The following is a 72,089-nucleotide window of genomic DNA, read 5'->3' as shown; positions in this document are numbered from 1 at the left end:
AGGTTCAAAACACAGGGATGAATGAGTCCTGCAGTGTGCGCCTCTCTGCGAAAATGATTTGTCAAACAGTGATAGCACTGTCTGCTCCCCACCCCTCCAGCAGCCTCTGATCTTAGCAATCCGAGGCTGATCTTTCTTGTGGCAGAGTGAGAATTCTGTGTGGGGAGAGCCGCGCAAAGGAAAAAAGGGATTTATCTTCAACAGCTCCTTATTCACTTCAGCAGCTCTGCATGTCCCAGTGAGAAAAAAACACTGGTGATAAACTATGTTTACTCAGTCATCATCAGGAGGCGGTATTACCTCCAGACTGTTTTTTTTAAGCACTGACATGTTTCCCAGCTGTGACAGCGTATTCACTTTGTAGCCTCGGAGCCACAACAGAAATTCTTTTGACTCCTTTCCCAGGTGTTTATACATGTGTCCTGTCTAAGAAACTGTCACAAAACTTCTGAGGTAGTTGGGATTAAAATGAAGTTTGGAAGACTTAACAAGACAGAGAGAGAGAGAGAGAGAGAGAGAGAGAGAGAGAGAGAGAGAGAGAGAGAGGGAGACTGGAACGGTGTCTCGTATCTGCAGCCCTCTGCCTGGATTTTCTTATTTTTCTTAGAGTGTTGCTGCACAGGGCGCTTTGCCGACCCAGAATGTTGGATTTGACATCCTGGGAATGAGACTCCACAATCAACTACCTTTGAGGTGCGTTTACGAACAGCTGAGAGAAACCCAACTGTCTGAATCGTATTAATTTGACGTGCGCTTCAGTTAGCTTTGACCAGCGGGATACTTTCTACTTTCTAACTTCAAGTGCATTTCAGAGCCTGTACTTTATTACTTTCACCAGAGCTCTTTTTTTTTGCATCTGTACTTCTACTTGAGAAAAGAATGTGTGTACTTTTGCCTCCTCAGCTCATTGGTCAGAGCGAGAACATGGCCGTTGTGGCTGTTGCGATACCATCGCGAGGTGGTCTCTAGCTCATCTGGGTCTCGGTTCTTCCGATTTTTCCCTTCCCCGTGCCAGAAGCACCAGAGCTCCCCCTGTTCCAAACCCAAAAATTTTAATATCCACCATCTTTCTCATTAGTAATTCTGATCAGATATTGATTACTTCTGCAGGAAGGGTTCTGCTTGCTCTGTGGTCATGGGTCTCTGGCATCTGTTTGTCACTGTTGTTGTTGTTGCTATGGGGGTTGGGGGAGGGGCGAATCTGCATCAATCCCGACGCTCGATCCACGCAACACAGCTCACGCGTCACCTTTAAATGTCAACTTTGTGTCTCGCACCAGCCGCAATGGCCATGTTCTCGCTCTGACCAGAGGAGGCAAAAGTACACACATTCTTTTCTCAAGTAGAAGTACAGATGCAACAACAACAAAAAAAAAGGGTTCTGCAAGTAATAAAGTACAGGCTCTGAAATGCACTTGAAGTTTGAAAGTAGAAAGTATCCCGCTGGTCAAAGCTAACTGAAGCTCACGTCTTCAAAGACAATTAAACTTCGAGGTGGAATCAGTTGAGTTTGTCTCAGCTGTTCGTAAACACACCTCAAAAATAGTTGATTGTGGAGTCTCATTCCCAGGATAACAAATACCAACATTTTGGGTCGGGTTAGGGTTAGCGCCCTGAGCACTTGTGTATATAAAAAAGGAAAGCTGGATTTAATTAACACAAAATTCAGCAATGTCAGTCATGTCTCCTGAAGTTATGTCATCCATGCATCCTTGAAAAAGACCCTGTAACTTCTTCACAGGTGCCCTTCAAACTATCACAGAGGTGAAAAATGAAACACTTTGCGTAATAGTAGTTTTTTGCAAACTTGATCAGCACTGTTACGTTATGTAATGTCACACCACCATTCAGGGCTTTAAAACAGTGACTTTATGATTAAGCACTTTAGGAGACAATGTTTCTTGCGAGTGAAAAGCTTAGGAGCAAATAAGAGGTTTCGCTCCAGCTGGGGAACCAACATCAGGAAACAGAGGCCCTAAATAAACAAACTTAACTCGGAGGTCAGTCAGTCAACACCAGGATTAAATCCGAAAACATAACAACCCTGTGAAAACAAATGCAGGTCAACAGAAAAGGCTTCTATCTTGAATTCAAACTTAAACAGAAAGGGACGAATGATTCAAACAGACTCATGTGCACTGATTAGACATGTGCCTCTCTGCTGGAGTATTTAGACTCCAGCAGCCAGACTAGGGCCTGCTGTTCAGTCTGAGTTTAATCAAACACAACACTGTGCGCACTCCTTTCAGCCATGGTGTGAGGAAACATCCATGAGGAAGCAAAGTTAGCTAAGCGAATATGGCATTAAAGAGGGACACTAAATCTCAATGCCGTCACGTCATGTATTCTTAAGTTCGATTACACGGTGCTGGAACACAACAGTCAATCACAGCGAAACCACAGGATGACACCAAGACAGTTATATTCAGTTCATCTCAAAATGAAACAGACCACATGAGTTGGATACATGTTTGGCAGACAAAAGCGTCCTTCATAGGCCATCTGGAATCCTTATTTAATTAAAATACTTGATGTATCTAAATAAGTCATCACGAAAAGTATGAGATTATTCCTGGCGGAGGATCTCGCACGGGCACCCTGCTAGCTGCCCCGTCTGTGGGTGTCATCCAGTGCTTAATTTGTAAAAAAAACAAAAAAACAAAAAACAAACAAAAAAACAAACAAAAAAAAGAAAACGGGCCCTGTGACACAGAGAGGTTACTGTGCCAGCAGGTCAGAGGGAGAGAGAAAAATAAATCTGAAGATGCCTGAGTGCCAGCTGTGACAACTAAACTAAACTATAAGTGTCATCATCAGCATGGGTGCAGATCCCGGGGGGATGGGGGGGGGGGGGGGGGGGGCAATGGCCCAAAACATGAATTGTCCCCCCCAACAAAAATACCCCACATTTTTCAAAATTGAACAAATAATGATTGACAAAAATATTTCTGACTCCACGTTCCATCTCTGGTCTCCTCCACAACAATGCAAATTATTTTATCCAGGAGTTGTCCAGATACAGATGAGAAGAGTTATACGGATGAGAAGTTATGCAGATACAGGATCTCTTCTTCCAGGCAGTCCTGGAATATGACAGATGAAAACAAACAAGGAATGATTTTAAATAAATCAGATTTTGTTGGGTCAAACTGTGTCGTGTTTATTGTGCTCTTAGAACTGTGTTTTCTTTTAGAACTGTTTACCAGCGTAACTAGCATTGTAAAAACATGATCAGTTAGTGTACTCAACTTGGTTAGAGCTTCATATTTTGATATTCATTCATATCAATTAATCATGCATAAAGTAGTCCCATACGCTGGGAGAAAAGGAAGATGGTGAGAAGAATTGGGGATCTGGGAGGGTTGGAGGGAGGACATTACATGAGTAGACATTACATGCCTGAGACCCTTAAATTATGATTTAGAAACAGTGAAACAGTTAAGTAAGCAGTGATACACGCTGTTCGCTGTTCAGGACAAATAATCAAGAAAGGTCGGCACAATAAATGATTCCCTGTGCAGTACTTTTTGAATGATATGGCGAGCCTCTACGAGGTTGTGATTTATGGTGGTATGGTATGAGTTGCATAAGGGCAAAAAACAAAAGTCACTTTTGTGTCCCCCTCTAATCCTGACATCGGATCTGCACCCCTGATCATCAGAGGCGTGTAGTCGCGAGTTACATTCAGTCCCTTACATTGAAATTCTTCTTTTCTGGTGATCGGAAGGTCGCTGGTTCCGGCCGCATGCCAAACTGTACTTGAGCAAGATACAAAACCCCAAATTGCTCCTGATGAGCGGTTGGCGCCTTGCGTGGCAGAGTCCGCCATCAGTGTATGAATGTGTGTGTGTGGGTGAATGTGACAAGTGTTGTAAATCACTTTGAGCCGTCAGTAGACTGGCCTGAGCAGCGGGACGAGGGGAGCTGGACTCCGTCACTCAGGTCACTGATGCTAGGTGCTCACACACAGTCAAGGCTGATGGACAGGGTTTCCCAGATGACGATAAATGTGAGGATGGCAACCATATTGTCACTACCGTGCTGTTGTTGCATGTTTGCATTCATCCCAACGTGAATTTAAAAAAAAGTGTTTATGTATGTATATATGTATGTGAATAACTATACACTGTGTGCTCCGTTTGTAAAGCCTAGAGGAGTTTACTGACTTTGATTTTTGCAACCCTAGCGTTGTGACAAATAAATTACCTTGAACCTTGAGCCTTAAAGCATGTAAGCCATTAACGCATCTGATCTCTGGCTTGGGAAGATAATCGGCAGCACCTACAGTCGTCTGTAAGTTGACCTCTGTGTCATCCACTTATGTCTTGCTAAGGCCGACAAAATTTATAGAGGTGCCTATAGAACATTGCATTTGTAAAACGTCTGCACAGGAAACCTGTTTTTTTGGTGTGAAAAATCCAATGAAGCAGGCAAGAAATAAAACAGACCACCCCTACGAAGTGTATTTTCAGAGTACGGGGTGTTTTTAAACTGCAGTCCTTCGGTATTTTGACAGAGTTGTCGTGGCCCTGTACCCAAGCACAGCCAATCTGAAATAAAATAAAGACTATGAAGTAATAGCGCTGACTTTCAGCTTTAATGAGATGTGAACTGTACTGACATTATGGCCATTCACTGGTGATATGAAGGCGTCTGCAAAGAGAACACAAACGTTTCCACTGCTCAGCTCTGTACAAGCGAAGAGTCAAAACAATGAGGAAAATGTTTGTTCTCTTTTGCCTCGTGTTATTAGGATATTAACCAAGAATGAATCACTGCAATGGAGCCAAACAGGCTGGACCCAAAACTTGGATGCGTCACTCCCATCATTTGATCATCATTTCAATTCTAAATTAACATCTTTATTGTTATTTTTTCCATTTCCAGGCTGTCATCTGAGAGACTGGCTGGGAACGAGCTGCCATCCCAAACCGTCAGACTTTGACGACACAGAGGCACAGACTGAGACCCAGAGACTTCAGGCCACAGTAACACTCACTGCCATATTAAGAAAGGCCCGTTTTTCTAGAAGAAACTTGGTCTAGCTTTAAACCCTGGAGCGCAAATTAAATTTCACCACCTGCATGACACAAAATCTAATAACTTCATTGCCATTTAAACAGGGGCAAACGTCTCACACTGAGCTGCTTTCAGTGTCTTTCCAAGAAGATTACAGTTTGCTTATAGTTTAATACAGGTTCTCTCTCCCCTGTCCCACACGCTGACCGGACGCTCATGCATCGAAAACAGGTCAGTCATCCAAATAATCAAAGGCACGGTGGGCAACCAGAAAAAGTCAAGAATTTGAAAAAGATCCAATAAACTTTGGAATGTTGATTTAGACGTGCTGTCAGCTATTCCTTCAGAATATAGAGCGGACCTTGAAGAAACATAGGGGGAAAATAACAGGACTGTTGAGCTCTCAGTTTTCACAATTTGCTGTTTATGACTTCTTATTCAATGGACGTTTAGTTTACCAAGGAGAAACTCTATCTGACTATCCAGAGCTCATTACAAATACACAAGGTGGGCAGCCCGGTGGTTCAGTTGATGCATAGTATGTCTAACTGAGGTCCGGAGCTGACTGCCTCATTTCTCCATCCTTCTACAGCAAAAAGTGGTCCAGAAAGAACAATGATAAGACACTTCAACAGGAGGTTGAATCAGGACATGGTTTAATTCAATGGAGAGAGATTCACTTTGAACACACTGAGGTTGGGGCCATTCCCAGCATGCACAGGTTAAAGGGCACGGGACCATCTTGGACCATCTACCAGTCAGTCAAAGCACATTCCAGGATAACTGCTCGCATATGAGCTGTTGAGAGTCTCCCGCTCCCCTGACTTGTCATCACACTGTTAGGACCTAATGAGTTCTGTTTGCAGCTGGCACCTACGTTACGTCTGATAAATTGTTACAGACCTGGGATCTTTTTTTAAGACTCTGGTGTTGCACTCAGAGCGTGTGGGGGACCAAATAAATGCCAACTTCTAGATAATGTTGTTTTAAGCTGAAAAGGGCGGCACATGCTACTTTCCAATCATTGGAAAAAACATGTAAAACCGACTTTTGTTTCTATATTAGCATTTAAAAGAACAAAAAAAACATTTGAACATATGATAAATACTGTGTTTAGTTTTAATGATCTTAAATTAATTCTCAAATGACTGATTCATTTTTGCACATTCATCGCCTTTGGGCACCATAAATGAGTATTGGTCTTTAGTTGTTGTTAAGGTTGTCTCTAGCCAGCAGGGTACGAAAGCAATGATGGTTAGATCCTCCTTCGCTTAATGGGTTTATTGTCATTTTTTTTAGTCAAGGATTTGACAATAACGATCAAGTTATTGAGTCCTGCTTCATCTATTTCAGATAATGGCGTGCTGAGGATGAGTTCAGGAGTCTCGCAGCCTGAGGAAAGAAGCTGCTCTGTAGTCTGGTGGTACAGCAGAGGATATGTCTGTATCTTTTGTCAGCTGGCAGTAGTCATCTTTTAGTATCCTTTGGGCTCTTACATTCACTTGAGGCCCTGTGAGGCTCTCATAACGCTGTGGAACTTCCTTCAGAGATACCTTTTACCTCAGATGCCTTGAGTCTGTGACCCTTCTGCCAGAAGACCACAGGAATATGAACGGTCTTTACACATGCCACAGCAGGCACAGGTCTCTGCACGGGCAGATTTCTCAGACAGGTGTAAGTGGGGCCGGATTTCATGAGGAGAACATCTGTGAAAGTTTGTGATGGAACTTCAACAAGCTCCAATGAGCATGCAATGACGGACTGCAAACGTTTTTTGAAAAAATGCCGTATACGCCCTACGGGAATATGCAAAGAATTCTCAGCCCCTGAGCATGAAAATCAGACCCTCCAAAAATATCTCTCCACAGCAAATACCACGTGTACCTTAACAGAATCCATCCATCCATCCATCATCTGTACATATTCTATGTACGCCGCTTAATCCTCTGCAGGGTCGCGGGGGGGCTGGAGCCTATCCCAGCTGACACCCTGGACAGGTCGCCAGTCCATCGCAGGGCCACACATAGAGACAAACACTCTCACACACTCTCATTCACACCTACGGACAATTTAGAATGATCAATTAACCTCAGTATGTTTTTGGTCGCCAGTCCGTCGCCAGTCCATCGCAGGGCCACACATAGAGACAAACACTCTCACACACTCTCATTCACACCTACGGACAATTTAGAATGATCAATTAACCTCAGTATGTTTTTGGACTGTGGGAGGAAGCCGGAGTACCCGGTGAAAACCCACGCTTGCACAGGGAGAACATACAAACCCAGGCGTCCCAACCGGGACGCGAACCGGCGATCTTCTAGCTGTGAGGCAGCAGTGCTAGCCACTGGGCCACTGTGCAGCCCCCTTAACAGAATCCTTTCTTTTTTTTTTTTTGTGCTTTGAGCACCGTTATCCTACCACTGTGACCAAAGAATACTTACTGAAAAATCCTAATTATCTCTACATAGGTATGCATGTTCTTAAATAAGGAATCTCAGTAATTAATTGCTGTAAAATAGAGCGGCTCACAGTAACGACGGCAATACAATCCTGCTGACAGGAGTTCAATATTTTCAACTTACTCTGGCGCTCGTTCGGCTTTAGCACAGAAAATGCTTCATGTGAAGGTACAAGCTACCAACTTTAAACCGCCACCTGCCGAGGGGAGCACTTCTGACTGTGGAGACAAGACAAAGGCACATCGAACTTTCAGTGTTGTCCCTTAAAGTGAATCTCTCGCCAAAATGCAAACTAGGCTTTTTTTGTGAATGTATATGAGTCAAACCTTCGTGTAATGCCAGGAAGGGTCGACATACTGAACACTTTACAACACTCCAGACAACTCAGGGATCAAGCCATTTTAAACTGTCTAAGATGACAACATTGACCCAGAAAATTAGGAGGCCTCTAACTGAGTTTGCAAATTTCCGTTGGCAGAAACGGTAAGCATTAAGCAAGTAACTGACAGCAGTAATGCCTCGTGATTGCAGCTGTGTTATCACCCACCATATTTACCTCTGCTGAGAAGGTTATGTTTTCATTCAAGCTCGTTTGTTGGTTGGGTGGTTTGTCAGCAGGATTACACAAAAACTACCAAACGGATTTTCATGAAACTTGGATGGAGGACGGGTTCCCTCTCGGTATAGACCTCATGAACTTCTGGTGTGGATCCTGATGAAGGGACGGATCGGTTATGGCTGGTTTAACATTTAGAGTGATGCACGGTTATTGAGTTTGATACAGGCTTGATTGAATGGCAGGGCACTGATGGGCCTTGATGGAAGTGTGTGCTCTACTGAGTGCCACTGTAGTTAACAGCATATTACTGTGAAGACAGATTCAGCTGGATGTCTTAAAAAGTGTTACCAATACAATTTAGCCCCCGTACCATTGAATTCAGGCCAAAGAGCTGCTGTCTTTTGTATCATCTGCAGCCTCAAGTGGTCACAGTTTGTTGTTATACCTTGTTGTCCTAATGCTAGGTGGCTAATGTTAACGTTTCTAGCACTACCTAACATTTTTGACGCTAATGCCAGCTAATGTGCGATGGTACATGCTGGTCGCAAACTGTAAGTAAGTCATTTTTTTTTCCAACGGTTACCAACAATACAAGCGGTTTTACACTATTGGCTGACAAACGTTAAAAGATAGAACCAACTTCAGAATTCTCACACAGAGATAAACAAAATGATCATTTCGGACGCAACAAACATTGTAAAATTATTAATTCACAATCATAATAATGTTTTTGTCTACATGAAAAGGTTGTCAACGTGACCCTTAAAGGAAGAAGAATGAAGAACTCTCAGAGGGTAGGAGTTTGCGTGGCTTTAACAACACATGCGGATTAAATGTCAACACCGCTGTGCAGACCTGCTTCAAATGACAAATGTTCACTTTTTTCAAATTGAAATATCATTAAAATGTCAAACTCCAATCACCAGCTAAGATGCTGACGCAGAGCAGGACCGCCATCGCCATTTATCACATTACGCCATGCTCACGCTTCACCACACACAACTTCCAGCTGTGCAGGACGCGGGTCAAAACTACAGCATTCATCATGGTTACCCACAGGATGTTAATGGAGTCTTGACATGTTTTCCCCTTCGTGCTCCGTGGAAGAAGAAAAATGCGTGGTGGAGATACTCCCTCTGCCTGTTATTTCCATATCAGCGGTGATCAGTAGCATAAGTGAGCTCCACATGTTGCCCCAGTTGACAGCCACATGTGGTCTTAATATAGTAAGGGCTGCTTTGGCTGTTGTTTTAACCAGGTGAGAGATAATTGGTACATTTCATTTGACAGTTTTTAAGCGCATTCACAACAACAAAAAGTGTTAAATACAGCCTTCATTGCATGCTGCCAGCCGTGGCCGCCCCAAACAAATAACATGAGTGCATTACAGAAGGGGTCACTTCCTGCCTGATAAAGAGTCGCACCTTGAAAGCCAGAGGTACGAAGAGACAGCATGCGATGAATTGAAAGAAGCATCTGTAAAACAGTGGATGAATTCCTTTAAATGTCACAACCACCCCCCGAAATGATCCGGTCAAATAACATCTGGATAGCCTAGAGGAGCTGCACAATCAAATATTTAATCCCTTTTCAAGTTAACAGGGCACTAAACCAGCTAGCTGGCTCAGTTCACGAAACGGGTAATTTCATAGCCAGGACATCAAGCTTTTCTGGCTTCAAAACGCTACAGAGCAGCTTTCATTGGAATGTACTGGCTCCACCTCCAACACTGTGTACGATATTAAAATGTCCTTAATAGACCGCATCTCAAATACCTTCCTTACCTTACCTCACCTTACCTTACCTTACCTTACCTTCCTTCCTTATTTACACGCCACCACCGGATGTTGATAAAGCGTCATCCCTCCACGCGGCTTGTTCAGCCGGGTCTAACGTTTAGATCAAAGCCGACAGGAGGTGAAAAACCTGCTTCTATTGCGGAGTCAATTGACCCCGGGAGTAACTGCAGACGTTTCACATTCCCATTGCACACAAAAGACCGACCTTAGCGGGTTTTAGTGGGATTTTTGACCCATGGCAAAGGGGTATTGTTAAAGACTTAGAGTGATTTACATGTAGTAACTGTTGTTTCGGCCTGTGTGAGCAGATTGTAACACGTCGTGAGAGATAAAACTTCGTCCGTCTCACTCGGTCGCCTACACTGGCCGATTTGATTTGTTTCGAGTTGTTTAATGCTGTTTGAGGATGGATTTGTTTTTAAAGGACTCGGGGCGGACTTTCCGCGACAGTCCAAGTTTAGAAGAGGGGGGTTTGCTAACATAACCGGCGAGCTGGCTTACTGCACAACACAGCGTACCACGGAGCCCCTCATTGAAGAGCCGGAACACCAACATCACTTCATCATACTGAAAAACACACAGCACACATCTTCAGACAGTTTCTTCTCCACGTCAGCCATTTCCATGTCTTATATAATAACATGTTCACGACAATATTGTTACCATGCCGGTGTTTAGCAAGTGTAATGTAGCCTATGCCTTGCCCACCATTTTAGTTTGGCATGTTAGCATGCTAACATTGGTGTGGGAAGTTTACAGTTAACAGAAATCAGAAATCAGCGTGTGGTAGAGAACATGTCGGGATGTGAGCGGGGGCGAGATCCCCCTTCACTTGAGGTGTGGTGGGTTGTTAGTATTAGGACAGGCCAGGAAGTTATATGAGGGGCAGTTCTCGTCGCCTGAGGTATCAACAGGGTGGCAGACATTTACCGTCTAATAAAATATCAAAGGGTCGCTGCCCTGGTAGAGGCATGATCAAAACAAACATCAGGGGGTCATTGTTGGGGGAAGGGGTGATTAACAACTGTCGTAAAGTATGTAACCACTAAACATTTGGAGGTCTACAGAGAACACCGTGGATGAAAACCATCTATAAAGACACGGGCTTGTGTTCAGCTTCCATCTGACTGGGAATTTTAAAAAGAATTCAATTAGAATCTTTAGTCAAAGACATGGGAAAACTTTGACAAACAAGAATCACCAAATATTCTCATATTTCATTTTAAATGCCGTCGCTGTGAAAACTCGAAATAAGCGGACATGCAGCACCACTTCTCGCAGCCAGCATTCACAAAACCACAAACTGCAAGAGCACTCTACATTTACGAAACCAATCATCCTTAAGCAAACAGCTCCTCACAAAGCAAAAACAAGCGGAGGGCCAGGATAGTGAATGTTTTCATCATAATGACATTATGCAATGTTGGTGCTGCGACATGCGTTGCAGCTGGAACAAAGACCAAGAAAAGAACCAGGATTTCGCAAACCCCAACAGTAGCGATAAGTGCACAGGAAGTGCTGAAGCACAGATGCTTTCTCAACATTGAAGCCACAGTGGAGCGTCAACGCTCTGACTGTAGAAAGCAACTGCAGAAAACCTGATGTGGCAGAGGAATGCAATGTGATTAATGAGCAACTGATCGTGACCCCGAAACGCTGTCCAGACGCAGTCTAAACAAGGGGGCTTCAGTGGTTTTACCCAAATCCTTCGTCGATGATTTGACAGTATTCTGCTGTTAAAGGGTCACAAGTGAAAATGCCAACAGCGAAAAGTTTACCAAAAGCACTGTACAAGTCTGTTATGCTGTTGTCTAGCACACTGTGTGAATCAAATGTACCAGTAAAAATACCACATTGGAGAAATGTAACTCTGTAAAAGTTGAGAGGATTTGGACACTGATGTTAGTACGGAGAAACTGCAGCTTAGCTGGCCTAACTCAATTTCAGTCTGTCCAGCACCCTTGACATTGGGATACACTGTACAAATATCTGACAGATCATGTCTTTGTCAAGGCTCCCGCTTTGTTTATAGGCTTACACTAAAATCCTCCTACTCTAAAGTCAAACAAGTGTGTTTTCTTTGGCACAGTAATTAGAATATAGGCTCAGTTCATGAGTTGTAAAAACTCATGGAGGAACTAGCTCGGACATTGAAAAGTGTCTGAAGTGTCATCAGCTCTCAGTTTACATTTCAACATGTCTATTTTTAACAAGCTTAAGAATAATTCATTGACTTCAAACACGTTAGAGCAGGCCTGTACACAATACGCTATATCTATCTAAAGCCTTATCCTGTATCAAATAAAAGATTTAAATATGCTAGATCTAGATTTTCATTTGAATCAGCATCAAATTGTACTCCCTGACAGATATGAGCCACCTATGTACGCCTGATTTTGTTCATCGGGATCCATGTTTGATTTACTGAGAAATTCATTTTATGACGCTCAATCTCAAAATGTTCATGAAAGTGAAATTGTCCTGGATCTGTAGCTTTATCCAGACCACGGTTTAGTCGAGTTAATGCGGTCATGACCCTGAGCTGTGCCTTGAGCCGAAAACAAAAATACGGTCAATCTTTAAAGTGCCTCTTTCGTCATAATTATGCTTTTACACAAAGGTTTGGCTCATATGCATTAACAAAAAAAAGCCCAGGTTGGTTTTTGCCGAGAGTTTCGCTTTAAAATCGGACGTAACAAACATCATCTCAAATAAATCTGGGCCTCCCACTACAAAGCCAGTCGAGCTTTGTGGAGCCATTCTGACAATTTTTAATATCTGGAACAAGTCCCCATCGACTTCAGGCGTTTTCGGAGGATGCTGCAACGCTGCTTTTCTGTGAAGCTTCAGAAATGTTTCTATATCTAAATTTTCCTTTAGGTGCATTCATAGCCTCCAAAATAAACTTGATTCGAAATGAATTTGTAAGGTAGCATGTGAATCCAGCATCTGCATTATCACAGATCCAGATGTTTTCTTTCCTCTGCCCTGTAGACTTTTCTCCTCAAATTAGTAGCACATGTCCTCTGGATAAAATTCACCACAGGTTAGCCTTTTGTTGTCCTTTACATATTTTAAAAAGCTGCCCATGTGGTTATAGTTCTATGAAACTCTTCAGTGCCATTGTTCTGAGAGGGAAAGTTTAGTCTGGCCAAGTTCTTTGCTTTGCTCCCACAGGGGCAAAACCATCACATGGGCCAGATGCGAGCACTTTATTGTCGCTGGGTGTTTGTTATTCTTGTGTGCGGTAAATCATTATCTTGTTGTCTTATGCAAGTCAAACATGCTGCCGCCAACAGTGAACCGACTTCAGCCAGGCTGTTTGCGTATAAGACTCTACGGATGCAAGTAAAAAGCTTCTAGGCTGCTACTCCATGTGAGACTATATTGTGTCCAGCTGTAGAGTGGAGAATAAAAAAAAAAAAAAAAAACAGATCAGACTGCCAAGAGACCCATGATCACTTCAGCCTGAGATTTTTTTTTATTTTGACAGATATAAAGTTTTACTTCTGTTTGAGTCCTTTATTGAACCATGTGAGGGAAAAACTAGTCACATCACATATCATGCGTTCATCATGTAGAAGTTGATCTGTTCTCTACAGGATATAGACAAGGGGATTTTTATTTTGACAGATATAAAGTTTTACTTCTGTTTGAATCCTTTATTGAACGATGTGAAGGGGAAAAAATGGGGGAAATGGACAAGTGGATTCAGATGAAGATCATCATCTGTTTGGTCAGGATGGATGGCTCGAAGGAGACCAGCTCAAGGATGCCAGAACCTGGATAACTCGCTTTCATCGATAAAAGTGAGTTAGGCCAGCTAAGCTGCAGTTTCTCCCCACTAACATCAGTGTCCAAATCCTCTTAACTTTTACAGAGTTACAGTTCTCCAGTGTGGTATTTTTACTGGTACTTCCTCCACCACTAATAACATGCAATGTAATTTGCAGCCATTATCGAATAATCTTGTTTTATAGATGGAAGCCGAGCCAACAGATCTGAACGGCCGTGCTTGCGTTGATTTTTTTCTTTTTCTTTTTTAGTAGGCGTATAAACGGTTTAATTTATCACCATGTGTCAGAGAAAAAACAACATCATTATATTCACAAGAGCAGGCCACGCAGACACACACACACACAAACACACACACAGCTCTAAAAAAAACTTTGATTTAAATTTGAACTTTTCATGAACTCCTGCCATTTGTTCTAAGAATGTTTTCCAAGGATTTTTAATGAGGGTATTGACATTATGGCTCACTACTGTCCTATGCCACAGCCACAGCCAAATTCTTGTCAGTGTTGTAGTGGAATATAGTTTGCATGTAAATAATCAAGATTTAAGTATAGTCTGATGTGCTGATTAGCAATGGACACTCATGGATTCGACAATTTCCGAGCAAATTTGGCATTCTGGAGAAAGGTCGGTGATATCTGAACTCAAACAATCAGAAGGAACACCACCCAAGTTCACGGACGACCCTTTTTGGTGGCTTTTCGGCAATCTGAGCACTTTGAGTAGGTGGAGTCCATCAGTGAGAGAAATCACTTTGATTAGCGGATTAGAAAAGCTAGTTGGTGCACATGAGAAAAACCTAAAAAGCAAGGGAGAGCCCATGTCGTTTGCATGATTTTACAGTCTGTCTTTCTGCAGCTGTAAGTCTGGTTTTACTTTGTTAATGATGACATATTTGGCATCACCTTACAGACAAATTATGCACATCACATACATTATATCATGTTAAATGTTGATGAAAATGTAATAAAATTTGCACTTCACTCGATCGAAAATGTAATAAAACCCAATAATGTAATAAAATATCCCGACTGATATTAATAATATTTCTACTGATAATGTAATACCTTATTACATTGTTGGGAATTTATTTCATTTTCAGGAGGGTCCTTTTTTTTTCAAAACAGATAATGTAATACTTGACAGATAATGTAATACGTATGTTCATTTTCAGTCCAGAGTTCATTTTGTGCTTTGAGAATCTGAGAATGTTAATTCACTGGACTTGACTTGAAACAACAGAATGACTATTGGGTTAAATTGCAGACCTTGAGTACCATGCAGCCATATGCACATGTGCAAATAATCAGGGACATGCAGCTACATCCTTGTCCTACTGAGTGGGTGATGGACTCACTTCCGTGGGAGACCAGAATTCCAGCTCAGATACAAGCTTCCGAGCAGCACTGGAGACCCCAGGTAACTCCTCCCTAAACGTATCTCTTCACTCCACAGATTTCCAACAAATTACTGCCTCATGAAAACAATCACAAACCAACAAAACAACTTTCAGTAACACTTCATTTGAAGAGAGTATACATAAGCATTCATAACACCTGCATACACATTACATGACACCTGACATTAATATAGGCCTACATATCCACTCATAAATGGTTATTATATCACTTTCAATGTCAAATCGACATCTTTATGTCAAGCGACATAGTGGTCAGCTGACATACTGTCATACTTACAGTATATTATGAGATTTAGCTATATAAAGGTCAGCATCAAAATGACAAAACTTGATGACAACTGACATGGTTATTTTTCAGACTCCTTTTTGGGGTTTATACAGGGTTTCTGAAGTTGTATGTTACGGAAGCCGAGAACAGCCAAGGATTTTTCTTCTTTTAATGCGCTGTTATCTCGTGATAACGACTTATCTAGTTATCTCGATATAACAAAGATTGTTTTCTCGTGATAACAAATTAATTCATTTTGTTATCCCCATATAACAAAGGTTGTTTTCTTGTGATAACTCTTGTATCAGTTTACATTGTATCAGCCTGTAGCCGCCATTGTGGCTCACTTCTCTGCTGTCTTCCTAAGCTTCCTCCCACAGTCGTATGCGTTTGTTTTCAACTAAGCCTTTTCATAATCAATTGTGGATCAATGGATTATCTTGATCAATGGATGGTGGTATTCTGGTAATTCTCCATATTCAACCTTTAAATTCAACATTAGTTTTACAATTAATTGTATACAAGTGTTTATGGCTGTACAAAGCCAGCTTCTAAAAGTTTATGAGTGGATATGTAGGCCTATATTTATGTCAGGCGTCATGTAATGTGTATGCAGGTGTTACAAATGCTTACGTATACTCTCTTCAAATGAAGTGTTACTGAAAGTTGTTTTGTACGTTTGTGAGAAGCTTATATCTGAGCTGGAATTCTGGTCTCCCAAGGAAGTGAGTCCATCACCCACCCAGTAGGACCAGGATGTAGCTGCATGTCCCTGAGTATCTGCACATGTGCATATGGCTGTATTGTGCTCAAGGTCTGTTCATTCTGTTGCTGCAAATCCAGTCAATGTAACATTCACAAAATTCTCAGATTCTCAAAGCACAAAATGTAGAACTCTGGACTGAAAATGAACATATGTATTACATTATCTGTCAAGTATTACATGATCAGTTTTGGAAGAAAAAAAAAGACCCTCCTGAAAATGTAATCAATTCCCAATAATGTAATAAGGTATTACATTATCAGTAGAAATGTTATTACAATATCAGTCGGGATATTTTATTACATTATTGGCTTTTATTACATTTTCGATCGAGTTAAGTGCAAATTTTATTACATTTTCAGGCATTATTACATTTTCAGGAAATTATTACATTATAGGGTGCTACAATCCATCTTCAGACCTTTCAACTTTAAGATCGCTCCACTGCTGGAAAAGCCTCACTGATGTTAACACGGCCATTCATATCCCTTAAACTTCTTCTTACCCGCTCCTCGTTATCTGTTTCTTGACCATCTCTCCTTCCTTCACAACACGTTTACACGTTGCATGTGCCAGATTCATCAGACATCCCACTTCCGTAATTCGTCCATGATGGCGAGCGCCACCTGTTACTGAACCGGGCTGTGTACAAATCCCAAGATTATTATGTCGAGCACACACGGAAGTAGCAGCTGACAAGCCTTGAGGAAGGACTTGCTGAATTTAACATGAAAAGTTGCAACTGTACAACAAGACAATAGGGCCGTTGTACTCCGTTGGTTCTGAGGAGAAAGCTCCCGTTTGTTGCAGTATTTTTGGGAACCCTAATGGCTTTAAACTACTTCATGACAGAGGGGATGCTACCAATAATCCCCTAAAACTAAACGTTTGATGAGAAAATAAATATTGAAAAAAGCCAAAACCTATCATTGTATTCTTTACATGTCGTTTCATATTAACTCAAACACAACTGTACTTGACAGGCTAACCTCACTGAAGCAACTAAAATGTTTCCACGTCAGTCCAGTACAGCACATTTGAACCTGTACTATTGAATCTGTGCTCAACAGACTTAAATTAATTTAGAGGCTGAAGTGGTGTCCACCAATTAGTCTACAACAAATATTACTATTCTGCCTGCAAGGTCTAAATTCAATTAATTAAAATTAATGTAAGCAATTTAACTTGAAACCTAAAATATGCTGCCACCATCCTGAACCATGACACTTGACACAAAACTTATTACTGGACCACTGACGTGTTAATGAGCCAAATGAAGCCACTGTGAGTTATGGTTCTCCATACACACAGTGACAGGAAATGACAAACATACAGTATTATAAAGCACAAAAAACAACAACTTTATTTACACAAACAGACCACTGCCCCCATCCCACAAACCCCTAAATTCAATGACTACTGAGGAATGCTATGTCTGTGCCTGAGGCTGAGGTTGGGAATTCACAGGACTGAGAAGAACAACACCCAGCGCAAAACTTCAGTATTCTTCCACCCACTTATTTAGTCTGAGTTCAGCCGTCATCTAATGCCACAGGGTGGCAAAACGTCTTGAACCGTATGGCCTGAGGCATGAGTGGGTTAGAGGTCGGCTTCTGTTTGGTTCCCAGTTGCAAGTAAGCAATATGCTTTAATAAGCCTGGGGCCAACATGTTATCAAACAAGCGGCTCGGCAGGGGGCCAGCAAAGACTTAATTATACCATTTCAGTCTATGGTATATGCATCATAACAGACTGTTCTAATCAATACAAGTTTTATAAAATCATACCATACAAAAACATTTTTAATTTTGCTCAAACCAAAGATAGAGAACATACAAACTGACAAACACCTTCCTGCTAAATAACAGACACTAAAAAAAAATCCCCAGTGATATCAATCTCTACACATCCTGTCCATGTGACCGTTCTGCTTAGCAGGGACTAAAAAGGGTTTCATATAAAACGTATTTGCTTTCGCACTCAGATCATCATGTATCTATGTGGATGACAGTGCAGTTGCTCTTTACGCAATTAGGCCGTGTGAATTCTGTTCACACAGCTGTTCGTGTGAATGAAGCTTACTGTGAGAACCCTACAGACTACTGACCGTCACCACTTGTCATGTTTCCATGTAATGGTGTCTTTATGTGCTTGTGTGTGGTTTCTGCTGACGACAGCAGAGGGGAGGTGAGAAAACTTACTGGAACTCTCATAGATTGATGCAGTAAGTCTGTACAACGGGGGGGGGGGGTGTCTCATTTTGATGCTCATTTTTGAATGCCGGTATTTGTTTTGGTGCGTGTGAGTTGCATCATAATTGAGCAATATACACAAAACTACACATCTTGTGGTCTGTTTCTATGTAATAAGATGTTTGTCTCCACACAGTCAGCTGTATAACAGTCCATACAATCCATGCTTTCTGTTGCCATAGGGGCATTTCTGTGGCACAGCATGATTTCGACGTGTTATGGTACTAATGAGTGCCTCTGTCCGCCCCTGCTGTAGGATTTAGAAGGCATAGCGAGTGCGAATGTCCTCCAGTTTCTTGGAGACCTCGGGAGGCGTTCTGTCCAGCTCTTCTGCCACACTTTTCTGCTTGTGAGGGTCCATACTGTTAAACTGCTCACACAGATCTCCATCAATAACATTCTGGAGAGAAAAGCAGAGAAGACAAACCAATGACTGAATGAATGCCAATTGTCTGTGATGATGATGTGCACATCTGACTGATATGAGCAGACGTGTGAAATAATTCCAACAGATACCAACCTTGACTGGGAAGTAATAGGATCTAAAGCTGAGATGATCTCTGCCGCACAGTGGAGGGAACTCAGAGCGCATATGCATCTCTAAATGCTGGAAGAAGTCATGGTCCTGGACAGAAGGATGCAGAACAGAGGCATTAAAACAAAGAAGAGCAGGAAGAGGGCTGAGAAAACAAGTTTCATGAAATCAAATTAATCACTGAGTGGAGTAGAGTATTTTAAATCCACGGTGATGCATTTAGGTGTGTGAGGATGTTTGTGTTGTACCTCATGTGAGGTGAATGGGACCAGAATGCCGATGCCTCCAGACAGAGTGGTGTAGACCAGGGACTCCGATCCTCCAGGGATCAGAGTGGTTTTCTGGAGAGATAACACCGTCTCTCCTATATGGTAATTCACTACCACCTCAGCCTGGAGAGATAATGGTGGGACAAAGAGACAGTCTTGTTAGAAATACTGAGTTAAAAATACCACAGTGTGATTGAGCAAAACCATACTTGGTTTGCTGGATGACTACTAGGATGCTCATGTATGGTGCTTGAGCTTCAATTGCAGTGCATGATATTTATGCATTTATTTATGTGTTCCTGATAGTCTGACATGTGGCTGTAAAAACTACTGTCGTGTCTAATTTTATATTTTCTACCTCACTCAATCACAGGGGATGCAAGTCATTTTAACTTCTATTGGTCAAGATCATATGATACCATGTCAGACATGTCACTGAAGCGGTTTCAGGGCCTCAGTTCAGATCCCCAGTACAAGTATGTTCACAGTACACTGTGAGCCAAGGTCAGACAGAAGACACACACTGTCATGTTCTGCTTAGAGGAAATTGGTCCGGATGGTCACATCTAATCCAATAACCATCAAAAAACTGCTTTGCCAATAATTAGAGGTAATAATCTGGATGTGCTTTGGATACAAAGGAAGCATTGGGAGGCAATAAAGCCTCAGTATGAGTCTGAGCAAACTGCATAGAGGATATACATGACACCGACGCCGTGACACCAAAAAAGCAGAAGCCAAGTAAAAATAAACTTGGCCCCAGACATGCACAGAACACTCTCTGTCTTCTCTCTGAAGGGAGACAACAGGTCTGGATGGGACCGACAACAATGTCTCCTGAGAAGAAAATGAGCCCTGCTCAAGATTCAATAAACCTCAGAGCACAGAAATAGGACCTCAATCTGGGTTTTTGATTGCTCAGACCATCAATCACTGGAACAAACAGCTCTCTTCTGACAAAGATTTAGCCACTGGGGCAAGGGCCAATGTTTGGGGCTTCCGGTGTAGCGAGCCAATTTCTGGTCAAAGCCTCTTCCATGTGGCGGTCATTGTTTACAGTCTGATTAGAAACTTGAGACGCATCCAGACAACAGTGGCTGATCAAAAGCTAGATCATTGTCAGACAATAGCCGATGGGCTACAGCCAATGCATTCAACATCTTTTACTCTCCACATGGGTGATTTACCTGCATGCAACCAAAGTAGGCTCAAATGTGAAAAAAAGAGGTAAAACAATTCAGGCCCATCATAACTGTGAGGGATTCTAACACAGTGGAAATGTCCCATAATATAGCCACCAAAGGCTAAGCAGTTCAACAAGACTCTCAAGCTGTTTCCTAACTGCTGATAAGGCAAGGAAATGAAATCAGCACTAGCTAGTGTTGCCTTGGGGAAGGGAAGAACCAAGAGCAACCAAAATAGTAATTATCAAAGTTGTGTCTGCAGGGGAGCGGAAAGGAATTCAGCACTTAAAAGATCATACCTGCCATCTCTTGTGACAGCGACAGCCTCGTACTCTGCCCTATTCTTTGTGCTAGTGAAAACGGTACATTCATGTTGGCCTCTTAATAACACTCAATGTGGTAAAACAGTAGCCTGTTAATCAAATAACAACAATAAGACTGATCAACATGACTACGAGCTAACAGTTGTAAGTTAAAGCAGAGAAAAAAAAAAGTTCCTTTTTAGATTCCTACATTTCTCTGTTTCTTCAGTACAAGAGAGTAGATTTTGTCATGCTAATGAAGCTTTGCAGAACTAATTAAGACGGAGAGGGACAGAAATGACCCATGTACACTGTGTGACATTTGAAGTTGAGACAGTCAGTCCTTTCATTTTGCTGGACAGACAGCTGTGCCTCCCTGACCTTGATCTTTTGAGATACATAAATTAAATCAAAGGGGAATGCATTTAATTTAATGTAAGACAGCATTTAGCCAAATTATGTATGGATAATTAAGTTCATCCAGTCAGATGTAAACACGCAAACAAGATATTTTGGATGAGGATAAATCCTAACATCCACACCCACCTCTATAAACGGACACGGTACATTTCCAAACTCGAAAATGAAATTCTCGATCAATGTGCACAGAGGCAGAAATAACTGACAAACACTGTGTCACAAAGACAACTGGGACCAACTGTCTAAATTGGAGGGACTTTCCCAGTCTATGTGCTACCTAAACAGTTCTGACCAGTTTTTAAATATGGGATGAGTGATGCTGTGTGTTTTGCTAACTATGTGCGAGCATGCATGTGGGTGTGTGTACACACTTGCATTTGTGAGTAGGTTAAACATGTGGTCGACAGTGTTATGCAGTGTGCGTGTACGTGTGTAGTGTCTATGCGTGTTGGCGGTTGGAGGTCAGAACAGTGGAGGAGACAGATTAGTGAATCAGGCCAAAGTCCTGCTCATGCCTGACTTTAAGCTGCAGCAGGCAGCCTGAATCATTCAAATCTGACTCACAGTATTCCTGTTTAACTCTGAAACTCGGTTTCGCTCCCTCTACATCCCTGTCACTCTTCATCTTACATGCTGAGGAATAGACTGGTCAGAGTCTATAAATGCTAAAATAAAGGTTCAGGTGTATAATGAAGACACTGGTGGCCTTATCTCATACGAGCTGGTTTAGGGCAAGTGTTTACATAATCTGTAAAATCAATATTCTTTATTTTTTCAATATCTAAACTAATGTTTGTTTGTGACAGAAATGTTCTATTTCAATATTTCAGCACAGGTCTGAACCTGAACTGAACATGAAAAGGCTGATTTGTTCAAGTCTTTGATAAGTTGAAGACCTGCATTGGCGTTACGTTGAGAGATTTTCAACTCGAAGCACTCAGAGGCCACACAAAAAAGGCAGTCTGAAAACAGACGTTGGGCACATAGAGAGAGATGGCAGAGAGATGGTTTTACCTTCTGAGAGGCTCCATTGAGGAGGCCTCTGTCCCATAATGCTTTGTTCCCTGTGGGGTCTTCATCCACATCATCGCTGGTGTTGGGGGGCAGACGGACCTGACAATCCCGAAAGAAATTAAAACATTTATCTCTTCAGCTTCTCAGTTCTACTGGGCGGCAGATGTTTTTTGAGTCACTACTGCCACATGTGTTTTCTGGTCCAATGCCACAAAGAATATGTGATGCATCTGATTAGAAACAGTTGCCTATTTTAAACTCTATTTCAATTTGTTCTCCATCTGCCATTCAATACAAGTCAGACAAATACATTAAACACTCCTTGTCCCCACACTTACAATGCTGATGTTACCAAACTTGTCAGCAGAGGCCATAGTGTCGTAGTCCAGCAGACAGGCTGTGGTCACCCAGCGGGGATACGTGTCGTCAGCAAAGATGATGAGCTGGTTCTCGTTGCGTCTGTAACGGACCCAAAACAGGCTCTCCTGAACGTCAGACACGATCACACGCTGGCCGATGGTAAAGATGCCACTCACCAGGTTGGGAACATGCTAGAGAGCATAAAGGACACTTAAGAGTAGGACAAACCATGTATATACCATAATAATAATAAGAATAATAATAATACATTTATTTTATATAGCACTTTTCAGCATACACAAAGACACATGCCTGGCTGAAAAGCAGAATAATAAAAACAACACACTAAAAACAGAGAGACAGGAGTTCTACATTAAAAGCAGTTAGCTTGGGGGAAATCGACTCTGCTGAAGTGATGTAGTGCTGCTGCCTGATGTGCAGCGCTGTTCATTGTTCCAGTTGGTTATACACGAAAAACTCATTTGTCATTCTGGAATATCATGACCAATATGGGAGGTACGCAGGAAGAGACACAACTGTTGCAAATCCAATCCCCAACACATCAGCCCATTTCACTGATGTATTGCTACAGTGAAATTGTCCAGACATGACCCAGTGGAGCTGTATGAGCTATTGCAAATGTCTCAATCAGTTGGATCAGACATTAACAAAACTTCCTGCCAGCTTCCTGGTACAGTCTTATTGAGCCTATTTGTGATCTGCCAGTTATAAAACTATTAATTCCTATACACACAAAAAAGCTCATGCATATGACCAGGTTGGAGCTGTGACATCACAATGATACACGGAAAATACTTTTTTCGCCCCGCCTCGACAGTCAGACCGTTTGTGTCCTGATAAACTGCCCCTTTGCTGTGATTTATTTTAAGTTGACATGATTCAGATTTAAACCTTAATCTACAACAGAAGGCATGGAAGAGCAGGAGACTTTTTACTGAATTAAACAATTTAGCTAAATTTACACTGATGTCATTCACTATCAGATAAAGTCAACATATTTGTCCCTACAGGGAAGAAAAGCTCCAGCATTGCCAGTTCATGTCTACTGGAATGTGCCAGCAAAGCAAGTGAGGCTACAGTACAGCCATTGTTTCAATGGTTTATTTAGTCTCTAAAATGGTAAAGATAACAGTTTAAACCCTATGTACTGCATTTAGCTGTACTTGAGATTAGGTTATCACTTTAAGTCATTCAGAGAAATTTGGTTAATATAGGAAGATTTCCGATTGAAAAACCTTATTATTTGACCACAATTACCCTTAACCATGTTCCTTTAAAGTTTTATTTTCCCCTCAAGGATATCCATCTACAACTCTGCTGTGTCAAACAGAATGTGATTTTATCCTGAATTAAATATGCTCAACTGAAGGCAGTATTAACGCAGCTATCAACTTTATAGATTTTTGTAAATACATGCTTGTTCTGAATTTGATGCCAGTAACAAGTTTTAAACAAGTTGAGACAGAGGCAACGAAAGACTGTGAAAGTTGTTGAATGCTCAAAGCACACCTGTTTGGAACAATCTACAGGTAAACAGGTTCATTGGTAACAGGTGATGACACTGTATTTGGTATTTGGGCCTTTGCCTTACCTTGTTTTCACACTTGCGAAGCAGCTTCTTTTTGCCCAGGTCATAGATTCTCAGCAGTTTCCCAACTCCCACCAGCACTCGTCCCTGGAAAGGAGCGATGGCCAAAGGGACGTCCTCGACTGGAGTCTATCAAACAAAACACAAAGACCTAATAAGCCACAGCTATTCAAATCTTTTTGTCAGCTTTTAGGAGACTTTAAGTTGAGATCAGCAGTTTTGTTGGTTACAGAAAGAGGTCATATTCATGAACAAGTAGAGGAATGGTCCTTTGTCTCACTCAACACAGCTCCAGATGTTCATTAGGTCATAACTTTGATTTAAGAAGATGTGAATGACATCAATATGTGAAAACAAATACTACACGAGCCTGACCACTCTTTGGTCTTGTCACTGTGTCCAATCCTGTTAGATATTTTGGAACAAAAAAATATATTTATAATTTTATTTGGTTTCTAATTATTTGAATGAATTATGAAATCAAAAAGTCATTACCTCTCAAGAGATGAGCAAGAATGTTGGCAAATTATATTTTTCAAACAAGATTACAGAGGTCACGAGTCAAAATTCTTGAGAGTCACTAAGAGCGTCTTGTGATTTCGTGCCTTTTTTCTTAAAGCGTTTAATGTTCAATGGGGATGAGGTCTGGTAAGTGAGGATCGAAGAGCGTCATGTCAGCACCCTTTACTTCTTCCATAGTCTTAAAGACAGGTCAGTCTTTACTTTGATGCCCCTCTGAGGTTAACTGTTCTGCCAAATCCTTAAATCCTCGACATAAATTGTGTCTAACAACTTTAAGCCAAACAATCTGTTAAGTTAATGACTTTTCCCCTATTTTGTTAAGTTACTGTGCAGCTGTTTTTTTTTTTTTTACAACACGCTCATTTCATACAGCTTCATTAACCCTTAGGTAAGTCTGACCTTAACCGTGAAGAAGACATTCTTAAGATTAAGGCTACAGTTTGAGGTCTTTCAGATGTATTTTTACAAAGTTCTCATCCTTCATTCAGCTGATGCTGCAATCATTGTAAGACTGATGTGAACCTTACCCAATCTGAGTGGCTGTGAGGATTTTGGGTTGCCTGCCTTTATAGAAGATTTCTGCAGTCAATCTTTACTTACCTCTAACAAACATGCAACTTAGTGGCACTTTGACACTGATCATTTTGCAGCCCTCAGGTGAGCAATCAGCTAAACTACTATCCTGTTTTTTGTTTATCTGACATCTCAATTTGAGACAAGTATAGTAAAATAACAAATAAAGTAACAATATCAAATAAATGGAAGAGTCATTTTGCTTATGTTTAATGTTATCAGAAAATTGTGTTGACATTAAAATATCTGAGATGACAACAATTGAAGATACCCTTACTAGCCAGATCAGGGCTTTTTTTTCCCCTCAAATAGTCCAATGACACTGCATCGATACACTCCACATCCGTGAATCACTCCACTTCCAAAACTGGTTGTTAATAATGGTTCTAATCTATATAACATATAGGCATTATTAAACCCCTTGCAAATAGGGAACCTGCTATTGTTAATGAGGGGAAAGTAGTTGGTTGCCTAACAGAGAAATTGGAGTTGTGCTCGCTGTTGCCTGCAGCTCTTCATCTAACAGCTCCTTCCTGTTGCATTAGTCTCATAAACTGGTCAAAACTACACCCTGACATTTTCATATTTCAAAGTGATCTGTGGTCAACAAATGCCCAGTTGAGTGTTGCTTTGTTCTGTAAATGCTTTTACATTGGTCCTACACTCAACACTCAAACTGAAGACGATCCATTTCAAGTGCCTAGCCTACTTCAAAATTAACAAGATAATTGCTTTCAATATGAACCAGCAGCAGCAGGAAATGTTTAGTTTGTAAATTAATTAATACTGAGCTCTACAGACAGAGCATTTTTTCATTCTAAAAAGCTGGTGCATCAGGTAATAATGGTGCTGTTACAACCTTGTTGGTCATTGGGAAATACAACGCAGAAACCCTAAAAAGTCCATAAACCATGATAGTGTAACATGACTATGTTATGCATCAGTACCCGAGTTGTCTTCTATCTGGGAAATGCATGTGTATGTTCTGCATCGGTAAAAAATATAAGTGTTTAGACCACCCTCATCTAAAATATCTGGTCTATCTGGTCTAGTGGTTGGGAATTTCCGTCAAAAGAAATGGCTGACACCACGGTGCAACACTCATGACTCACTTCCCTTGTTAATCCACATCAGGTAACAAACACAAGTGGGCTGATTTACCCCAATGGCCTCCACCCTGCTCAAGTTTCTGGGTAATTGCCTTGGAGCAGTGCTTGGTGCCAGGGACAGTAGCATCTATGTTTGATGTCATTAAGACTTGCCTGGAGGCTGTTGTGGATGGTGCACTTTAAAGACCTGTATTTCAAAGTAAATCCTAATCTTAACCTCCATCTTAAACCATGACCAGCTAACACTTCAATTTCAATAACAAAAGGAGTTTTCCCAGACAATTAACACCCTTGGGCCCAAACTCTATGGTCATTTGATATCAGGTCCCCAGGAGGAAAATGTGGGTTTGGGGTTTCAGGCAAACCAACCTTGTGCACAAACTCCAGCTTCTCCCCTCCACTGACGAGTCGATAGGTGTAGATAAAGCCACCACCCACTGATCTTGGGTTGAGAATCATATCCCTGGCAACACCCACCAGAACATACCAATCATCTCCTGTGTTGGGGAAACGGCACACGGCGACACTGAAAAATAACAAAGAACAAGAGAAAGAAAGGAGATATGAGATATGGGCTCTTGAACATCTGCATTATTAAATACTACCATGATATCCCTTCAAGTTGCTTGCTCACTGACCATGGATAGAACACAGAGATTGCAATACATCCTGTAAAAAGGAAGAGAAAAAAACTACAACAATCCTCTCCTCTCTTTTAGCTGCCCATAAAATATCTTATGGCAGCTGTCCTTATATTCCCCCACTACTGAAACCTACTTAATATAATTTAAGAGATGCTGGGAGTTTTAGAGGCTTGAATATCAATTTGAAAAGGCGTAACAAACAGAAAAAAAGTCTGGGGTTAGTCTGGACAGGATAACGTCATTTAACCCCATGACACCACACACAGAGAACACTTATCCAATATCCAATCCAAAAACACGATCTAATATTGAGTATCGTATCGGTCCAATATTGGCCAAAAACACTGGATCGGACACCTGAGAGGTGGATAGATTCAAGTTTTACTTTGCAGAAAGCAGTGCTGCATGGTAAGCAGTTTCGTGGCTCGAACACACAGGGGTAAACTGCATCTTGTTTTTGCTCGTCATTGAGGTATAGGCTACACTGTGTTATACCTCGTATCTTACACTTGGAATATAATATATTTATCATAAATACTCAGAACAACACTCAAATAATTTTGAATCTTTGAAAAATACTAAAAGTTCTTGGGTAAAGTCACAATAATAAGAAGCAATACTTCTGCGAAACTAATTCACAATGTTGTCTATGTATATCTTCTTTAAGAGAAGTAGAATAGTTCTTCTACAGTTTAAGCATGTTTTTAAGTTTAAGTTAAGCAAAGTCCTTCCATATGGATGTATTATCTATGGCTGTATTGTTTAACAGAGGGGGAAAGGCTGAATTGGATCAATATTGGTATAAACAGTTACTCATTGTTGTCTTAATGGTATTAGACATGAAAAAATCATCGACCAGCCCCAAACACCATGTCATGTCAGACCGCATCTTCAGCAGTGCCTGTGTTTCACACTTTTAACAGTTGTTTCATATAACCTTGACTCTTTCTAATTCTCATTCTTCCATTCTCTTTAATTCCTTTCCTGCTTAGAAATCATTTCCTAACACTACAACCATCTGTATACAAACACCCCCACTGATTAAACAAAAAGCTGAACTTATGGCATTTTTTCCATTACATCTTCCGGTCTGGGTCATCTCAGTTTGACTCAACACATCAGGCCAGCTCAGCAGACATTTGCATTTCCATTACAACGGGGCTACCTGCTTTAAGGTGTCTTTAAGTGATGACAAGCATGTGTAGTGGCCAAGGGAGCAGCTGTGAACCTTTTTCTTCCCGGCAGCAGTGTTTGGAAAGTTCACTTTCTACATGAACTAGTTCAAAGTTCAGTTCACAAATTTTAATATGAACTAGTTCATAGCTCTTTTTTTACCCCAATATGTTGCTGCGAGCTATTATTTTTCAAAATTGCCACAGCCCATATAGAACCATAGACAGCAATTATTTCATCAGTTTTAACACTAAAACTGCAGCTCTCCGACAATATACTGCAAAACCAGGTAGTCCGGCTGCAGCTGGGAGATGACGACAGCGGAGCCGCTACTGTACGCCATTGATGTGATTTGGGTGGTAGAGGATCTGTTTTGGTTCGCCGTTGCCATGTCTTTTGATTTTTATTCACTCGCACATACCTTGAAAGGCTCACCGGGTGCTTTAGTTCAATGTGCCGTTTCAGGTTTGCTGTTGACGTTGCTGACGTTGCTTCATGAAACCCCGCGGGCAAAGTTTACGCGGGTCAGATTTTTCCCACTTGGATCATCACTGACCTTTTCATAAAATTGTTTTAAGTAATCATATGAAGATGTTGGATTAATGGTGGAGGCAGAGTCTGAGGTAGTGCTGCTGCCTTAGTTTGTTTTTGTCTCCATGCTTCGCATGTTGATGATGCATGCGGCGGTGTGACTTGTGTTAGCGGTGGTAGCTGGTGTTGCCAGACTGGGTGTGTTTTAGCCGGTTTTCGCCTGGAAGGATCTATGGAAATCTGGCACTCTCTTGAACAAAGTAAAACTGTGAGAGAGCGTCTTTCACAAAAGCCAGAATGAATGCATTCACCATAACGTTCATGTTCGCTCAAAATATGAACGAGCTCATGAACGATCGTTCACTGAACGCGTTCAGGCACAACACCGCCTGGCAGAGCTATCTAAAAGGGCTGTGAATAAAGCTCCATCGATTCAGTGGCAAACACATTTCCTGTAAATTCCTCACAATAACACTCCTCCGTTATTTAGTTATTCAAAAGCTTTTATTATGAAGCAGAAAAATTGAGTTTTCACCAGCAGTAACTTCACAATCTCCTCAAACAGCTGAAAGTGATCACACTGAAACTGTAAAATACAGCAGATACCTGAAAGTACATTGGAGGGACATTGGAGATAAACCAAACTAAAAACGCCTTTCTCTCAGGTTTCCTGCACGGACATAAGCTGAGTCTCAACACAGGCTCATTTGAGGGAGAGGGGGTAGTCATGGTCATTGGCCATAAGACGTAACCGCAGCCGACTTGAAGGCAGGGCGGGCACACTTTGGACCTACTCCAGAGAAGGTCCATCCTGGGCGCGGCTTGGTTTAACCTTGTGTGGTAAAACTGGTAATGGAAATGCAAATTGGCGTGGCTCGGTCTGACTCGGTGTGGCCAAAAGTCCCCGGTGGGAAAGCCCCATCAGTGTCAGTTTTATTACACCATTCCAACAACTCCCTTTTCCTTCCTTTATAATCTCAAATGTTCCGATTCGGACATGATCTAAACTAAGGGTGGGTACTGTTTGGGATTTCAGTGATTCTTTTAAGGTTTGAATGTATTTTAATTTTTTTTTTACAAGACAAAATGTTGTTTCTAGAGTAGCACAAGAGACTAAATAGTATATCCCTGCAAACAAATAGTTTGTGAACATCAACGCGCTGATGGTAAAGAAGAAAGCAGCCTTAGTCCCTCATCCTGTCATCCTCTCTCTGCCAATTTAGAATCCCCTGCTGGCAGCTGTTTGAGGGAGGCTTTTCCAAATTTTAAGATGTGTGATAATTTAAAGTGTGCTGAACAATTTTGTTTATGCTCGTTCCAAACAAATGAGCTGTTAGCCTAACAAGTACTGTATGGCTGTAATGGACACCTTTCTTTTTCAATCTGTCTGTTCACTCATTCCTCATCTGAATGCAGTTATCTGCTGTTCTACTCGTGCCAAGCCAAGGAATCGAAGCTGCTCACCTGAATGCAGCTTCGTTCTGTTCCAGCTGCACCTGATCCAGTGTTGAACCCTGTATGGGGTTGACGAGACGCACCAGTGAGGCCCACTGTCCTGCCCCGGCTTTAGGGGCACCAAAAATGGCTTCTGGGAGATTCTCGTTCAGGAATGCGGCAGCCATCTCAGCAGCTAGCTCTCTTTCATCCTCACCAGCAGCCTCTACCATCTCCTGCAGAGGCAACAACAAACAAAGCAGGTCAGTGGACAGGACAGCACAGCATTCTGGCCATTAGCTATCCTTTCTCCATTACTAGGTAACTGAGAAATTCACTGTGAAATATTGAACCAAAGCACACTGCCAAAAACACAGAGTACATAGTGATTTTGTGGTTATGGTGTGTTCTTATTGGATTCTTGCCCGGCTGATATGCACACTGGAGTTGGAACAATTAGTTGTCACAAAAATATACAACAACTGTTTTGCTAATTGCTTAATCGAGCTAACCCTCGGCCAAGTAGCCAGTAGGTCAGCGGATAGAGGACAGGCCCCACGTACAGAAGCAGTTTCCTCACCGCAGAAGCCCTGCATTCCCTGCGACTGCTACTCCTTTGTCCTCTCCTTCCTCTCCCATTCATTCACTAGTATCCGCACGTACGCACGCCGCCTCGCTCTCGCCTTACGTGCACACACACACACCTCACGCACCGCCTATTCCTGAAAGGAGCTACGCCACTCTTACAACAATGGCAACTGCAGATGCAGGAGACCTACTGACAGAACTTGAACCCCCCCCTCTTTCACTCAAATCGCAGGTGTGGAAGTATTTTGGATTTCCAGTGAGTTACGTTGACAAAAAAGCCACAGTTTGCAAGCTCTGCAGAAACTAGATGGCAGGTTATTTTGTTTAAGTTTCCAATTGACTGACGATAAGTTATTGTTGCATTATGTTAATGTTTTAAATTTGACAATGTAGTGTGGTACATTGCAAACAAACGTCAGATATTATATTGCATAAAAGTCTAGTAAAAATGGCATATCAACCTGTGCTTTAAAGAAAAAAAATGTAAAAATCGAGAATCGAATCGAACCGTGACCTTAGAATCGAAAACGTAATCGAATCGAGGATTTGGAGAATTGTGACACCCCTAATAAATAAATAAATAAATAAATAAATAAATAAATAAAAATAATCATCATCATCATCATCATCATCTTCTTCATCATCTGGTTCTGTTGAAGTTGTCATTTGCTACATAAGGTCAGTATATTCTTAGCAAGCCTGCTCCACAGAAAAAAAGGAGATGCCGCAGAGTTTCAGCAAAGTGTCTGTTACAAGCACATAACAGTCAGTATTTTTAAACTCCAACCTGGGAATAGAATGAGAACTTCAAGCTCCTTGACTAAATGTATTGCGTTAAAGAACCACTTAGCAGGAGGAGCATTACTCCATCTTCTCAATGATGTTGCACTTCATACCTCAGCCATCTGTTGCTTTCTCTGAGCTTTGGTTGCCTCAGTGTAGGCATTGTGGTCGGTCTCGATCAAAATAAGGTTGTTCGTCTCTGGGTGGATTACAAATTTCCTGGGAGTGTACTGCAGAGGAAAGGCCACCTGATTGAAGACGGCTCCCAATTTCTCCAAAGCCAAGATTCTGCCCGACAGAAAAGGAGAGGGCGAAAAGACACAGTTCAAAAAAATGTTTGAGTGGTACAGCAAGGTTCCAATGACAGATTTAAGCCTCTCACCATAGCCGTTTCGTAGGTCCTGCCACAAACTCATAATTTACAGTTCAGCACAGGATTTCTGGTGAATGTTGGACCATTATCACAACAAAATTGATGTATCATGGATTATCAGATCATGTGGTCCATACCTGAAGTTATTTGTTTTGTTTGTTAACTTATATTGCAAAGCGATAGAAATTAGAGTAATTGCACTTTCAAATTCACTGCATTTTTGTCTGACTTTAATTTCTGAATAACATGTAAAAACTGCATTTGTTTCAAACATGCTTATCAGTGGCTGAGGAGTATAATTATCAATCACACAAATCTTCTTCAGAAACATCAAACATACAACCAGCTGTCTCATGGGTAAACAGTGAAGCATTTTCACTCTACATGCCCTACTTTTCCTGAACTTAAACTCTCTAGAATGTTTAAACTAACATAACACACTGCACTGCTAAAGCTAAACACTACCATATCCCTCCATTGCAATGTGTATCCATACCTCAGTGTGTTGGTGGAAATGGCCACGATGCCCTCAGGACATTGCTCGGAGGCAAAACCAGAGGCGTATTCCAGAGTCTCATATGACAGAGGGGTCAGGTGGAAGCGAGACTGGTACGAGTAGCTGAGCCAGGAGCGGCTGGACATTGCCAACACCTGAGAAGAGACACAGACATCAAAGATCCTCTCTCATTTAAGACGACAAAAATGACAAGACCTGTTAGAGCTTAAAGTTTTGTGTTTTGGTTAGCCAAAGGCATTTGCTTTCATGTGTGTGAGAGTAAAAGAATGTATCATTTGGTAATTAAGTTATAGCACTGCAGTTATTTTGGCACTGTTAGCATATTTTGTGCGTGTACTGATTAAATGCCAATGTCTGAGACACATACAGCTTCCTGTCCCTGCATCCGGACTCTGAAGAGTTTGACAGGTCGTGACCCCAAGTAGCGTGTTCTGGTATCTGACAGGTCACCCGTCACTGGGTCAAGCACGGTCCTCAGCAACACACCATTCTGAGAGTGGGGATCAAACACAGAGACACATTACTACGATTGTCATATAAATAAGCAATAATGTTTTCATGGCAATTTCTATTAATGCTTGATTTGGGCTAAAATTTTGGACCTCTACTGTGATTTTTGGGTAAATGGTTGGTTAGACTTCTGATTACAATTCACAGGTTGTTGCAGATATTTTGAAAAGAATGATAAACAACTAACAATACTGACTTATTGAAAACTTAATATCCAGCCACAATATTCCTCCTGGATGACTGATGAGACTGCTATGCTTTATGTCTTTAATTCATGACGATTGCAATACATGATGAGAATTGTCCTCTTGGGTTAACCACTAATCTGAGTCACTGCCGACATACTATAGATAAGACTTTCACAGGGGTTTAAAGAAACAGTTCTTGAAACAATCTGACAAATGAGAAATACCTGAAGTCCTATGTTGAGGTAGAGGAAGCCGATGGTTCCCTTTTCTCCAAGTTCATCCTGTTTCTCGACCCCTCCCATCTCGACAATACACAGACTCTCTGGCTGGGCTGGAAGGGCCTGCATACTCAACGGCTGTAGGCAGTCCTGAACAAGATAAAGATTCAGAGGGTTATGACCATTATAGCATACAAACATTTAGCTGAAGATGTCTTCTTCAGACTGCATCCGTAAGGTTAAAACACGTCTAAATAAAGTCTTAATTGATAAAATTCTGTGTCAGACACATTGTTTATTCCGGAGCTGCTGATGCAAGTAGCTATGTTTAAGCGCCGCTTGAACAGAGACAGGTAAAAATGTATTGTTCTAAACTTCAGTTTGCGTCATAACATCATCATGTGCTAGAAAAGACGCCAAGCTCAGCATGTCCAGCAAGATGAGTGTTATGTTAACATGAGCATATTGCTGATTTGTCATCTTAGCTTCCTGCTAGCATCACCCTGTTAAGACATCTAGCTTTCTGTCTGATTCATCCAACTGTAACATATCAACAACTTTTGTTTACATACACCATCAAAATCATAAATTGCCTTGCATGGTATTTCAAATTTAGTAAATCAAAAGCTAAATTGCATTGGAAATGTTTACTTTTCAGCTGATCAACTTGAGGACAGTAAGCAGTGTATGAGATGGAAGAGGTCATTGGACCCACCCAAGGTAATTAATGATCAGCTTAGATAATATGTCCATTGTCTGAGAATGAGGCTGAACAGGTCATTAGTGCTGCCATAGGCCACAGGTAATCAATTTCTCATCCTTGCCCATCACTCCCTTCATGCATGCTGTCCACTACAGGCATATATTGCAGGTTAGTAAGGGCCTTTGTTCTCATTTGATTAGTAGTAATGAAAACATTACGCAAAACGTAATTGTTTCTAAAAATGTGTGCATGACAGGATTCATCAGTTACTATTTCACACCACCATTTGTTTTAAAGAAAAATCTCTTGAGCCGCGGCTACCTTTCAGTAATCTTCCCACTAAAGGTTTTCTCAAACCTCATCAAACATCAGGTCTCAATGATTATCAGATATCTTTGTTCAACATTAACAATATTGGTTGACAACAACATGTGGCCCCTGATGATGTATATCTAATGAAACCAACATTCTGACTATTTTCAGGCTGGATAAGAATAGGACATAACCCAAATCTTTAAATCTCTGCTGCAACAACAGAAGAATCAAGCTTGAGATCCTCCTACACTCAATTTCCTTTTGATAGAAACTCTCTGCAATCCAGGCAGTTCTAACATCAGGCAACATAACTGTTTTGTAAGAATGTCATGGACTGTCAAGCCCTGCCCCCAGAACCACTCTGATAACCAAACAGGAACTTTGTTCCTCCTGTCATGTCATCAGGAATCCAGGGTGTATGTCTCTGCCAGCAACGGTTTGACAAAATTGTTTTATGTTTTCAGAAAATCATTAATTCAGTAATTTTACAATTGAATGGACATACAATTTTCTCCTCATCTTTAGAATAATCTGACTGATTGAAATGTTTTCAGATTGGTTAGCACCAAAAGCTCTAAAACAGAACATAGTACCTAACCTCAAACAAGTACGTGCACAATACCTGGTACATGTCAACAAACAGGAATCCAAGCAGACTACACAATTTTTTGGCCACAACAGACAAACAAATAAACCCATATTTTTGCTGCCAATAAACATACTTTGGAAAGACAATAATAAAAGTGAAATATGGCATTATCCAGGGTGTTTCTACCTGGGGGTAAGTAGCCTCAAAAGTAATTACATAGGCGAAGATGTACAGAAATATTAATTGTTTCTGACTTGAGAAAAGTCCAAACAAATTTGTTTTGCTAGAGGGATATAGGAGACCCGCCTCAGCAGGACTGCATTCAAATTAGGTACATTCAAACAAGCGGGTCCTTCTCTACTTAGCAGCCATAAAACTATGATTAATGATGCAGAAGGGAGAGGTTTTTCACACACACACACAAAAAAAGAGTACTTCTAACACTTAAAACTAATTCATAGGGGTCTGGTGGGATTACCAAGGCCAAAAGGACAGATGACATCCCAGTGATTGAGGGGGTCAACGGATATAAACAAGTTAAATTCAAGACATTTTAACGACCAAGGGCAACCCTAAGTGAAGTAACACTTGGACTTTGAAGTCCCACTTGAATCACTAATATTAAAGTATTTCTTTGTTTCTTTCACTGTGCGTTTATGTACTCCCAGTTTACATACTGCTTAGCTTTGCTATTTTAATGGGCCATGGTGGATGACTTATGTGTGTTTTCAGCATGTTAGTCATTGTGTTTTAATTAACGTTCAACAAGTTACCGTCTCAAACAATGAAAAGAGCAGACTCCTGATTGACTGACTAACCGTCGCCCAGTCGTCTCTTCTTTTCATAAAATCCAGAGTAAACAACTTTTGCTTTGCTTCTTTAGCTGTCCGTTCACTTGCTGTCCATTTTCTGCTATTCTTTTGCTTCGCTGGGTTAGACAATAATACAGAACATATGATTTGAATGTGTCAGTGTGCTGTGTGTTGTTTTTTTCAGACTAGTGTTTCTTCCTACCGAAGGATCCAGGGAGATGATTCGGACAGTGTTGTCAACCAGTCCCACGGCCAGGAATCGCGAGCGTTGCTCACCAGGTGGAACATTAGCCAGGCTCATACAAACCACGTCTGCAGACATTTCCTTCCGCTCTGTGTACTCATTCAGCTGTCCAGACTAGAGACAAAAAGAGAAACAGGATTACTACTCAGTCATCTCAGTCCTCTCCTCTGGTTGAGGCACAAGTTTCTGTCTTCAATATTAGTTTTAGTCGCACTGAAATCTTCAACTTTTGCCGTTTATATAAATTTGGTCAAGCTAATAGGGTTTGATTTAGCTGTGCCATCATATCTAAGTTTGCAATATAGCTAACATTGAGGTTTTCATGTCTGCTGCTAAAGACTGTCAGGGACAAGACAATGAGAACAGACTAATTGATATTAAAAAAAGCCAATGTTGATGTCTGCTTTAGTAAAGATTCCCTAAAATCCTTTAATCCCCTCCTGCCCTGTGATAACCTCTGTTATGATTTGGCACTATACAGATCAAATTGGCCTGACTTTAGACACTATTGACATCAGTCATTTGTAATATACTAGGTCAAAGTAGCACAAGACATGAAATGCTGATGCATAAAATCACTAACACAAAACCTCAAATGCAAAATTTAAATATTAAAAGAATATACCCGTTTTCTGTGAAGATATTTAATTTGAATAAGTAAACACAATGTGCAAGTGCAGACAAAAACATTTTTCTTACCGGGTCCATCTCAAAGTAGACAAGCTCCCCTCCTGTGAGTGCGATAACAACCTGTCTCTGGTTCACAGCGCAGCGAACAATAGTTTTTTTGCCAGGAGTCTTCCACTCGTTTACACGCTTGTCTGCTCGGATGTGGCGGATACCGTCTGGGTACACCTGTATGGAGATAGAAAGTGAATAGTGGGCAGGTTAAATTCTTGATTGCATTTACTGTTTTCTTATTCTAAGATATTGTACATATAGTTCTTCAGTTAATTGTCACATATAGAGCATGATGAGCAGCATCACATTCAAATATTTAAACTTTTCTTACAGATAATTTGGTTTGGAGATTTGGAAATAGTTTGTGATGAAATCATAAAATAAAATGGTCAAGACTGCTTGTATGCAATCTATTACTTATACTTAACAGTTGTCTAGTATGAACACAGATATGAATAAGGATGATCTAAAAAGGTACATTCCACTCACCTGAACCAGAGCGTCTTCACCGAGCAGTGAGCAGGAGAGAGTGGGTGTCGTCCCAAGAAATCCAGAATCTGTCACTTCCTCTACAGTCTCCCCGATGGAAAGTACCAGAGTAGCGTTCACGAAAGACACAATGATGTAGGCATCAAACTCATCTAATGAAACAAAGAATACAGACAAATAAACAAAGGATTACTGATTAGGAAAGCAATGCTGATGGTGTTGTGCTGTGTGTACATGATCTTGACACTTGGGAAGGACACAGTCACACAGCAGGGTCGTGTTCTCAATATTTCCATATTGACTCTCATGGCGGATCCCAATAAGACTGCAGCTCCTAACCTGTACTTTATGTACACGTTAGGGTAAAGGCTAAGGTGAAGATGTAGTGAGAAACACTGGATGATTTAATAATCCACAGCTGTATTAAGATTTGTTGTGATTTAAAAAAAGTTTAAAAAAAATGTTTTTCCTCCTCTCTGAACTTTTGCAGAACAATCATAACCATGTGGTCTTCTTCTAGGATCTGCATATATTTTGCATATTCATGTTGGAATAGGTCCAACCTTTATTTCATTCTTAAGTCCAATGCTGAAACAACACACTCACTTTATTCACCATGAAGACAGTGTGTGTGAGTGCATTAAAGTTAAAGACATAAACATGAGGATTTATTTCCCCCACAGGAGACTCAGCTTGGCAGTGTGTCATCTCAGTTTGAAAAGACAAATATATGCTGATCTGTTTGCAAACTCAAGACATGACAAAGTGCAGCCTTATGGTAACACAACCTCCATGTGGTCAAAGCTCACACCATCCAAAAAGGATAAAGACCAGACAGTCTGCAGACAGCAAACAGTATCCAGACCTCACATTATCAAGAAAAAATCTAAAGGTTTACATTTCAAACTACTTTCATCTTCAACTTATGGTGGTGGTAAATGTGACAAAGTGTAAAAAGCAATTCACTTGAGGGAAATGCACTGGTGTACTCAATATTTCAAACTGAAAACACATGAACACCAAGATGCATGCAAACACTAAACATCTGCCTGTGCATTATGGCTCCTCACTTCCCTGTACCAAACACATTTTCAAAGGAGTGACAGACTAAGATATTAAAGGACACAGTCTTGAATCCAAATGTAAACATAAGGGTCGATTGCAAGTTGTTATAAATCCCTTGTTGATTTGTGAACGCTGGTGGATAAAAAGACTAAACAAAACGTTTCACAATGCTGCCGAGGGTTTGTACACACAGCACTCAGAGACTTCTAAACGGTGAAATTGATTCTTTCTGGCAGCCTTAAGATGAATCGTTGCCAATAAATCCCAGTCTCTACTGACATGACTATAGGCTGACATTTTACAATTGGAATGTAGATGCTTGAATAAGGAGTGTGTGAAGCTTATATACCTTCAACATGTCTGCGTACTGTCCACACAGCGTTGGGGTTACCGGGCAGCTCAGACACAGCCATCTCTGACACCTGATTAGAGCCGGACAGGGAAAGAAGTTAAGAGAAATCAAAAGGCAAAAAGGAGGCAAAAAATTTCATTTTCATCAAATGTCACATATCATATAGCAGTGATGTTGATAGGTACAGTACATAGCCTGCATCTCTGACGCATTTATATCTTTAGGGACAAGTGTGAGCTCTGAGTTTCAGAGTCATTAGGGCTATGTGTGGGTCATTGGTCAAACCGGCCTTCATGTGGGTTTGTAGGGCTAGGTGAGCCTAGGTTTGAATGGTTGTTCAGCTGTCTGGGGATAGAACTCAGTACTGCATTGTAGGTGACAACTAGTATCTTCGGCCACCTCCACTGCTTAAAGACAGTCATTCCAGTTTGACATAAAGTGTCAAACACAGGAGTATCTCTCCTGTCGGGCTTAAGAGAGTCTTGCCCTGAGGAGTTGGCCCTCCTGTATTGTGCCATTCCATTATGGAGAGGATGTTTTGTCTCCCTAATGTACACATCTGTGCCAAAAAAATGGGGAGACAAAACATCCATTCCATAAACGAATGGCAAAACACAGGAGGGCCAACTCCTCAGGTCAAGACTCTGCTGTCCACTGCAGTACTGAGGTCTCTCCCCAGACATCTTAACAAACATTCACGCCTGGGCTCACCTAGCCCTAGAAAACCAACATAAAGGCCAGTTTGACCAATGACCCATAAGAGGCTCCAACGACTCTGACACTCAGGACCACAAAGGATTTTAAAGCCTGCCAACTCCTCTCCAGCTGGTAAGAACTGAAGAAGCCTCATGGATGAGAGGTGAAATATCTTCAGGAAACTGAAACAAGTCCAGCTGCCTGCAATACAGCGCCTACATTTACCATGACCTGGATGACTGCGAACCTACATCCACAATTATAAAAGAATTCATTATAAAAGGAAAATCAGCTAGTCACTGTTTTTGGCTATCTATGCACTGTGTGAGTATTTCAATCATCATGACAAACATGGTATTGGTGAATAAATTAACTGGGCCACTGTCCAGAATAATCGGCTCTGATCGGTTCTGTATTCAGTCGGGTAGATGATGATGGATGATGCTTTACAGTTCAGGAGACGAGCTGTGTTGAAACCAAAGAAGTAAACCCCTAGTTTAGTTACTTTCAGCTATGAAATGCAACAGTAAGATGTGAGGCCAACCCAACTCAGGATTTTCTCATTTGAATTAGAATTTGTTGTTCAAAAGTTTCAATTGTTCGTGTAATTTCTTTATCAGCTTACATCAGTGTGTTTAATCTGTAGCCCGATGTGAAAACATCAGACTTCCACACTCTACACAGAGAAAGTCAAAGCATTCAGTTCATCAAAATCTAAGCACACCACAGAGTGTCTCTCCTGCGGGGCTGCAGACAGCTCTGTCAGAGCAGAGCTGGCGCTACACAAGTCATGATTGTTTAGAAAACTATTTTAGAGTCAGCAGGAATCCTTCACGCAGAGTTTGAATCAAAACTGTGATTTGAGCTCTGTTTCATGAAAACTACAACAACAGAGGTATGGATTCACTCGGGCACAGTACTGAGAAGGTCACCTGCATTTTAGCAGCTCTTAGAGTATAACACACAATCAGTGTGCTTAAGCAAACAAAAAGGGAAGAGACCTTAATCTGACAGTAAAATCTGACTGCACAGTGTTATGGATATAGAATGATGAAACAATCAGTTATTACCTTGGTTGCTTATAAACCTCGCTATCACCATAAAACTCTGTCTGTAACCACGTTCGCGAACAATGGGAAAAGTAAGTTTAACTGTTGAATTAATTCTATTTAAGTCGCAATGATCGAATGAACTCAGGTCCAGAGTTGTTGTTATTTGCAACTGAGGAAAACAGAAATGATCCAGTTGTCTATGCAGCACACGTCAGATGTGCATGAGAACTTTGTGTGTATATGAGCTGTTTCATAATGCTTCTTCACATGTTGTGTGTTGAGACTTTACCTTCCCACATGTCCAACTACTCAGGACTAAACACAGCCAAACAAACATTCAATTCTCATGTCAATCAACTTCCTGAGTTGATTCCAGATTGTTGCATATGTGTGTGTACACAGAACATTTGACAGTGTTGTCTGATGTATAAAGACTGAAGTGTCTGTTGAGACACACTGACAACATTTACAGTATGAATGCAAGCACTGAGCACAAAACACATGTAACTGTGGATCACAATTGTTAGTGAGATGAAAACATGCGCCTTATATAAACACCAGATGCAGAACAGATTTATGCTGAAATCAGATCCAGTTACAGACTCTTCAGTTTATACTCAGCGAAGAGACATGAACAAACTCATCATTTTTCAGCCAGCAGTGTGTGTGTGCTCATGTTGTTCTGTGTGTGCGTGTGTGTTCGTGGTGTTCTGTGTGTGCGTGCATGTACCTCCAATCCATGTCTGAGGACCCTCAAAGTGGATCGGGGTCCTCGTCCACAAGCAACATACAACTGTGGTGTATCTTCATTGGCCAAATCAGCAATCTGTCAAGAACAACAAGAACTTTTCAAAAGACTTTATGACAACATTACAGCTCCGAGGTATTTGGGAGGCTAAACAAACTCTTACCTGACAGGACATTATGGGGGACAAGTTTTCCTGTTCATCCACCAGCACGAGGTTCTTCAGGGGCCGGGGTTGGAAGAAGAACGTGTCTCCCTCTTCCAGCGGCATTGCAGAGGAGAACTCAGGCTCCTCGTCATCGTCACCCAAGTGCGCAATCTGGTAAAGGTAACTGAAGGAAATGGATGAGAGAACATCATGAGTAAAAGAGTTTTGATAGTGGAAAATCTGAAATAAAACAAAAAATAAGAAGTCAAGAATTGTGTCCATAAGCAGATATTAATGATTTTTTTTTACAACAATCTGAAGGGAGAAAAAGTAGAAGTTGGTTGAAAGTTGTATTGTGTTTGGTTAATAAATAACAAATGACTTACTGGTTTCCAAACTCTGAAGACACAAACAAGAAGCCAGTCTTCAGGACACACATGGCTGTTGCCACAGGGATGGTGTCAAAGTATTTCAGCCTGATTTCCGTGACCTGAGAAAGAAAACAGACTCCCTTTGAACGTGCATTTCTGTGCATCAACATTTAGCATATAAATCAATCAACTTACTCAGTAACAATGTATTGCTTTAATCTGTTTCACATTAGAGGTGAGTGATATTCCAAGTATGCAGCACCTTCATGAAGATGGATTTGACTAGGATATATGTTCCTTTGTAGAACTGATTTGATCCTTCATTCAGCTTTGCTCACCATTTCCTCATCTGTCTCCAGAGTAACCTTGAAGATGTCACCCTGCTCAGTCTGGGCCAGGAAGAAGAACATTGACTTGGTCTTGTGGGTGGCTGAGCAGACAAATATCATACCACGCTCTGGGTCATCCAGGTCGTTCTGCAGGATGGGCCAGACAAAGAGAAGGAAGCGAAGTAAAAATAAATGTGCACACAGTGGCTAAAAACTGACCTGACACGGAGGAATATAAAAAAAAAAACTGGAGTGGGTGAGATGACATGAATTGTAGCACAGCCTCCAAATAAACAAACCAAACAAACACCTCCTTACATTTGAAATCACAGTAGTGGGTGACAACAGTCATTACATCATTAAATTATAGCTTAAATCCTCAAAGTCAAAAAAAATTTCACTTTGATGCATGCTTCTTTTTCTTACTGTATTTCTGTATTTATGACTCACCCTGCGTCGTGGGATGGGACAGCGGATGTCAGGCTGGTCTCCAAAATTCTTATAAGTGATGTAGTTTTCCGAGCAGATCAGAACTCCACTAGGCCCGTCAGAACCACCAGGGACTGGACAGAAAAGGAGCATTTAGTGGAATGTGTTTCACATTATGATAAAAATGAAAGCAGCTGGAATTCAGGAGCAGGGTGGGCTCTGGTATCCAATCCGTTTGTTTCCTTTTACTACTTCAGTGTGTGATGCTGTGTTGGTAAACTGGTGCTGAGAACAGAGAAGTTCTCCAGTGGTGGTCAGAAAAGCGATACATGACAAACTCATCATATCTACAACAACTTCATGATGATTTTTTGTAATCTAAAACCTGACTTTAGGTTTTACTGACACAAATTTAGGGCTGCAGCTATCGAATATTTTTAGAATCGAGTATTCTACAGATCATCCAATCGATGAATCGAGTAATTTAATAAAAATGTTTTTCATTATTAAACAATATCAAATAATGCATAACGAAAACAACAGACCTGTTAAATAGACAAAGCAATTGGCTTTTATTCCTGAAAAAACATACAGGTATTTATTCTAACTATTCCTAACACCGGGAATAAGGGTGTGTGTTTGTGTGTTCATGTGTGCATGAGGGAGAGTGAGAGAGACAAGGGGTGTGTGTGTGTGTGTGTGTGTGTGTGTGTGTGTATGTGTGGAAAGGAGTTATTTGGTGTAGACTATTACTCCCTTACAATTTAACACAAATTAGTTTCCACATCTTAACATGATATCTAGTCATACTGACATCAGGCTACAGCCTGTATAAATGCCATACGCTCTAACTAGCGATGGTAGGCTACATTAAATTAGCTAATATCAATGTTTACAGTAGCTTGTGTTGGTGATGCTTGGTGAGCTGGTGTTAACAACTGGATGCTTTCAGTACAGATGTTGAATCATTGTTGACGTGCTGTTGCGGTACGCCAGTTCTAATTTGCAGCAAACACACTTTGGTTTACTTTGCATAGAAACGTTGCCATCTTTTTAAATTGTGAAATGGTCCCAAACTTTAGACATGCTCTGTCTTTTATGGCTCTCCGCTATCATGCCTACTGAACATAGTGATGTGTGTCCGTAATGGTCTGTGTGGAAAAATGATCCTTGAGCTAAGCAGGCCGCATAACACGGGTGATAGGAATTATAGGAAGCCTCGAGGCAGAGGTTTGCTTCAACCATTTTTGGAAATCGAATTATTCGAGTTACTTGAGTAATCGTTTCAGCTCTACACAAATTCCAACAAATTGAACATTACAAACATTTCTGGCTAAACTGCATTTCCCCTGACCGATTTACTTTTTTTTTTTAAACAACATCTTCTTTGCTTCTCTTTTAGCCTCCAACCATTTCCTAGTATTGCTTCCCTGCTATGCATAACTAGTGCATGTCCAAATGCTTACCAGTGATAAGGAAATTTCCATGCTCTTCCAAAGCCTCGCTGTACTTGCGGACCACGTGATTCAAGCCCAGGTCCAGCTCGTAAAAGGTGAGTGTCTGTTGTGTGTTAGCGGCAGCTTCTCCGGTCGGGTCATTGTCAGCTTCCTGAGAAGAGAAAATATCAAAATATAAGATCAGAGGTGTCCAAAATGAGTCCATCTTTAGGCTCAGTATGACTGATGATGCTAAGGGAGCAGTGGCAACTTTAAAAGGGGGTTAAAAAAAGGTTACTTAGTTGAAAATGGCTCTGGAAATGTGTGCTGAGATCAGTGACATTTGACCTCTGACATGAAGAACTCATCAAATCTAAAAGACAAGCCATCATTATCTTCAAGGTTTAGTCGGAGTTTTCAGGATTTTACCTCGTAGTCCATTTCTAGGCAGGCGAACATGGGATTTTCAAAGCCGACGTCGACTCCGACTACATGATAGACCAGTGTGTTTGCTTTATGGGCTTCCAGTGGAGAGGAGATGGTCAGCCTTGCAGCTGCATCTCTGTTCAGGATGTAAACCAGCTTTTGTTTCTCTATCGCTCCTGGACAGGGGAAGGACAAAGGACATCCAAAGTGCTTGATTAGGCTCAATTAGATTGAGTTAGTTTCTAACTGTATCATGCAGCATACATGTTAGTAATATGCTTTTGAAAACTGCCCAATCATTCTCATGAATCCAGTTGTCAGTTGATCAGGGACACCTTCCTAAATTCAATACAGTCTAATACAGCAGACCTGTGTTATATCCTGCCCTCAAAATATTCAAATGTACCCCCATTGATTTTATAAGCTAATAATTGATTCATCCAATCATTTTAAAACATTGTAAACACTTCTCACCTATCATAACAGCTCTGCCTTTTGGGTCAACAGCCAGGAACTGTCCGGGGACAATGCGCCGACAGCCGCTCTTCCCAAATGTTTCCTGGTGGATCTTCTCAAACATATTTTTGGATGGATGATATTCTAGGATGACGATCCGACCACTGTCACTTCCAACAACAATGTAGTCTACAAGCACACATGAACATGTATAAATATGAGGGCAGTACATGGAGCAAGAGAACAAAGCTTTTAACTAGGGATCGACTGATATGGATTTTTTAGGGCTGATGCCGATTTTTTTTTTTAATCAGCCTTAGCCAATGACCGATACGGACTGCTGATTTTTTGAGCCGATACTACTTTTGCTCCCACAATTTACATAAAAATTACATGGTGATGAAAACAAATGTTACGAGTTTCAATTTTTTTAAAAAAAGGAACATTTATCAAAATTAAAAAAGGTGTAAACAATATTTGACAAATATTAAAAACAGGTGAGGTAGAACAAGAACAAGTAAACAATTTTTAACAAATATTAAAGACAGGTGAGGTAGAACAAGAACAAGTAAACAATTTTTAACAAATATTAAAGACAGGTGAGGTAAAACAAGAACAAGTAAACAATTTTTAACAAATATTAAAGACAGGTGAGGTAGAGCAAGTAAACAATATTTAACAAATATTAAAAACAGGTGAGGTTTAACATTGCTCTGTGAAATGCTGCCACACTGGATTGGTTTCCTGCTCTGCCATCTCTTGCAGCGTCTCCAGCAACACGGAGCTGCCTGTGGACGCCTGTCTGTAAATAATGCCGGATCGGCGAACGCAGCACCCCACATCGGCCGATGCCGATACACGTAAAAAAACGCAAAAATCAGCCGATAATATCAGCTGGCCGATGTATCGGTCTATCACTACTTTTAACTCTGACACTTTACATTTCTGTGAGGTCTTTAAATGGAGGCAACGTGTGTCCCAGTGCATGCTCCCTTGAATACATACCTTTGGTTCCTCCAGTGAGTCTGAAGGCCATCAGGGACCTAACGATGCCAAAGACCTCCACTGTGAGCAGAGTGTGCACCTTTCCTGTATTGGCATCTGGCCGCAATAATTCCAAGATCTTTCCCCTAGAAACAACAATCTCCTGCATCTTGGTTCCTACCAAGACACAAACATCTTTTATCAGCATCCAGCTTGTGAACTCAAAACATAATTTACACACACACAAACTCTATGATTAATCGATGTCAAGCTCGGACACCCGAGTTAACAGGGGACCACCTGATCCAAAGATGGAAGTCTTTAGCCACCCGCCACCACTTTCATAGAGAAAGTGTGTGTGACTGAAAAGGTGGGGAAATGGTAAGACATACTAGAGATACCCCAACCACACAGGAAAAAGGCCAGGCAGCAGTCTCACCTGAGAAGTTCCCATGGATGGCATGAGTGATGCCAGTGGCTCGCTGTAGGGTGATGTTGTACAGAAACATGGCTCCCTTCTTTCTGTGGCTTCAACAAAAAATGTTCTTCAAGGGCTGCAAAAGGAGCACTAGGCCCGGCTCAAAACTGCACAGAAACAATAAAAGACAAGGGGTTTAAGTATGGACGGTGATATCTCTGGTAATACTTTGACCATGTCTTTGTTCCGGATAAAGAGGGCTATTCAAAACTGAACTGAGCAGCACTGTTAAGGAAGGAGCGCTGTGGTATGATCAGCTGCCTTCCAGAAAAAAAAAAAGAAAAGAAAAAAACCCACCACACACTTCACAATAAAGCCACTCGGAGTTAGTCGAGGAGTTCTCTAAATGCTTGCTAGACCCACAGAATGAACTCGTCAGGTTAATGTTTACATGCCAATAGCCGGCGAGCACTGCTAACGCTAGCTTAGCAAATACGACACGAACTTTATGCTCTGCAATACTCAATTTATTTACTTTCATTCGCCTAACCTGTCTTCACTGTTGCAAAGCAAATGTGGCTCAAAGTAACCCTTCCTGTCTCGCCAACGTTAGTCAGCAAACTGTGCACACATTTAACGTGTACAGCTCTTATTAACTTGTATTCAACTGTGTGAGCGCCCATTCATTGAAGGCGCCACTTCTGCCTGTCGCTATTTTTCCCCATTTCTTGCTCTATCGCTCAAGAACCCGCACCATTAACATGCATACAATGTCCATTTGATTGCGGACAAACTGTAGATTTGAAGGATGAAATATTTACCGGCGTGTTTGATAAGATGATTCAGATTATAGATGGATAACGTTTCATATACAAAGGCAATTTCCCCGTCTCTTAGGGAAGCCAACGATGAGCCGCCGTTTTGGGGTCCTTCATCAGTCAAACACCGTCACCTGAGGTGGCCCACACACTGCCTGGCGGAAATCTGAGACCGCCGGTAGTAGCGCCGAATCTCCAGCAGATATCGCCAAAGACCATAACACCAATATAGAGAAACACGAGGGGAGCATGGAGGGTGTGTGGCTTTCATGAAAACCATTTCTGATGACATTTCTTGTAATGTATATTGTTTTTTATAAAGGAAAATATAGTGAGCCACTTTAAAATCCTATGGAGTTTGCAGTTATTTCACATTAAATCGTATCCATGTTTTTTCTTTCATATGATTCCTGCTGAGTAGTAATGACGGCCTACACAGGACATGTTGGCTTCATCTTTACAAAGTCATGCTGTGCAGCCAAACACATGTGCAATCTTGCTATGTTATGTCAACACATCTGTCAAACTTTGATCAGCCCGAAAATCAATACAGTGTTTTTCATTTCATCATAAAAGAAGAAATATAAGACAATTACAGTGTCTAGTGTTCAAGGGGTTAATACACTCATAGTGCTGTACTGTTGTTGTTTAAGTAGGCTATGTTGGAATGACAACTTGAGGCTGAAATTCATTGATTCGGTAGCCAGGTAGCACAATTTATAATTTACACCAGAGCAGAAGTGTTTGTTCAACAGGGGTGTTGGGTGTCCCAAGGGTGGTTAGGTAGTCACTCCATCACTCCATCAGTAATACCTTTTTGGTCCACACTTTGTACCATTTATAGGGACAGACATACATGACACTCACTTTTGGGACATTACATAGCCCAGACAGTCTTACCCTAACCATAACCACTTCTTGCCTAACCCTAACTCTTACCCTACAGAGTTCTGCAGGAATGAGCCCTTAATCAGAATCACAATCAGAATTCCTTTAATGTCCCACAGACGGGGAAATTTGTTTGTCACAGCGGCAACAGAAAATTTCAAAACCAGAAACAAATGACAAGAACAGGAACAATAGCATAAATAAGCAATAAAATTCTAAAGGGAATAAAAAAATAGACATATATACATTTCTACATGATATAGTGTAAAAAAAATAACAGCAGTTTTTCTTGTTTTGTTTTGCATTGTATTGTTTTAAACATAGATTTTAAATACAGATCATAAATATAGAATAAATATGGTGTTAAGAAATTGACCAGTGCAAAAACAGAAGTGACCTTTGTGCAGGCTTACTGCACAGTGCAGGGTACAAGGTGAGGACTACTGGGAGCAGTGCTGGTTGTGCAGTCTGACAGCAGCAGGTAGGAAGGACCTGCGATACCTCTCCTTCACACAGTGAAGGAGCTGCCCAGTGCTCTGACAGTGTCCTGCAGGGGGTGGGACTCCTGCATCAGCAGCGATGACAGCTTGTCCATCATCCTGCTCTCTCCCACCACCTGCACTGGGTCAAGAGGGCATCCCAGGATGGAGCTGGCCTCCTCGATAAGTTTATCAAGTCTCCTCCTGTCTGCTGTTGAGATGCTGCTGCTCCAACAGACTATTCCGTAGAAAATGGTTGATTAATATGAAATTGTGTATGGTATAGTGTAATAAGACACTTAGCGGCAATGACGTTAAAACCAAGTGGCCATAATGTAGTTTGTTTATAGCTGTTAACTTTAACTCAGTGTAAGCACTTGACTTCCACCGATTGCATTTCTGCATCGAAAATCATAAAAGTTAATTCGTGAACATGGACTTATCTGTGTGTGATATCTGGAGAAAAGCATAGACATTTTTCACCCATCACTTTCCTCAGTATGATTTGCAAAATGTGAGCGAAATCTTTTTTTTTTTTTTTAACCTTGTCAGCTCGACTCATAATAAAGCAACCTACAATACGTGTAAAAACTACAAACTCCAAAATGCTTTGCACAACACTGCCCAAAGATTCTGTGAGGATAATGGGAATTTGATGTTGGTCACGCAGTAGTGCTTAGTTTTTCAGCCAAGTCTGTGCAGTCCATAATGAGCAGATCTGCTAAAAGGATAGGTTAGCAAAATACACAACTGTGAATGATTTGTAGTCATTCACATTTTCAGAGGTGAGTTTTCAGCCATGGACTTTAAACACAGTGTCAGCAGACCCAGGACTCTGTCACTGTTGTGGTTTGGCTCCTCTGAATGGCTTCTTTGAGGGAGTCACACAGTTGTTATTGTCAAGCTGCAGAATTCACTTAATTAGGAGGCTACCTGTGAGTTTGCTTTCAAAGTAAAATCAGCAACGACATGAAAAACAAATCTGCCACATGTCACCAATACAGTGTATTTATTAAATGTAAAAAGCACACCATCGCTCTACTTGTCTACTTAGTTTATTTTGCAGCTGAATGGAAAAGTCAAGGATAATGGAACATTTTATGCATATGCTTGGGGAATGCCCTTCATTTCAGACTTGATAGCAGAAGGTCCAAAATTATTATTTTTTTTCTTTTTGTGAATTTTGAAGTCACAAATTGGATACCAGTCCTTATCTTTATGTAGTGTATGCCTCACTATGGCTACTTCAGCAGACAGGAGAGCTTCAGATGTGATCCAGTCCATCATTACGGTGGGGAGGCAGGTTGTGTTAGCAAAGGAAGATTCACGGACATCCGTCTTTTCATGAATGAACATTTCAGCCATCTTATTCACAATGGGACTTTTGAAGTACATTAGCACTACAAAATAGAACAATTTGAATAGTATAGCACTGTGCAGACTTTAGTAATGGCAAATGATAAAAAGCACTCGCCTATATAGTAAAGAAACAGGAATATATGGCAAGATCTAAAATACTTGTGCATGTTCCTGCATGCATGTATGTTGCTATCAAATGTATGTGTGTATGTGCATGCACATAAATGAATGTATACATACATACATATATGCATACACGTACAAGCAGTGTGTCTTAAATTTGTTAGTCTCTATAGCTTCTGCTGATTTGTGTATTCATGAAGTTTTGTCAATGCAGCAAAATGGACAAAATGTAGGCCTATATCATAAAAAGTCAAGGTAAAAGTAAACGAGACTAAATTAGACACAGAAAACATGCCCATAATGTTATAGGTGTAAAACCCACACACTGGTTTAATTGTGAAAAGGTGGGACAGGAAGTTGTAGACTGCCGCTAGTTAGCGTGACAGCAGCGACCACCGGGGTCTACGAGGACCGTCCCTCCCAGGAAGACACCAACCGACACCGCCTCCTGCTCCTCCTTCTCCTCCTGCTCCTCCTGCTCCTCCTGCCTGGTGGTTGAGGGCCGACCCGGAGAGCACTGTCCCCACTCTGCTCCTTGTGTCGGACACTGGCTCGCCCCTCATTCAGCGAGCGGGTTAGCAGGTTTTAGCCTCCCCATCATCTGGTACCCGTCGGCTTTGCGTAGCTAGGCTGAAACCGCTAATGCCGTTTTTTTTTTAGGTTTCTTATCAGAGGTCCATTTACATTCCTGTGCTCGTCCGGCTTCGCACGCAGGGAGAATGAGGGGAGAGAGCACTCCGTTAAAGCTCAGACAACGTGACTGAGCGCCCGGAGCGAGATCCGCTGGATGTCCGAGAGCAGCAGCAGCAGCGGCGGCGGCGGCAGCGGCAGCAGCGGCTGAACAGGACCGGCTGTGGAGAGCGACGCTGATTTGGGATTTCACCCAGAGACTCAACTGAAACAGCAAGGTGAGCATGTGGGATATTTAATTTCTATGCAGCTCGGATACACAGAGCTGGTGAGGAGGAAGAGGCAGGCAGGCATCCTCCTCCTCCTCCTCCTCCGCCAGCGTCTGCTGCTGGTGTCGGAGGCCACGGGCTCTGCTGATCCCACTCTGCCCGGCCGGGGATGCATTGTTGTCGCTGACCTGCCCGACAATGTCTGCCTCTTGTGTCGCCATGACCATCAGTATGGGAGCTCAAACTGCCAGCCTGATTTGACAGTTGTATTTAATCTTGCAGGGTTTTATTATCTATGCAACAAAAAAAAAAAAACAAAAAAAAGAAAGAAAGAAAGAAAAGAAAAGAAAAGAAAGTTACAGTAAAGTGTCCGACATCAGATCTAATTCAGTGAGAACTCTGGGAAAGTGAACCATCTGTGTATTTTATGGCCAAACTCTTTCTAAAGTGCTTTCCTAGAAATGCAGTCACTATGCAAAAAAAAAAAAAAACCTGCCAGCAGGCAACCCCTAAAAATGTAGCCTCCTTTATCGTTTTGACATTTTGCTTCCAGATGACATTAAATACTGTGACTTAGCTAGGGCTTGACATTTAAATGCATCCTTCCTTAGCTTCCTTCTTTTTCTCCCCATATCCCTCCAGTCACCTTTCCGCCCCTCTCCTCCCTCCCCACATCTCCGCCTACTCCTCCTTTTCCTCCTTCTCCTTTTTCCTTTATACTCTTGACACCCATTTGCCCTTCTCCCCACTTCTCCCTCCCCTCAGTCCTCTCACCCCCTATTCATCTGTCTGTCGCTCTCCTTTTCCCTTCCATCGATTTGCCTGGAGGTGTTGCTAAGAGACAACAGCAGTCGGAGTGCCGTGAAGGATAGAGAAGATGTAAGGGCAGCTTGGCCTGCTAGGGAAAAGAGTTTTGAGATTTGTGAGCAAGTCTTCTCTTTTCTTTTCTTTTCTTTTCTTTTCTTCTTTTCTCTTCTCTTCCATCTTCCTCTCACCCATCTTATTTGGTAGACAAATCAGAATTGTCTGAATATGCTAAATATGCAGCCAGTTGGGCATGCCTCCAGAATCACATGTCATGCCTGTGCCCGGGCCTGGATGTCAAACAATGCTGGTTGGTTGTGCAGTGTTACACTTTTACTATATGAATTGAGAAAAAATGTGGGAAAATGATGATGACGTTGACCACAGTTTTCCAGAGTCTTCGAATGTCTTATTTTGTCTGACCGACAAATTCCAAGCATCTTCAATTTACAATGATAGAACGGAGAGAAGCATAAAAATACTCCAAGTGTTCACCAATTTCTCTTAAAAAAGCTGTTAATGTTTAATTAAATAAATGTTATGATCATTTTGGTTTTCATTACATTTTACAGCCTTGTTGTTATGTGCTCTGCTCCAGCCTTGAGTACTAATGTAAAGGAGGTGCATGCCAGTCTGAATTGTCTGGGGTCCTCATGTGAGGAAGTCCAGTATCAAGTTGCAGAGTGTGGTAGTCAAGACCATAGTGGTATGTCTTCCAGTCAGCTTCATGGGTGAGATTGTATTGAATCCTGGGTTGAAATCAACAAAGCGGCATTACACAGCTCTTCTTTATTGTTATTTGTTAAACTTTGAACTCCCCACATGATTTTATGGCGGTGTATTTGTGTGCTCAAATAAAGTAAAGTCCAAAACTGGTGACAATGGGTCAGAATATTCAGGGAAGTGATATAGGTGCTGGGAAACAAATACAAAAATGTACAGTGGAATCTGAGCTCCTTTAAAGAAACTGTAAACCCAGCTTCAGATCTCAAGCATTTCTCTTCAGTATTGTGAAAGAATGACTAAATAACCAAATATGTATGTTAAAAAACATCAAAAACTGTCACGTCTCTCTTTTAAAAGACAGCCTGTCCATTTCAGACCAGTAGGAATACAGAAATCTCTCAAGTGAACACTCCTCCAAATAAACGTTGTCTTTATGTAGGATGTGACCACCCATGAAGCTGATTGAGGAAGTAAGTGCTCAACACCTGTAAGGAAACATTTCTGTTGTATTTCTGATAACCTGTAAACTATGCTGACTGATCTTAAACTAAATGTCAGTGTATTAGTTAAGACCTCCCACATCTATTTTCTCATCTCATGTCATTGTATTTTAAAAAGAGCATAAAGAAACCTTTATCCTCTAAGGAAAGCCAGAGGCTTACATGTGTCAGGTCAGTGTTACAGTAGCTTAGCAATCCATGGTCAGAGGCTTCATAACCTTCAACCTGGCCTTCTGGTGCCTGTATACAAGAAGGATTTGTGGTTAGCTCCAGATCAGGCTAATTTCAAGATAACAGAGCAACACATGTTAATGCACTGCCTTCTCAGCTCTCTGGAAAATGGCATCATCCTTTACAGAAGATCCAGAACATTATAACTGTTTCCTCTCTACACGTATAAGTGTGCTTCTCTTTGTTACATATTCCGCTCAGCCCATGTTTGCGATTGGACAAGAAACAGGAACAACGCCCCTTTTATGTGAATGTGTTGGTGGATTACTTGTGTTGACATACAGAGTTGTTATTCACCTTTGTATAACTACTTAGTGTGATTATGACTATTGGGATTCGTCAAGCCAGATAACAGAAACATACCTTGGGTATGTTGAACTCTGGCCTCTGGTTTAATCATCCTCAGCAGGCCATCATCAAGGGTTGTCACATCACCAACAACCCTCAATGCTTCAGCACTCCAGTGTCGAGCTCAGTGGCAGAGAAGCTCCTGTAGCACCTTGCTGATCCAATCCACTGTTTCTATAAACGGCCTCCACCAGGCCCCAGGCTTCAAGTCCCACAGGCTAAAAAAAAAACTGCTTGCATTTCACACATCTTTTTACATAACTTCACCTATGGGACCCAGTTTTAAAAGACATTTTGTCTGATTAGGTCCTGTGGTAATGAGTGCAGGAGTAACCACACACCACGTGTATCCAACGCATTGAGCACAATGCTCAAATTTCTATTCTGGATTTTTCCTGGCTTTGAAAGAGGCTTTGATGCTGCAGCAACAAAGCATGCCTGGCTTTGTAATCATGGCCAATATAACACCTAAACCCGTCTATTCTAATTTTATGCTTGTATAAACACTGTGTTTTGGCAAAGACTAAAATAACTTCCTCCCAGTGGAGGCAGTCCACAGCTTCTAGATCCATTTAAGTTGCATTTACATTACCAATAGGACCAGAACAGAACCATCAATTTGTGAGGTTTATTCGCTTAAATCTACTTACTAAAATTTTTGGCACGAAACCATAAATCTGACTCTTTGGTCCTCATCCTTTGGCAACGTGTGAGTTCTTTCTAATACTGTTTACAGTTAAGCTTAAATGCTTGACCTGTGAGTTGCACCATTGACAACTATTTAGAAGTGCCTCAGTGACTTAGTGACCAATACAAAACTGTGTTCAACTCAGTTTCCTACCAGTGGTACACTAATTCATGATGCTACTGCCAATAAGATGTACACAAACGTACAGAAATATATAAATCAGTTCATATTTGAACACAGATATACAAAACTAGGTGTAAGCAAAACCTCTTGCTAAGTAGTAGTAAGCTCATTTATAATTCTCTATGTTTCTCATTTTACACACTTAAGATTTTTCATATGCACACAGGCATACGCATCAAGAGTTTGTATAAATAATGTATGTGGGAAGTTTGTGTTTGAGCAGAAAAACAGAGATTAAAGAAACCACTAATTTGTTGAGATAAAGATAGCTGTCTACTGCAAAAAGTTGCAGTATATGATGGCAACATTCTTAATGATACATGAAATGAAATATACATGCTTTGCGAAGGGGAACAATAGCTAGAACACAAAGGACACACAAGGAGGAAACGCAGGCGAACCAACACCAGGAGGAAAACAGACAAACTGTAAAAGAGTGAGGGCAAGACCCAGGTGTGTGCAGAAAACAGTTGGGAAGAAAACAAAGATGGGAAGTGAAAAGCAAATATTACACATGAGGAGAGAACTTGTGAAATAAACAAGAAATGACCCCAAACCATGACAGAGTCAATGGCAATAAAATTTGTTTTCATAAAACTGAAAAAAGGGACCATGACCTTGGAGGTCTGAGAGTGTGCAATTTAATGAAATCTGTATGAGGCAAAACCTACTTCATGTGACTCAGACATGTTATGTGTTTTGGATCAACTTCAACTTGAAGTTAGAATGTGTGCTCCACTGACATCTGGCTGTTGTGTTCAGTGGTAAACAGTCCAATCAGCATTCATTCCCAGATCTGATTAATCTGGAGTAGTCACAGGTGGTTATCATTTCCAGCTCTGCTCAGCAGTGATGGAAACATAATGGCCAAAGGGGTGGTGCACATTCTCACCCGCCTTTTCTGGAGCGATGGTATGATGTTTATGAAGTAATAGATGTTGGCACAAAATGTCATTCTATCCGCCTCCGTGGAAGCAGCACTCCAACACTGTTCAGGGGGCAGTCAGGTTTAGAGAAAGATATAAAACAGTTAACCACAGGTTGTCACTCCATGCTACATTCTAATGTTCGCTGTAATCCCTTTAACATGACACACCAGGGAGAATAAACAGGCCATTACAGTTGGAACATATATCCGTGGTGCCCAGAAGATGAGTTGCAAAAACATTTATAACCCCCTCATCTTTCACCAAGCACCATCGTCAGGTCAAAATATTTATAGTAAATCGTTTTACAATATTTTGGTTTTCAATCAAATACAATATAGATCATGATGATTCCGGCAAAAGAACACCACTTGCTTTAATCAACATGCAGCTCGAACTTCTCTACAGCAAGGAGTTTAGAATACTCAAAGTTCACTGCCTATGCACATGGAAATGGTATTTTAAAATTCATTGAAGTGCATAATTTGGCATTTTCAAACGTCTATGAAGCTGAGACAGATTATTCTGTTCGCGCTCAGAGGCTGCTGGTGTCAGGCTGTTAGCCTCCTGTAATAGCCAAGCAAAGTTAGATATAGTTATAACGTCACTCACAGTTAGCTTCAGCAGCACTTCAAACATTGTGTAGTGTGCATATATTAAGCCAGTACAGTGGGTTGAATATAGAAAAATCCCAGTCGGGCTGCGAATCCAGGGCACTTTGTGTTTCTTAATTACAGTAAGCTTTTGGCGGGTGTTTTCCACAGCAGCTGTTGCATATGTTTTATGAAGGTAAATTTATAGGCATACATATTTTGTAAATATATTCCAGTATGTTCTAAATAAGGTATTTTCCCCCGTTTTTCCACGATCATGTTTCTTGGGAAATGGGAAAGGATTTTTGTGAGTATTCCTGAGAATTCCATTTCCCAGGATTAGACCCTAATCCAAACTGTACAGAAGTCAGCTGCCAGGCTTTTAGAAAGAACCAGGAGGGGTCATCTTATCACTCTTGTTTTAGCCTAAGTTTAAGTATAGATTTTAAGATTTTACGGATTACTTTAAGGCTCTCCATGGTCTCTCTCCCTGCTTTGACCTCTTAGCATCGAACGTACGTTGAGATCCTTGGGCAGATGTCTTCTGTCTGTTTTAGAGCCCGGATGAAAACTAAAGGTGACAGAGTGTTTGCAGTCAGGGCCCCCGAGGCTTTGGAACGATATGCCCAAGGATGTCAGTGACCTCCTTTAAAGGGGATTTCTTAAAAAAAACTGTCTCATATGAAAGTAATCCCTCTCAATGATCACTTCTCACCCTCTCAAAGTGTGCAGCGGTGTCTGTATCTGCAGAGACTCTGCTCTGTGCCTGGATTTTCTGAGCTGTGTACTATTTTGCTGTGTTTATGATGTTTCTGGGCGGGATACACATGCCCAGCCGGTAACAGCACAAGGATGGGACTATAAAAACCTCTACCTCCTCCCTCTGTGTGAGCTGCAGTTTAGACAGAATGAAGTGCGCACATTGAATCCACTCAAATTCCAACTTTATAAACAAGAATAGCACTCAGTAGAGTGCATACCTCCACCAATGCCCAACGGTCCCCTTGAATTAAATAAAAACCTATCCAATATCAAAATCTGTAGCCCTGTATCAATTTAAATTTTAAACCACATATTGCTGCTCAGCCACTTACACACACTGATTTATTTCAACATGATCCACACATTATTTCCTGAGAAATTTATAAAACTGTTGAAAAACACACTCTCTCACAATGATTATGAAAGTGAAAAAAAATTCCAGGCTTCATCCCTTTATCCCGGTTCCGCCCCAAAAGTTAATGCGGGCTATTCCAGGCCATCTTCCATCTAAGTTGTGTTTAAATCCGTTAAGTAGTTTTTGTGTAATCCTGCTGACAAGCCAAACAACAAACATCACAGGCAAAAAACATAACCTAATGAGGTAATGAACCCTTCTTCTCCGGACCAGTATCAGCTGGCCATCAGCTCCAGCCCCACGCACCCCTACAAAGGATAAGCAGCTAGAGATAAGGATGGATGCATGGGTGGACTGATGAATATACATGAACTGTTTGACAGATCAGAAAATATAATAAAACTTCAGTTCTGTCCTATGCTCAAGCCTATCATGTACAGTATCTCAGGACTTGAGCCACCAGCTGACAGACTAAGCACTGAGCCAAGAGGTTGCTAATAGGATTCTTACCTTTAAACCATGTCTACACACACACAGACACACACACACACACACACCTCATTATATTCCGCTTACATTCTGAGAGTGCTGAGAAAAGATTTTAAATGTAAATCCCCTCGTCGAATGTAGTGAGTGTACTCTGGATCTGTGACTGGTGAACACAAGTAGTCAAAAACAATACTCAACAATCTAAAAAAAAAAAAAAAAAAGATTAGTTTTATTTTATTTCTGAACAAAGACGCACACAGATGCAGTTTGAGCAGTGTTAGCCCCAACTTTGATTTGAGTGCAGATGCAAACTCCCAGATTAGGTGCTGCTGCTCAGTGCTGAATTGTGGTAACATTACTGCAATTGCTTACAATAGCAGATTGAACACTCACATGACATTATAAGGCTATTAGAGAATAGGAACTGGTTTCTATAATGTCCTGCATTTCCTCAAGTTGGTGTGTGTACCCTAACCAACAAGGCATTCTAAAATAATAATCAGTCCAGGCCGGTTCTAGAAAAGCAGTGAGATACATGTCATTAGTCTGGTTGTCACAGAACACAGAAGTCATGGTTCAGTTGATACCCCATTTAGGAGTCACAGTTTGATGCAGGTTTGGTACAGCAGGGGAAATGAACATGAATGGATCTTGTCATATGGGTGAAAATGTGAATGTGTGTTAGCATGTTCAATGTGTTATACCCTGTAGCAGTGGAGCAACGCAGACTTATCATGTTATGCCATGACAGCTTATCCACAACTGACTGGGAACCTAAATTGTTCTCAAGCAATGAGTTTAAAGGACAAAAGTGGGTCTGCCAGCTCTGGTCTTTCATTGGTGTTCAGCACTGTGTGACTGACTCTCGCACGATCAGCTTATTTTGCTAACCTGAGCACATGTTGCTAACAGCATATGGCTGAAAGTTTCTTCTTGGAACCTGGGCTTATGAACTTTGGCTGTGCATTACATGCATTAGTCTACATACTGTGAAGGTTGGACCATGACGCCTGCACAGTGACATTGGTGCACAGATACACAAATCGTTGAAACTCTAGTGAATAAGATTCTCCACAAAATATTTGACTGCAATGAATCTTGGTTCTGTGCCAAAACTGGTGTGGTTGTTCATCGTGGTTACAATCATTGTTGGGAGTTTAAAAATCATAAACCCATTTGGAACTTCCAAACTTCTCCATGAAAGCTTTCTGAGGGCGCTGTATGTGTGCAAATTTGGCTGTGACAGCAAACAGAGCGTTTAATGAGCTGAAGAAACTGTATAATGTGCATCCAGTTTAAGCACTGCCTTGAGGTAAATGGCCTCCAGTGAAGTTGAGTTTATGTGCCTTCATCAAAGTAGGCATCATTTCACATTGTGATGGGCACAATGTGAAACCCCTTCAGGTTAAGAAAGCACACGCAGGAGCAGGGAGAGAAATGAACAGGACATTACATAATGCAGAGTACATGGTGGACATAAAACCTAGTCCTCCCCACATGTGCACACACAAGCAGGCACAAGGACAAACTCACACGTAATCCTATCATTTTAAACTGCTTACAGTAACTGTATTTTTTTTCTCTCTCTCTCAGAGACATACGCGCACACACTCTATCCTATCACTGTAAACTACTTAGCTTTCTCACACACATTAAACTCCTTTATTTACACTGGTGTTTGAACCAGTGCTAAAAACCACTTAGTGTAAAACCAAAGAAAGCTTTGAAAGCACTTTGCGTCGTGCTGCACCGTTGTTTATTTCAATTATTGGAAATCAATTTAGTTGCTGTTGATGGTTATCTGGTATTGTTGTTTATCGCTAATTATTTCTCCAATAATAATCACTGAGCTTACACAAAACCATCACATTAGATAACACGGGCAATGTCGGCCCATTTATCTCCACATTGTTTGCCTACTTACTGATCAATGGCTTCTGTTACCGCTGATAAAAGCCCACACAATCACCAATGGATGACAGGGGAATTTTGTACCACTTTGTGCTCATGGAGCATAGAGAGGCAAACACCATTTAACGCAAATCACTGTCAAAAATGCAGCTGACTAAATGTTTTGCAGTAATTGAAACACGCTCAAACTGTTTTAGGTGCCTTTTCAACTGAGCTCATTTATCTAGCAAGTAAACCAGTTACCTTTCTAGACAACTGTGTTTGTCTACATTTATAGAGTAGTTGCTAATTGCTTAAAGACGTCAGATTATGCTAATTTTCAGGTTTGTACTTTTATTTGGGAGCTCCTAATAGAACAGGTTTACATATTTAAATTTTCTAAAATCAAATTATTTTTCTCATATGGTGTGTTCAGGAATTTGATTATTTCTTTCTCAATTTCAATGTAAAAGATACATAAAAAGAAAAGAAAATACACAACAGACGCAATAGAACATGTTTTCGTCATAGGCAAGTCCATTTAATTGTGTGTAACTACACACTACATTCAGCAGCATATCTTCTATCACATGAACAGATAATTTGCTGGCTCCCCATTAAATAGGAATTCAGTTGAATTGCTACCCTCTGCAAGAACAGTGCATTCTACCATCACATATGCAGCCCACACTGCTGCCAACACTGCTGCACTGTCTGAGTCAAAGGACTGCATGCCTTATATATAAGGAGGCTTGAGAGGAAATTTGACTTTTGCAGAGAAGTCTTCTTTTGCAAATAAGGAGTGTTTTGGGGGGGATTGTTCCATGAAAGTTAAAGGTCAACCAATTAACAAAGTTCAACTCAAATAAATTGTACTGAGTACTCATGTAGTAAGGCAGTAATGACTACTGAGTAGTCAAGAACGAGAACATGTCATCAGGCATCACGCCTGGTGTAATGCTGTTGCAAGTTTAAAATTCCTGTTATTACTAGTTTATTCCCAAGGAAAGTGCAAACTTTGAATATTCCTGGAATTTTACAATGCTACTCTTACCACACTGATATGGCTGGAGCCTGTTCTGTTCGCTTAGCATATTGACTTGAGGGAATGGGGAAAACAGCTATCTGTCAGTGGGTTAAAAAAATCAGGATCTCTAACAAGCACTTATTTACATTTGTATTGACTTGATTTTTTAACTTTGGATACAGCTGGCATTATCTATTTGATGTCCCTTGTTTTGGCCTTTGAGGTGGTTCATAACACTGTCTCCCCTTGCTTTCAGTCTTTATGCAAAGCTAACTTCCTGCTGGCTGTAGCTCACATTTAACAACCATACCTTTAACATACTGTTCTTAAACAAGACAACAAGGTTTCTCTAACATGAAGTACGTGCTCTGCCCATATCCAGAATAAAACATATCAGTCATGCTTTAGTGAGTTTGTTGGTTAGTTTAGCAACCGATATTGTGGGGGGAAAAGGGCAGATTGTGTGTTAAATCTAAATTTTTTGTTGTCTTATCATGGCCAGGTCATACAATAAAATAGGACAGCAAAATCAATCTCCTCCAATCTGCCAAACATTTGGTTCTAAAGTGATCTTTGCAGGGCTGGTTGGTGAACTACGTCACCTGCGAGTTAAGTGCTGACATGATTATGAACTGGCAACATGTTTGTGCAAGTCAGTCATCACAGCCCCCCGAGCATCATTTTGTCTTCTTTGCACTGTGCTGTATACATCCCCGGGGGCATTTGTTCAAATGACTATAATTTCCATGCAATAAAGAGTTTAGTTTAAAAGCTAATAAACTATGGATGATAGCTTCCTCCATGTGAGACTCTCCACTCCTCTGGACACTGTCTAGACAGCTTGCTATTGGTCAGTGGAGCAGTGGAGCTTCAGATTGCAGCAACGCCATGGAAATTTGAATTTCCTTGTTTTTAATGCTAGTGTTAACAGGTTGATAGTGCTGTAGTTTTCCAAATGGATTGCTTTTGTGGAGTCATTTGTAATTGAGCTGTACTGAATAGTTTTCCTCACTCTCTGCTCTCGCCTTTCTCTCTGTGCCTTTAAAAAGCGGACTTAAGTGGTTACTCTCCGGCGTATTTCATGAAGGTGTCAAAGCAAGTGGACCCAAAACACCAGTAAATACTATTAAAATTCAGTTTACAGCTGCCCCCCGAAGACCAAACAACAGTGACACATTAGCAAAACACAGTGAGCATTCCAGCATTTCCAGCTTGATGAAATCGATGCCCAGACACCAGATTAGATTTCTGGGCAGTCACATGCTTTGCATTGGAGAGGTACTTTGAACACAGCTGAATAATATAATTATAGATCACCGTTCTGCTCACACAGCCAATCCTGGGGCTGGAGCCATTGATGTACATCATATCATTAGAAATCTGCAGTGCCGGGACTTAGAAGCCCTTTCCAATCTGTCTAATTAACTCAGCAGGAAAAGCTTCAACTAGGTTAATCTGATACCTAGGGAGTTGAGTTTTAATAGAGCAATGCACAGCTAACTGGGTTAGCCTGTTTTTCTCTTCACCTCTTTTCTCCTCTCCTCTGTATCTTTCCTCTCTGATTTTTTTTTTTAATGATACATTCCTCTTCACTTTTGGTTCAGAAGGATTTTAAAGTGGGCTAACGCATGGGTCATCCTATTGATACAGTCTTAAAAAGGTTGCTTTCTCTCTGTCTCTGTCTGCACCTCTCCACATGCATTATTTGTAACAGGAAATAGCTCAATTACACGGGAACCTCACAAGCAACATTCACTGAATAAATAAGTAGAAACAAAGCATTGAGGTGTCAGACTGATGTTCCCTTTACTGACAGCAGAGCTTTGGTGACAGACGGGTGGTAGACACACAGTTTCCCTTGCTTTCAGTAGAGAATAAGGCATTCATAGATGGAAATATACAAGCAAAACAAAACGGCAATGTTGATGGATAACAGGTGTGGTCCACCAGGTGTATCTTGATCCATGTGAGCAAAAAAATCTGGATGGATGGATCCAAAATGTACAGAATGTCCTCAGGGGCCTATTTTTTATTTTGTCTTACCTTTCTTCAAGGAAAGTATCTCTGCACAGCACTAAATGACGTGTGCTTCAGCCTGATCAGGATGCATGAGGAATGGAGTAACTATTTTAGAGGCAAAGTCTTGCTGTGGGACGGTAGCTAGATGGTCCAGTTGGGTCTTTACTGAGTTTTAAAAATGAGGATGATGATGTTCATAGTAGAGAAGCTTCAATTCAAACAATCATTTTCATTTTTGAATAATTTGCAGATTATTTTTGTGAAGCAATTAAGACATTTGCTCTCTTTAAGGTCAAAGAAAAGCAGCAAATCCTGAAGTTTAAGAAGCTTGATCCCACAAATCTGTGCTTGAAAAATGACTGAAGCAATTATTTGATTGTCAGAATAGGTGGTGATTTAATTCTTTTAGACCAGTCGATTAATCATTGTAGTTTATAGTCAAGTTTAACAGCACTGCAGTCAACCACCTCAGTGACAGATTTATAGTTTAATTAACACTTCTCTGACAGTGTCAGTCTTCATAAAGGTGGAATTCATGGCTGAGCTGTTGTTTTGGATTGCGTTAAATCCCAATAATGAAGACACTATGAATAATGTCATGGGTTTTAGTTTATTAATAGATGATTGACTATTCACTGCTGCCAAAAATTCATAATGTCATCTGTCATGGCATATGACAGTGTGATATGTCAGGCTTTTTTTTTTTTGCTCTTGCTCTCCAATCTTATCTGTGCTTTGTTATACCCGGTGGTGCGGCATTGTGGGAAGGAGAAAATGCCACTTGTCAGCATGATTAGGACTGCCTGCAGGTCGCTGTTTGAGTCACTGGTGGTGACAGTCTCGGATTCCCCCGAGAAGCCCCTGAGCAAGAGTAACTACCAATTGTGTACCAAGCTGTTGCAAAGAAGCTTGCTACTTCATGTAATACGGTGCAATATGTCAGTGTGGTTCTATGACAAAGTGATTCTGCCGTTAGTTTGGGAGATGAAGAGGGACAGGGCGCAGTCAGTCTGTCTAATGTGAGAGGCTGCGTCAGGTAAAATGTGACTGCATCTTCTTGAGAATGCTGCTTTAGTGCTGCTTCCGTAGGCTGTTACAAATGAGTTAATGGATGAATGAATGAATGAATGAATGAAGTTATCAGCCATGTCTTTGAGCTCAGGTCACACCTGTCAAAGCCTCCCTTTTGTTCCAGATGGTTGGCAGGGAAGGTAGAAAGATCCATCCATCACATCAGCTTACTGAGGGCTTTGTTCTGTCAGGATTATCGGACCTTCTCTACACGTCCCATCCTCACCTGTGTACACCCATGTACAGACAGCCATTATGACTCTTTCACTACACCGCTGATCTAATTTAAAGCTTTGAAAACGCTGGAGCTCCAGGTAGTGAGCAGCAGTTGCTATTTTGGTAGCGGCTCTACAGTCACAGTCATTACTGGCACTGTGAGCTCAGTGATCAGAGTCTTATGACAGGATCACTCTGGTGGAACACATTGTAAATAGATATGCTCGTGTCACCGATCTCCATGCCCTCCTCTTCAGTATTTTTCAGTTAATTCGACTCTCACGGAGAGAAGCTGTGGGGTCTGTTCCTCAAGTTGAGAAAATGCGAGTTCCTTTTCTTTTTCCGTCTGTCTGTCTCATGTACGGCAACACAGACGTGAGCGCTTCCCAGGGCTGCTGTCTGTCAAGTGTTCACTTCATCTCCTCTGACTCCCAGAAACCTTCTCATCTCTTTGTCTCTTCTTGCGCTCTCATCTCTCTACGGAGCAGGGAAGAGCACACATGGGAGACAGAGTGGGGAAGAGCAAAGGGATCCCTCCTGCTCTCTTTTCAAGAAACATGTACGGCCGAGGCCTAGTTAATCGAATTCCCCCGAAAACCAGAGAGACTTTGCTCGCTCTGAACCACAACCTGACTCGAATTTAAGATGTGCTCATTAGTTGACTGCATGCATGACACAAAAGCTGAATTGATTTCGACCATGTTTTGTGTGAGCGGAGACGGGTTCGATTAAACAAACACTCTCTATCAGATGTTACATAAGACTCTGTCATTTTGACCGTCAGGGTCATAAAAATGTCATCATAATCTATTAGTCCCTGTCTGTTTTACTTTCATTTTTAATGATAATGGGACCGCCTAATTAATAGCACTTGGTTCTCAAAACAAGCCGATCACAAGCGCAATTAATATACAAATTTACAGATTATGCAAGAGATGAACCGAGACCCAGACTGTTCGATCACCGTTAATGTCAACACCACCAGAAGCAGATGAATGATTTGGGTTTTTTCTGCAGTCACGGTAGAGGGCATTAAAACACAATTACACGAGATCTGGGTTCTTGAGACTGGATTTGCCATTGTCACTCCAGCCCGTCGGAGAATATTTCTCCCAAGTGATCAGAAGTCAGGAGGAAGTCCTGCAGCACCCGTTCTCTCTGCACCGGAGGGGGCTGCACCCATCTGTAACCCGAAGTGGTCATACATATGAGATCAAAGGCAAGATGGGACAAGAGCTAATTAATATGCACACTTGCCACCAGCTGGACAGAGGGGTCTATGCATGGGGTCTACATATGGCTGGCAGTGTTGCGTATGAATTACTAATGTCGCCCTCAGTATTCATGCCTGAACAGCCTTCACATTGTTTCCTCACTGTTAAAAAAAACTCAGTTACAGTTACAATGGAAATTGCCCTCATAACACTCTGTAGCAGTTTTAAACGTTTATCTTGCTTCAGTCACTTCCCCCATCCCCTGAAATAGATATTTTTGAAAATCTAGTTAGAGTAGAGGTCAAAACTATGTCAGTAAATCTTTGGCCTACATATTGTTATGGCAAAATGTCTGCATTACAGTTGAAAAAATGAAATATAGGGCAAAATGAAATCATCTATTTATTGCTCCGTGGTAGCCAGTGCTAGTTGCAGTGTGGCTGATTTTAATCAGGATGTGTTGCTTTTATATATCAAACCCCTGTTATGCACTGAATCTGAGTTCCTCTCTCTATTCCTAATTTTTCATCTAACACATTTGTCACTGGAAACATTACGCCTAGCAGGACTTTATTGTTTTCTTCTTTGATTAAGCTTTTTCAAAATAATCTAAGACATGACTTATTATAAACTCTCCTCTGTTGACACTTGCTTTTGAAAACCACCCCACTGTTCAGTCAGTGAAACCACACCACAAAATGTTCTTGAGTTAAGTTTAAACTCTTCTCTCACTAGCTGACACTGCGTCTGGCTCACAGAGCTCATTCTTTGTTATTACAGTTGTTAATTTAAGTCTGCCTTTGTCCCTCTGTCGTCCAGTTCTTTGTCAACTGGTGCAGCCTTTAAGTTGTGTCTTGCGAATAAGATGCTACTCAGGTATTTTAGTCTTTTTAGGATGAAAGGATGGCCAGCAGAATGTACGCTTCATTTCACTGTTGTTGGGACAAGATTAACCATGTTGTCTACCTAACAGACACATTTATGCACACAGTTGTGCTTACGTAGGTGGTGTCATTGTGATAAATGTGACACAAACCACAGCTGTGCCGATGACTCAAGTTTATCTCGTCGTTGTAGCAGATGTACAACAATTACTGAGGCCTCACAGTATAATGACAAACAGATTTTATCATATTCTATATGGAGGTATCGGAACTAAGCAATTTAGTTACAATCTTCCACAGTAACAGTTGGGTGAACATACAGCAACTGTCCATACTAAGAAGGGTTAAAGGGCCATTCCGCCCTTGAGATCCCTCATGATTTGCTTTTGCCATTTTGGGTTTAAAATCTGCAACATTATAACTGAACACCTACAGTGGACGTGGAGTTTGAAATTCCAGTGAATATACCAGGCAGAAACAAAACAGTGTGCAGTGTCATGGGTGAGATTGTAGTGAATACTGAGAAGAAGTCAACAAATAGCATTCTCATGTAGCTGTTGTTCTTCTCGAGGTGTGTGAGGACTGAGTGGAGGGCGGTGGATATGGCATCCTCTGTGGATCTGTTGATTCTGAATGCATGCTTGCAAGGGCATAGGCTGGCAGGGATGTTGACTTTCATGTGCTGAACAGCAAGTTTCTCAAAGCACTTTATCAGGATTGCAAGTCTTAATTATCATTAAGACAAGACACTGAAGGCTTTTGAGATACAGAGATGATGGTGGCTGTCTTGAAGCAGGAGGGAAGAGGCTTCTGTTTTTTGGTTGGGCATCACTCTTTTTTTTGTTGAAAGATTGATGCCCAACTCCATGTGTTTCATTTAATGTCTCATATTTGTTGTTGGTGTGTGTGTGTGTGTGTGTGTGTGTGTGTGTGTGTGTGTGTGTGTGTGTGCGTGTGTGTGTGTGTGTGTGTGTGTGTGTGTGTGTGTGTTATACATCTACCATACACAGTGAAATAGTTGAATGGAAGAAAGCTGTGAAAACTGTACCGTCTGTGTACGTGGCAGATGAGCAAAAGACCAAGGTGTAATGGTATCATTGTTTTACAGAGCACAGGCTGGGGTAACTTCTGCTTTCACCATCACATATCACCCAGAGAGCCCAGGGGTTTATGAAGGCAGGCTTACCCACTGAGTTTGCATCAGGGCTGAATTCCAAAGCAGCGTCATCCCTGCTTGCCTGTGCTTGGATGGATTGTCTCTGCAGTTGCAGCAGCAGCTGGCACTGGGCCTCAGGACGAAGGACTCTCATCCTCGTCTTCCCTTCTGTATTCCTCTCGCCTCTCTCAGGACTGAAATCTAATGGAAAGAAAAGGAAGGGGGGGGAGGGAGGGAAAAGCCCAGAGACACTTGCAGGGCTGGCAGGGAGACAAGAAGGAAGGGAGACAAGTGGTTGGTTCATGCTTTCTGTGTGGCTAAACATGAAGGGGCACAGTGCTAATGCAGACATGCCATCCTTGTTCATTCGCAGTCTTGTTTCTTGCACAGCCTAGGACTGAAATCATGAAAACTTAAAAAAGCCCTGCCCCAAGTAACTTCAGTCCCACTTGTCTACCAGCAAATAAAAAAATCTTTCAGAAATTGACCATTCACTCAGCTCCAGCCGCCGTCAATTGTGGATGAAAGACCTGTCAAGCTTTGTGTTCTCGCACACAATTTTTTTATTGTTGTCGACTGAAAGCAGACCTCTCTTTTTTTTAGCCAGCAACTGTGGTTTTTGCTGTCTGAAAGGGCAGGATTTTTCCAGCCCTGTTAGTTGGTTTAAAATGTTGTCTCAGGGGAAGTTTGTAATGTGTACACCTGACTCATTACAAAACAGTAACCATGAAAGAAGGGTCTTGAATATGCGCTTTATACCTTACTTAAGTTGGTATTAAGCCCCAGGCAAGAAGTCAGCCTCATCAAGTGTTACAAGAAAAAAACAGTCAGACTGTTGTTTCACTCTAACTTAACCCTCATACACTGGTATCTCAAACATGTTTTCACTTTTAGTGTTAGTATGAAAGGAAGGACACTCAGGATGAGTACCAACAAATGTGTTCTTGTGTACATAATACTTTTTTTTTTTTTAAACCATCTTTAGCTGCAAGTTAACACACTACCTGACTCGCTCATTAGCCGTTATGGTAGCTTGTTGAATAAAGTTGAATAAAAGAGAAATGCAGTATGGAGCCAGAGTTTCCAACACTTTTCCTATTCTTAAGAATTAAACGTCTCAAAAGTCCTCATGAAAGGGAATGTAGCATATACTGATAAATAGATGAATATGACAGTAGATGCAGTCTAAAATAGCAAATACATTTTTCATTTCAGCTTGACTTCAACAGTCAAATACTGGGATTTCATACCGACTGGGAAGCACAGTTTATGCCAAGGTAGCAGATCAAGTTATTTACTGCATAAACGCTGTGAACAGGTAGTTTGAAACCAGTGGAAATGGTCAGTGTTGTTATAACTTGAATGTAGATCCAGAGCACTCACCTGAATGCAAATTACAGGGAAAATCACAGCATGTAGCAAAAATTCAAAAGGGAGAGTGTAGGGAGTGTGAGAAAATGTGCATGTGACAGCAGGGGTTCGAATGATAAGAGGCTCGAAGAAAAACTGAAGGGCAGGGAGAAATTGTTGAGTTATTGAAGTGTGGGGAGTACTTGAGACGTAAATGCTAGGCAGGATGGCAGATACTAAGAAAAGGAAAATCTGAATTGGCATGTATGTCACAACAATATTTGCCAAAGCATCATGGATCAATGCACAAATGATAATTACATTTTTTAAATGAAAAATTACAAACGATTATCCAAATTAAGTTATCAGGACCTTTTGGTTAAAAGTGAATAAATGGAAAATTCAATCATTAGGTTATTTTAAGTCAGCACAATGTCACTGCTGTAAAATATCATATTAGATAAGCAGCTCCTACTGAAATGTTTCCAATGTAATAATACAGATCTCATAAAACAGTATTGTCACACTCACAGTCAGTGTCCTGGATCACAGTAGATTAAACTGTGAGGGCTTGCACGACCTCCTGCCAGTAAACATGCCAGCAGACTAGCTCGCTAGGTGGCTGTAACCCTTTCTGTAATTCTTCCAGGCTCAGATAGTGGGCTTCACAGTCTCTCATGGAACACAGCAAGTGTGTGCGCGGTTTCCATTTTAAATTTTCAGCTACTTTCTGTTTGACATCAAGGATGTTAAGCACTAAATGTCTCATGTGCTGAACAGTCATCATATCTCCAACTGGGATTTCACGCTGACAGTGAAATAAAGTTTCTGCCAAATATAAAAGAACGAGTCTTTGACAGCACGAAAGCTGTGAACAGGTAGTTTGAAATATGAAAATGATCAGTCTTCTTCTATGGTGCATATAGGTCACACAGAAATCACCTACCTCTAAGTAAGAATTACAGTGAAAATTACAACATGTAGCAAAGACTTCCAAGGAAGCACGGAGGAGGGTGAGAAAACTGTTTGAATGACAAGAGGCTGGAAGAGAAAGTGAAATGGAGGGAATAATGAAGACTTTAATATAAGGCTGCCTGGCAGATATTTAGATTCGAGCGTCACAACAGCAGTATTGCCAGAGCTTTAGGAATAATTACATTTGATCAATTCAAACAAGTGAAGAGTAGCACTGTGTGTCTGAGTACGTATGTGTGAGTTATAAAAATGAAGGCTAAAAATGTCAATCAAGTTATCAATTAGAGGAGATATATTTGCACATCCAACTGCATCAAATGCAGGTGTGTTGGTAAGTGTCATTTCAGTCTTGAAAAAAGAAGATTGCGGCTCTCGCTCCGCATCACAGTTTATTCATTTTACTGACGTTTCAGTCTGGTTTTTCTCCCTCTGGACTTCCTCAGGAGTGTTTGAACACTCAGTAAAATGTATAAATTGCACTCCAGAGCAAGAGCGACTTGCAGGATGTTCTTTTCCAAATCGTCGGGTTATTGTAAATCAATATACTTGAGTGAACAATCAAACAAACAACAAAGTGTTTTCATATAAGTTTCCACTGGTTGTTGGGGGTCGTGAGGTTTGCAGTAGTCATTTCACATTTGGGGATTTCTACAAACAGTAAAAAAGGAAAGAGTGAGCGTGACAGTGTGTGAGAGAAAGCGCTGGCACTAGACTTTTATGTGACAGCAGGCTGTGAATGTGAGCAGTGTCAAAAATATATAAATCATTAGGATCTGCGGAAATGTGACGGACATGAATGTGCTGTCGAAAGGCAATAGCTGCTAGGAAAGAAAGGAAAAGAAGGATGGGACTCCCTGTGTATTAACGTTCCGTACGGAAGCATACTCTAAAACAATAATCCATTTTAAAATAATGCAATGCATGGCTGAGTTTTATCTCCATACAACGCTTATGAAAATCCCATTTTAGGAGGGATTTATATAGAAAAGCCCTTCCAAGAGGGGCACATTTAGAAAATGAATGGGAAGAAAAAGAACAGGGAGTAAATATTATGCCGTGAGATGAAAGTGAGAAAAAGAGGTGATTGTTTTTTGGTGGTAGGCAACTTCACGGCTACCTTTTATTCAGCTGTCAGGGAAGACATACTGCAAGTGCTCTTTAAGTGCAACCTTCTTCCTTCAATGATAGCACAAATGTGAAGCTATCTAATTCAGATACAGGATGTAACGACTCATAAATCCAAAATACTGAAGTTGAGTGAACAACCGAAGAGAGAAAGCCAAATCCCTTTACTCTAAAGTAATGACTCGGTGGTCACGTATATATCAGTGCTATCAGATTAAGACAGTGAAGAGGCGTTGAGAGGGAGGAGGGGAGGATGAAAATGAATCAATTGATAAATACAAAGGGGAGGACCAGGATGAGAAGGAGGAGGAGGAGGAGAGGCAGCCTGATAAATTACAGTTGCATGGAAAGTGTTAGAATAGAAAGAAGGATGGCTTTTTTTATGATTGATTATTGGTGAAGGGAGAAGGCAGGCTGTGGAGGACGGAGAGCCAGGGAGGATGTGAGAGTGTAAAAAACAGTGAATGATTTTTAGTGTGGAAAAAAAGAAAAAACGTTATAACAATGTACATCTAAGCACACTCACACAGTCAGTCACATCATTTTTGTTGAACTTAATCTGTTTCTAAGGGCTCAGTACATCACCATTGTTTCACAAATTAATTAAAATGAATAAGTGTTAGCTCATCAAAAGTAACAGGATTTCCATTCATTTGGCCTCAACTGAACTGTGCCACATTTCTCTGCTTCTCTTCTCCTCTTTGTTTCAGTGCTGCCTCACACTCCCACTATTCAGGGGCTGGGTTTGTTTCACAATGAGAGCACACAGGCTTTCATCACACAGTTAGCTTGTGAACTCTGCTTAACACTAGAAAGTTGAGGTGAGGTCACAGAGCAGAATGCTGCTAGACAGCTGCCTTTTAACCACAGTATACAGAACATGCTGCAAGACACATGGATCATTTTTATTTGTATTCACTCCTGAATCTCTGCAGATGGAAGCCTCACATTTCAGCAGCATTGCTCGGCACAGTTAGTTAAATAAGATACGACATGATAACGACCAGTAGCAGACATAGATATTAGATGTGTTGTCGACAACATTCAGCCACTAAATGTGGGATTCCATCTCCTCCTTCCACTGTGTTCACGTTACCACACCGCTGCTGTTCAAATCATCTGCCCCCTCAAGCGGTTGCCAGTCTGTTGCACTATATAGTGTTGCCAAGTCTAGCTAGCTAATATTAACGTTTCACTCTCGGGAGAAGGACTCGTGCAATTGTGCCAATTAACTTTACTACAAGTGAAGTGGACAGTGTGCGCCAGTCCGTTTCCCTGATTTTGTCGGCCTCCCGTCTTCTCCCACGCACCTGTCGCCCCTAAGGTGCACAAAAGCTGCACTCTCGTTTCTCTCTAGAAACTGGTGTCTGCCAGTTTTGATGATGACGAAACACAGATCCCCATGATGCCGATGTCGTTACATTCTTGGCTGGCAAAACTTTTTTAGAGGCCGGAACCGGCAGTCAGAATTCTTATGCAGAGTTAAACAAAAACAAAATTGTAAAATCATATATTAAACGTAAAGAGCTTCTTTTCTACAAGCTCACTTTTGTGTCATTTTTAAAAATGATTTGTCTACCTGAAAATGTTATCACTATGACTTTTCAGCTGTCTTATTCATGCGGAACCCAGTACTTGGTATTTGAAAGTTTGTCCGTGTTTTGCATTTTGCATGTGCACAAGCCTGCCAGTGACACGACTCACAATCCTGTCACCAATTTTACGAATACCTACTATTTGTTCCCCCAGCTCACCTTTGTATAAGGTCCGGAAGATAATGACCTTAAAATTATATTGCAAACTTTTCAGGCTATATTGATATTTAAGATATATATCTCATTAGTTGGAAACCTTTACAAAAGCGCCATTCAATTAAAATCACAGAAACAAGTATATTTGGTGACAAATTTATACATTTTGCAGGCTACATTTTCTGTCCAAGAGAATGACGCCATCCACAATCAAATAACTTGGAGATAATCAGTCTTCGCTATTGGCTCTTCTGAAGAAAGTTGATTAAGAAGTGTTGTTCTCAGGTCGTCAAAGATATCCCCA

At 41.1% G+C, this 72,089-nt stretch overlaps 1 protein-coding gene across 2 annotated transcripts; it reads right to left on the bottom strand.

Moving 5' to 3' along the window:
- Window positions 1-17,425: 17,425 nt before the first annotated feature.
- sf3b3 (splicing factor 3b, subunit 3) lies at window positions 17,426-46,913 on the bottom strand. Of its 2 annotated transcripts, none has more exons than XM_037107587.1 (27): window positions 46,758-46,913; window positions 45,958-46,103; window positions 45,540-45,695; window positions 44,553-44,723; window positions 44,082-44,254; window positions 43,683-43,824; window positions 42,238-42,350; window positions 41,797-41,934; window positions 41,474-41,577; window positions 41,106-41,271; window positions 40,925-41,020; window positions 38,444-38,516; window positions 37,030-37,181; window positions 36,559-36,714; window positions 35,818-35,973; window positions 33,203-33,346; window positions 32,648-32,770; window positions 32,260-32,414; window positions 31,504-31,678; window positions 30,050-30,255; window positions 26,607-26,763; window positions 24,037-24,162; window positions 22,403-22,615; window positions 22,065-22,163; window positions 19,124-19,267; window positions 18,861-18,965; window positions 17,426-18,740 (listed from the first exon to the last, which is right to left on the bottom strand). In XM_037107587.1, exons 2-27 carry the CDS (start codon window positions 46,025-46,027, stop codon window positions 18,600-18,602), a joined length of 3,654 nt encoding a protein of 1,217 aa, XP_036963482.1. In that variant the 5' UTR covers window positions 46,028-46,103; window positions 46,758-46,913; the 3' UTR covers window positions 17,426-18,599. The 2 variants fall into 2 exon arrangements, with proteins under 2 accessions (XP_036963482.1, XP_036963483.1); XM_037107588.1 differs by lacking the exon at window positions 46,758-46,913 and adding an exon at window positions 46,487-46,623.
- Window positions 46,914-72,089: the final 25,176 nt, after the last annotated feature.

The sequence above is a fragment of the Acanthopagrus latus genome, chromosome 8, assembly GCF_904848185.1.
Source record: "Acanthopagrus latus isolate v.2019 chromosome 8, fAcaLat1.1, whole genome shotgun sequence".
Taxonomy (NCBI): domain Eukaryota; kingdom Metazoa; phylum Chordata; class Actinopteri; order Spariformes; family Sparidae; genus Acanthopagrus; species Acanthopagrus latus.
Note: the sequence above shows the minus strand (reverse complement) of the source record. Positions and strands in the feature narration are given on the sequence as shown.

Excerpts from the sequence above, each read along its gene's own strand:
- sf3b3 (XM_037107587.1), bottom strand. The coding sequence starts at position 46,027 with ATGTTTCTGTACAACATCACCCTACAGCGAGCCACTGGCATCACTCAT. Across the intron at positions 42,351-43,682 it reads TGGAAATTTCCTTATCACTG|TCCCTGGTGGTTCTGACGGG; the intron begins GTAAGCATTTGG and ends TTTTCTGTCCAG. Across the intron at positions 30,256-31,503 it reads GAAAGCAACAGATGGCTGAG|GAGATGGTAGAGGCTGCTGG; the intron begins GTATGAAGTGCA and ends TTGCCTCTGCAG.